Source organism: Rhipicephalus sanguineus, chromosome 11 (genome assembly GCF_013339695.2).
Source record: "Rhipicephalus sanguineus isolate Rsan-2018 chromosome 11, BIME_Rsan_1.4, whole genome shotgun sequence".
Classification (NCBI taxonomy): Eukaryota; Metazoa; Arthropoda; class Arachnida; order Ixodida; family Ixodidae; genus Rhipicephalus; species Rhipicephalus sanguineus.
The window spans coordinates 97,676,084-97,728,662 of NC_051186.1; the positions used below are offsets into that span (position 1 = coordinate 97,676,084).

A 52,579-nucleotide genomic window follows, 5' to 3' on the forward strand; every position below is an offset into this window, starting at 1 on the left:
CATTACGTACCTAACGGTTGGGCTTATGCCGCTTCCTCCCTTACCAGTTTTATCTTCGGGCGTTGTGATGCGCTTGGTCTTTAATGAAATGTCCGTTTTATCTAGTCGATGATGGTTACCTCTTTAGAGCACATACTCACTCCGTGTGATCGGAAATGATCTGTTCGGGGATACCGACGCGTTTTAAAATATCTGTTCGTGCACACTTGAGGGTATCCTTTAGTGCTTTTTATATTGCCTTGAGTAGAGCGTTTCGCGCGTGCGTCAAAAGGGGAGAGGAGCACAACACCTGTCTGCGAAACAAATTCCTGACAGCAATAACAGGAGGCAAAAATCCAAGCGAAATCTAGTTTGGGAATTGCCTAAGTGATGCATAAGCTTGGAGTTTTACCGTGGGAAAGTTTATGGTCGCAGCCTTCGGTGGAACATTCTGTTGGGGCGGCATCGGCATGGTGTGTTTTAGATGCGAAGTATCTTATGGCGGAGTTCAATCCGGTGGTGGTGGTGTGCGGCGTGACCACCCTTACTGCGCATGCGCATACCCTCTCCACACGCCTCCACTCCACTCCCCCTCACCATTCCTCCTGTCCTCTTCCCCTCTCCACTCAACTTCGTCCACTTACTCCCACCAAGTTCGTCCACTTACTCCCACCAGATGGCGGCAACATTATGCCGTACCTATGGTAATAGTTTGAAAGTACGCATCTTATAAATTCTACGTCTATAAATAAATGAAGAAAAACAAAGTTAATGCGCCTGTGGCGTAAAAGCTATATGATCAGCTTCTGCCCCAGAGGCCCAGAGCTGAAATCCAGCTGATTGTAATTCTTTATTTACTTGGTAATCTTGCCACGTCATGCAGCACGGTATTATATAGCTGCAAGACTCCGTATAATCATACGCTCCATATCGCTCAAGAGAGGCGCTATATTCAGAGCTGAGAGGTATGCCTGCAATCAGGGCTGGGCAAAGATACTTTGAAATTGTATCGCGATACATGATACTCAGGCAAGAAGTATTTGAAATACAGATACAAGATACTGCAACACTGATTGTATCCCATACGATACATTCCAATTGTATCTTAAGATACTTCGATACATTCTCAAATTGGTTATTATATATCTATATAATGCAGCATTAAACGCCTATGCACATCAATGTTCACTTGCAAATTTATTAACTGCGAGCAATTGTATTTCACTTGAACGAAAACTCTGTTAGTATCTCAAAAGTTTTGTACTTTTTTGCTCAAGGTATATCTGCTTCAGTCAGAAACAACTTGGCGTTGCGTTAGCTGCTTAACGTGACTGCTCTTTATACATTTCGCTGACAGCGCTTCTTGCTTGTAGCTTTTGTAATTCATGGGAGTCGCTGCTCTGCTTGTTGACCAGTAAGCGGGTTGTCAACTAACCACATGAACTTCAATAAGAAGCCTTCGCACGATGGCGCAAATACCGATGTGGAGTTCTACCTTGCCGGTAAACATATTACGGTTTTCGCAGTAACGGATCACCGGACAGGTGTACGTCGCCAAGAACATGTGCAGCCCAGAAACGTTTCAGACGTATTGTACAGTTGCGCAAAGTGCTGCAGGACACCGCCGCTATTCGCACTACTGCCACTTATACTAGATCCGATTACCTGGTGATTAGCAACAGTAAAACAATTCAGAGAAGCCAAAAACCCGAAAACAAATATATCTAAGTAAAATAGAAAAGCGGTTCCGTATCAAACACAGTGAATAAGTACGGAAACATGACACACGAAGCACCACCAAGAGCTAATAATAATTGTTGCGTTTTACGTCGAAAAACCGCGGTATGATTATGAAAGACGCTGTATGGAGGGCTCCGGAAATTTTGGCCACCTGGGATTCTAAATCCTACATATAAGCGCACGGGTCTTTACCATTTTCCCTCCATCGAAATCCGGCTACCGCGACCTTCGGGCCAGCAGTCAAGCACCTTAACCACTAGACAACCGTGGCGGGTAACCCCTCATAGCTACGACAATTAAATGCAGTGCCTATGAATAATGGCGTAAAACGACTCTTTGGGACGCTCATGAGAAAAACGGAGCATTTGGTATAACAGTGTTTCTCGAATACCTTTGCGAACGTACTTAAGATGGCGCCTAGTAATTTACGTTATTGTAATCGCAACTCAATTTTGCTCTTTTACTTTGCAGTAAGCAGAATTATTGTTACTGTATACTCAAGGCGCGCCCACATTGTTTTATATTTGTTCTCAACATCACCATTACATAGCAGTAAATTCAAGTGGAATATAAATATGTAAACAGTAGCAGAAATGATGTAGGCAGTCAAAACTGGGAATAAAGCAGAGAGCTTACCTTGGCAGCACGTTAAAGGCATGTAGCAGTAAGCAGACAGGCAGAAAAAAATAGAGTGATAGGTAATGTATGGAATGGACAGCTAAGAAAGAACGTCTACTAAAAATCAAATTACGATTTTAAAGACTCTTTGAATAAAAGAGAAAAAAAACGTACGCCAAGAAAACGTCTGTTAGGTAAATGCTTGTTCTGTTAAATACAGCACCGGTACCGTTGGTACAATAGCTGTTTGAATCTGATTTGCATATTAGTCAATCTCATCGCACGTAATGCAAACTTACATCCACGAGATCTTTCAAATCGCCGATGTGTGAAAGCCATGAGATGCAAAGCAACCCGCCATTCTTGCATTCTTCAGACTTCGTAACGAAGCACCACACAAGAGGAACTTCGATAATGACTGTACAGCGTCATCAGCATGTGTGCGAAAGGCACTGTACGCATTGTAGTACGCGGTACAGGAGAGTGGCTAAGTGCCAAGTGGTCATGGCACCGACAAAACTAAAAAAAACGATTAAACAAAAATTCGACTGGGCGCAGGTGTTTGTGCACTCGTCTGTCGAGACGTCACGAGTGCCACCTCGTAACTCGGCTCAGCCAATATACAGGGACGCTCAGAGCTTCTCGCCTATCCTCGCTGGAAAACTCTTGCGGAAATATCAAATAATGTCACTGCCTATAGTATTAATCTGGTGACTTAGTGGCAGCGGTACCAGCTTGAGAAGCGAAGCTCGGCCAACGTTTATTGCTTCGCACGGTGGTGGGGCGATCGCAGTATCTTGTATCTTAAGATGCACGATACAATATTCAATATCGGAAATACAGATACAGATACATGTTTTGCGAGAAGTATCGCAATACAGATACAAGATACCCAAAGAGTATCTAAGATAGTATCGAAGGTACATGTATCTTCGACACTGCCCAGCACTGCCTGCAAGAGACCTTATGCAAAATTGCTGCCATTTGTCGGGGGTTTGACGAAGGTACCGATCCGGCGCCATGTTGGAGGCTGGTGTCCGAACCTTATTGCTGTCGCTGGTGTTTCTTCTTGCTTGTATCTGCTTTGATAGTCGGCAATCGGAACATAAAAACATCAGACGAAGCTGTACGCCTTGCCGACGTTTCTTTAGCTTTTACGCTGACAATTATTATGTGTGCAGAACTGCCTCGCAGCGCGAATAAAGTACAAGTTTGACACCATGTCACATGTAAGCCTGTTGTCGTTGAGATTGAAGCTTTGCGCTTGGTTAAAAATTTTGTCTGTTTTCAGTGTAGCTAATGAAGCGTTCTTAGCTATCGGAATGTTATGCGTGTAGTGTAGGATGGTTGGGAGGAGGTTCGCGACGCAGCTAGGCACAGCGATGACGGTAAGAATATTGTGCTGTTAACCCATTTCAAAGCGTATTTCATAGGGGAAAGCCTACGTCGACCTAATGTATTGAGCATCTTATTTTAAATAAAACATTCTCCTGTTTGTTATTTTTGAAACAAGAAATATTTAGGTGCTGTAGTCACCGACGTATGTTTTGCATAGAATTACGGCACGGCTAAAATGTAAGAAAGGTCCGCCTCTCACGCACGTGACAAGTTAACATTAAAAGCGTTAGTTGCTCCAAAAAGGAGGCGCCGATTAGCTGAAATTTTATCGAATATCCTTTCGACATGTACTCGTAAATTACACGATCCGCCAAAAATGTTCGTGTTCACATCGTCGCTTTCGGGGCCTACTGGAGCCTTAAAATTTCAGGTAGCGCACCTACGGTCGAATGTAACACATCCGCGGGAACAGCATTTCTTTAAGTTTCATAAAAAAAGTGCCACACACTAGCATCTGTTAACATTTCATCGCACAAAGGTTGGATGCGGGATTTTTCCGAAGGGGGACCAGCGTCAGCTGGGAGAGCCTGATGTGTGCTCTTCTTGGGGTACAAATAAAAAAGAAAGTGCGGGGAGTCAGGTGATCCGGGCCGCCCCTGTGAATTAGTAATAGCACATGAAATGCTTGAAAAATGTGCATAGGTAAGCAGTACGCGCGCAAAGCATCCCAAATAAATGCTACCTTCACAGTCGAAAACAAACTACGAAAAACACGCTCCAGCACAATCGGTCCGTTCGCTGAGAATCGATGACACGCACGAGCTACCTAACGTGAACTGTTATCGCAATGTGATAAACAAAGTAATGGTATGCGCGAGTTGCCGCGATGCAGCTTTGGAGCACGCCCACGAAGCCGGTTTGCCTGCAAGTACACGGCGCGAAAACTATCTGGTTCTGGCATGGCACGAAAGAGCGTTCTTCGGTGAGTACCGATGCTGTCACATACCGCATCTATTACGAACGGCGAACGTAAACACTGCGTTAGTCGTTAGCAGAAGCCGGAGCAGCGGAATGATCTGCCGCTTCCCGTCGGCCGCAAGGAAATCTAATAACATATGGAGGCTAGTTCCCTGCAAACGTCTTTTCAGCATCCTAATTTCCTCGATCTCAGCAACACGACACACGAAAATATGGCGGCATTGTCGTTCCCATCAGCCGCCACACGTCGATACGCACGCTCCGCGTATGCATGCGGAGCGCGCTTAGCTTTCAACATGGCGGAAATGCGCATGGCGGCCGCTAGATGGCAGCACATTTTGCATAAGGTCTATATTTAGGAATCCAAATATCTCGTGTGAAAGGAATTAGCCATCACACAGCTACAAGGAAAACACTGAAGAGTGGTGGGGCGCAGCTCTACGCAGTTTCACATCAGAACAGCGAACCCAACCGTCCCGGCGAAGTGCTTTCGGTCCTAACGTAGGAGCGGCCAGCTTCGGGCTAGGAAGCTAGCGCGACCTAATAATCTCAACAGAGCTCTTCCGTCTGTCCATCCACCCCGTTATTTATGTCAGGAAGTAATGTTATTTCATGCGTTTTCGACAATAAAACATTTGCCTTTCAATGCTTGCTTTGCCTACCGTTTTCAGAAAGCACCATATCTTTGGTCTGCTTGGTTTTGAGGCGGTAGTAGCTATCGGTACCTGCTATCGGTATGGTAGCTAGCGGTGGTAGGTTTTGAGGCGGTGGTAGCCGAGTTATCGTCGTAGCAACCGCCACAGGCCCACAGCTGGGTACTATATGTGCACACTGGTGGGAAGCAATGGCGCGGCGGGTCCCGCTCGTCGCTTCCGCTCGGCAAGCAGCGGCACACTGTCTGCATTGCCGGCGCGGGAGTCACGTGACAAAAGTGGGTTTCTCGAGGCGCGCACGCCCGCCGGCTCGCGCCTTCTCTGCGACAGACGCAGAGAGGTTGCACGGAAGAGGAGAACAACGTCCGTTTGCTCTGACGACGTCCTTGTGAGGAGGAAGAGGAGAAATAGATTTTGCTAGGTTTTGCTCTTTCTAAACTTGGCTGCTGCTGGGTTTTGCTAGGGCCTAACTTGTCTATTTTTTTTGCTTTTTTACGGCCCTCGGATCGCCCAGTTTCGCTGTTGCTCTAGCTTTCTGCGGCAGTGCAAGCTTCATTTTTTATTGGAGCGCATCGCTGAACAGCTCAGCAACCAATCATACGTCGCATGTACGAGGAATGTTGTTACGGAATACAGTACGCGACGGCAAGCGCGTGCGGGATATTTTCTCTAAAGTGAATAGTTTTCGTGGTGTCAGTAAGCTCTAAGGTAGCCCAAAAAGATAACTCCCTGAAAGGAGTGAAGGGGCACGTTGGTAACGTTACATCATTGGTTGGTTCGTCGGTTTGTTGTTAACAAAACGTGCGTAAGAAGAAAAATAATATTAACTACAAGTTGAATACCTGACCATGATGTCTTTTTTAACACTTTGATGCGTCTAATATAAAGCACCTAGGGAGTTAAATTCAGCAAAACCATTACTTATACTCCCATGTATAATTAGCTCTTGAAAATAGTTTAGAACAGTAGGGAGTCCATAGAACAGGTTACGCGCTGCTCGTTAACACAGTGTTGCACAAGACCCATTTCTCTATGGAAGTTCAACGTCATTCCAGAGGCTCATGACTGTGCTTCCCTTGGTTTTTTCGGCAATCCTCTCTTTCATGCGCCTAATTTGGTCCGGCGTGAAGTGGTTCTTCCAGTCGCCGATGATTCCCTTTCTCACAAAGTCACCAGTCATGGGCTTCTTCAAATCCTCGGCCACCTCCGCGGGCATCGTTATATTCTTGCCCGCCTGTCCAATGAGATCGGCGGCCTTTTCAGTCCACTTCTTGAATTCGTCGTTGAATCCCTTCATTGTCTTCAGGCTGGTGGTGTTGAGGATCCTCTCCAAAACTTCCGGTTGCTCTCGCAGTTTCTTCCCGTAACTCTCTCCCAGGAAATCGGCAATCTTCAGAATTCCTGCTCGGGGATCCATCTTGAGCTCCTCGTACGTGATCACGAGTACGTTGTCGTCGTTCCTGTGGTCGTACCAGGAGATCTGGTGCTCGAAGTAGTCGCCGTAGTCAACTTTGCCCTCGACGAACATGTCGAAGAACTTGTCGAAGGGTTCTTGCGCGAACCGATATGCCGGGAAGGACCTGGTGTGGTGATAGAAGGATACGCAGCAGTCGTAGGGATTGCGGGTGACGTAAATGTACTTGGCCTCTGGAGACATGGGCTGCAGGTGATAAGGCAGGTGGGTCTTTATGGCACCCGGGCGTGGCATGGAATCAACCGCTGCGGTTCCCAGCATCTCGAGGAAAGGGGCCCTTCGCATGAAGTCGTCCATGTCCTGCAAGTGTAGGGAGTGTTTCAAGAACTTTATTTTCAAAAGCCACTGAGAGGACTTGGTTCTGATTCATTCTTGAAAGAAAAAAATGTGCTACAAAGAGCTAGAACGTAGGAAGAACAGGACCCGCTGTTTCCTAATTTGCCTTTACTGATGTTTTAAAGGACATCGCTTATCTCTATAAAATCTTGACCAGTGAAATTACATTCACCCGCTTTAAGCCCAGAGCCTCTGTACAACGCACCCCTCCAATTCGTCTTACCAGATAATTACCCTGGTATTTTATTACAATGACCTGAGTGGTTCTCCCGCTTTCCTTGAAGCAAACGCTCGCTCCGTCGTGTTGGGAATATTTGCTTCGTTACATTTTTGCCCACATGCACCCAGCTCAGGCTTGGAATGGCAATGCATTGGCCTGTGTGCTATTCTACGGTTTTTCTTTCTTATTTCTCTTGTACCGCACATGCAAATCTATGTGATATATATATTATATATATATATATATATATATATATATATATATATATATATATATAATATATATATATATATATATATATATATATATATTAGCGTGACCAGTTCACCATTACCAATGTGTGCATAAGAGAAAAAGAAAACCCTTAGTAGCTGTCTTCGAGTCGTCGTTCGATGGCCTCAATTTAAAGCGTGAGCAGCAATGGATAAACAGAGCTCACTCGATTCTGCAAATTTCCACTAATTATTTTTGTTCCCGGTGCTCCCAAACGATTTGTCTCTGAACGTTTCAAAATATCTCGATCGGCAGTTTCACAAAACCGTCGGCTAAGTCCTCGCGCTTCAGAATATATCATGGCATTTCTCTGTGTACATTATGCTAAGCTGTCTTGATATACTTAAATTTCGTTCATCAAGGTCTATTCTAAGCTGTTGATTTATGCTTTGAGAAAAATCAAGCATGTCATCCTCCAAGCGCCAGCCTTGCCTGATTCCTTTCTTCAGTACAGCCGATCAGTAGCGTACCAACTAGTTCTCGAGTGAGGGGCACTCCAACGGCCGTATATATATATATATATATATATATATATATATATATATATATATATGACCCGTATATATGAATGTATACGGGTTATTCTATATCAAGTGTACGAGGTAAATTTTCGACCATCTCTGATCATGCTGGAAATAAATTGGGCTGGTATGTGTGAATGTCAGAAGTAGTTATTGAGGCGTAATATTTCAGGGCAAAAATTTGTGTTACCTAGAGGGCGCTTCGACATAACAATTTATACAAAACATAACAATTTATATAAAAATGATAGTTTGTGCCATTACTGCGAAACATTTTTTTTCTTTATTCAAGGCGCTGCTCTTTTGTGACTATAATAAGTTATTCGATTTTGTTTCAACTCATTATATTTGGCTGTGGCGAAAAGTCGCAAGATGCTGCATGTTTAGCGTTTCTTAGAAAAAGCACCGATTCTTCCGCGAGTAATATATTCACATTGAGGGTTTTGTAAGTTCATATAGCGAGTGACAAAAATACTCCGGGATTGAAAGAACAAGAAACGTTGCCACAGTATTGTCACAAAATTTGGGACAAATAGCGTTTTGACCTATATTGCGGCTTCTTTTTCACAATGTAGCATTCACAAAATCGTACGAAGTTTTCCTTTGCCTGGTCTTCATTGCACAGCATGTCAGCGCAGGGTTGTAGCGGGGGCCTTTTCGCAATAAATAATGAAAGTTATACAATCGCTTGCCACTTTTTTTAGTAATACTGCTGTATATTACATCAAAAATGGCAATAGTGCTAAAATTATGGAATGGTACTACTCCCTTAGACCATCAAAGGGCAGGTAATTTTCATAGAGGTTCCTAAAATTAACTACAGGGGACTCTGGCACTGCGATCGTTCAGCTACCATGGGAATGATGGGTAGTACACAAATTTGCCTAGTCTTCGTGCTTGCGGCTTCAAACATACTTGTGGCTTTGTTTATAGACCGTTGTGAACTTCGTGACCAGGTTTGATTTGGTGAGCCTAAAAAAGTTAGAGTGGTGAAGTGGAACTGCTGACTTTTGCTGAAGTTTGTTTTGCGACAAAGCGGATGCAGCCGACGCGGAGCCAAACGGAGCCGAAAGAACGAAGTTTAGACAAATTTGTGTACTACCCATCATTCCCATGCTGGCTGAAGCGTCATGCGTTGCAGCTCCCATGGACACTAGCGCCAGAGATCCCTCTAGTAAGTATTGTAGGAAACTCTATGGTAATATTCAACCGCTTCATCGTCCAAAGGGGCAAAACTATAATGTAGTCAATGGCCTGCAGAGCTCTTCAAGGGCGTCGTGTTTGGCTTTTGATAATTAAGATACATGGTCTTACGTAATAATTAATGGCATAAACAAGCTATAGCTTGTCTAAGTTGTTTTTATGATCTTTCAGGTAAAGCCAACGTGCGACCTATGCCTGAAAGATCATAAAAACAACTTAAGCAAACTCTAGCTCAATTATGTTCTCTTCTCTAAATATGTTCTCTTCTCTATATATACCCATGCCTCTAACATATTTAAAGATGCAGTTTGTTACAAACCTTGGGTGGAATGCCGTCATTGTAGATGGCGTAGACTATGTGCTGCATCCATGTTGTGCCACACTTCGGGTAGGAGACTATGAACACGTCACCCGGTTTGGGCTTGTAGGCGAGAGCTTCTTTGACGACCGGCTCTTGGAATATGCAGCTGATGTACAGGCCATCCTGTTCCCGATAGACGCCGCACGCACTCATGATGACAGGACTCCTGCGGTTAGAAGCGCCATTAAAAGGTGCTATGAGTACTTTGTAGCCGAAACCAGGAGTACTTCACGCTAATCACCCTGACATTATAACACCTTCTTTTCTAGCTTCTTTATCTGGCCTGACGTGCATTGTTGTATCGAGCACCAGATAAGGAACCAGCCTCAGTGCGTGTTAATCAGCCAAGTTTTCCTTCGTCTGTACCTCTGGGTAGCCTAACATCCATTGTCTAGCGATAACGACACAATCAAGGGCGTAGCTTCGCGAGCGGATACATTTCTTTCTCACGTCGTTCGCATTAGAAGAATAGGTGACGTAACATATGACAGCTCTCATAAGTTAAACGCTTAACCTTACGCTTAATTATAAAAGTAATAACGAATGTCATTGCTTAAAACGGAATATGTGAAAACATTTCACCCCTCAGGAGCTTCGTTGCCTATCAGGGACGAAAACGATAAATTGTTAAGGGGATACGGAGCCGAGATGACACAGCGGCCACGCCACAACTTTCAACCGACTGGTGCCATTTGCTAGTGAAGCTGACTTGAACACCTCCGCTTACATCTCGCCTTCTGTGGTGAATGAGAGAGGGCAAGACACAAAAGATAAAAAAACAACAACGTCATTTCTAGTCCAGTGTGGCCGGCTAATCGGAAAGTACAGGAGACGTGGTATGACAAAATGAATGGATGCCGGTTGTCGGAGGAAGGAGCACTGCGTATTCCTTCAAGTACAACGGTCTGACTTTGGTTAGCAATTAAAACGATTATGAAACTTACCTGCGTTTAATCGGGGACAACTTGTTTTGAGTGTCTTACAAAAATGAAACGGGATAACATACCGCAACTATCCATCTACGCCAATCAAGCACTCGTAGCTCGCCAGTGTCACTCGAAAGGTTCAGAGGTCACACGTGGGACTAAGTTGATAATTAACCAGGCATAGCAACGTGAGCAACGGAAGTACGCGTGCAGTTGTATTGTCCATTGCGTCTACGTCATTATGCAATTCTTGTTTGTTATTCACATTTAATTGACTAGCGTTTACGAAATCATGCCTAATTGTCATTTTCCCTGGTCTAGTGGTTATGGCGCTCGACTGCTGACCCGAAGGTCGCGGGATCGAATCCCGGCCGCGGCGGCTGCATTTTCGATGGAGGCGAAAATGTTTGAGGCCCGTGTGCTTAGATTTAGGTGCACGTTAAAGAACCCCAGGTGGTCGAAATTTCCGGAGCCCTCCACTACGGCGTCTCTCATAATCAAATCGTGGTTTTGGGACGTTAAACCCCAGATATTATTATTAATTGTCATTTTCCCGTGGCGTGGCCCTGAGGCGGGCACCGTAAAACCATAGCGTCGTCCCTGAGCACAATTGCTCAAAGGCGGAAGTAATGGCTCACCTCCGCCGCACAACTGTTTCACGGCCGCTTGGAGACAGCAGGCGCAGCTAATAGCGCTCGACGGAAACGGCTCGTTGCGTATACCGCGCGTGCCACGGCACCACTGACAGAATACAATGGATGCGTGCCACCACACGGTGAGATTACACGACATCCATACAGGGTTGGAAAGGAAGGTCACGGGTTAGCTATTAGTGTTAGAGAGACATTCCACGGAACAATTTAGGAGCTTCATTGTTGCGAAGCACTAATGGCGGCTCAAACATCTCCCAGGTTTTCCTCAGACATTGAACAGAGCACGAACATTGAGCACGTTGATTGTTGAAAATCTAAAGTTATGCTTGAATGCCGTCATGACAGTCGTCTGAATGACTCTCGAAACACCTGAAATGCATTGGTTGTACGTGAGTGCTTTCCTTATCAATGTTGACAGCTTATGGCAGCGAACATCGGAAACAGTGAAGGCACAGAACGTAAGAATAGACAAACCGAAGTGCTGAAGCCTTATCTTCTGAGTAGTCCTGATGTGTGCTGTAGTAAGCTATTGTGACCAACCAAATAGCCCACCAGTATCCTAAGCTCACCAGTATATTTTTCGAGGAATAGTTTTAAATGTAGGATAGAGTGATGACTACGGCCCTGTCCGCCTTTTACAGCACCCATTAAACAGAACATTGCAGGATATAGACTATTTTACGGAAGGGTTTCTCTGCCGCCATGCTGGGCTGTTAAGCTTGCCGTGTTTTATCTCGAACGACTAAGCGAACAGAGTTACGGTGGGCGTATACACGTGAAGACTATTGGGCTGGTGAATTCGGCGTTTCCCTGACTTTTGTCAATTCGCTTCAGGGTATACAAAAATAAGAAAACATTTGTTTAACAGCCCATGATAGTCTATTGACACACAGGTTGCGTGTTCTCTTTGCATAATGTCCGCACCGAAAATTGGCGCGACCAACTCAGCTGCTCACACATACGTCTCGGAGAGCCGCATTTCCCCCGCAGACATGAAAAGGCAAAGCACTGAAAAGGTCGTAACCTAAAAGAGATTTTCTGTTGGTTATAGAAGGATTTACAACTGGGCAAGTTGGTTATAGTTATCGAACACCTTAAAAACAGCGCAAAGACGAGATGGACAAAAGAAGATAGACGAGCGAACTACAGCACTGTGGTTTGTCCTTCTAGATTCTTTTGCCCGTGCAGTTCTTGCGCTGTTTTCAATATGTTCAAGAATTTCGGTTGGCTACCTTTACCCAGGAAAAGGAAACGGGGTATGAAATGAAACGCAAGAGGAGACAAGTCTATGATCGGCAGAGTCTATGATTCTTACTGACGATATAAAATAGTCCAATATAAGTGGACGAGAGGGGAATAACAAAAGCTTGAATATTACAGTTAGAGTTTACTTGCCAGTGAGTATTATTTATTGGTCAACTGAGTTGAAAAAGTGCTTTTTTTTCAGAGTGCCGCTCTGTAGCTACCGCGATAAAAAAAAAACAAGAAAAGGTGTGGTGGTGATGTAAATGAGCCTGCTGTCAAAAAATGCGGCCCAAATGAAACCCAAATAGCGAAAAGGCGGGAATATTGATGGACTTGACACGACAAATGACGCCTCGCAGAGAGAGGCCTTTGTTCAGCACTAGTCACGTGATTTAGAGCCACGAGCCCATAACAAAAGGGCGATGAATCACGAAGACCTTGCGAAAACAACCATAGAAGTGGCCCTAAAACTACCGTTTCTCTAATAAAACTTGTGATTCCCGCAGTCATGGTGAGCGAGTGACTATGGTGATTGCAATATTACTGACTAGCCGCAAAGAAATAGTGAGAGTACCATTGTTCCTTTGTGTTTTGCTGATGTATGCATGGCACGTGCAAGGTCATGCATTACAATATCCCGAAATTCGCAACTCCAGGATGCTTTGTCTTCACCACTCTTGGCCCTGTCCATAATGTCTGTGCTTAGATATTCTGAGATATTAATATCTGTTCTCAGATATTCAGCGAATACTTCTGAACTACGTAGTATTCAGCATATGGGAAAGCGAAGCTCTCGTTTCCACAAAGACATGAAGGGAGCGCAACGTTCGCGTATCATACCCGTGTCACACGGGGCTACTTAAGTGCACTGTGAGGGAGTGCACTTCGCCGTTAGTGCCACTCGCACGCTGTCACACGGGAAGGCTTTGTGACACTCGCTGCAAAGTGTACTTGCCGACGTCACTTCGCTGTGACGGAGTGTCTAGGCTTGGCAGCAGTGGCTCGAGAATTAATAAGGTATTATCTGGAGCCGAGTTCATAGCATTTTTTAAACTATCGTTTGAGTGATTAGGAATATTCTTATGTATTAAAACATACTATACCACAAGAAAAAGAAGAGCTACACTGCTATTTCTTGCTCTCAGGCATGTTTACAGACACGACCGCCAGGGGCATGTCCCAGCACACGCCGCGCAATGGCCGCAGCCGCTGCCGCCGCGTTTGTACGTAATTATTTTAAGGGTTTTTATAGCCTGAACACATTATTAGTAATCATTATCCTGAAATAACAAATATCTGTCGTGCTACTAAAGTACTCATCGCCATTACCATCATTTCCAAAGTACAATACCCTTTCTCGTGTACCAGCGCACCGCCAAAGTGACATTCTGGGGCCCTCAGTGCACTCGCTCAAAGTGACACTAAATTTGCCAGTGTGACCGGCGTATCACTCATTCCTCGAATATCTTACTTTTTACACTACTCAATAGTTGTAAAAAGGAGTTGACAATAATATTTATAAGTCCCTGCCAAATATCTTGTTTGACAACCATTCCCGTGAATCGAACGACGCCGCGAAAACAGTGAGGCACGAGAGAAGTCTCGCTGGGCCTGTGTTAGCTTTTCCGACGCTGGCGGGTCATCACACTTAAGGTCAAACATTTTTTTTTTCGAGAAACATTCACGTCCAAAGACGCACAAGAAGACAGGTGTTTTGGGCCATCAAGGATGGGCGAACGACTTTTCGGAGTGCACTACCACACCGCCAACAGTGTCCACCGTGAAGGTGGTGAGGAAATGAAGCGTTTTCCGTATCTTGTGTCACGCCCAAGAAACAAAGGTTAAATAGGAAATCTAGACCATGAACAGAGTTGTCATGAAGCATTGATTTTTTTTCGCTGTTTATCGTCCCCCGTTATTGGACACGAATAAATGACTGTACCTTGCCATTTTTTTATTTCGAGTGCCGATTTACGAAGTTCAGTGCAGAAAGTTTCAGCCAGCTGCCAATGAAAAAGTGTCAACGAGAACCGCGCATTCGTTGGGGTATTTTTTAAACGACTTATGAGTGTCAGGTCCGCTGCGGTGGTACAGGGTTTTGCGGTGCTCGGCTGCTGACCCGAAGGTCACGGGTTCGATCGCGACCGCGGCGGTCACATTTCGTCGATGGAAGCGAGACGCTAGAGGCGAATGCATAATTATATTTAGGCGCACGTTAAAGAACCCCACGTGGTCGATATTTCCGCAGCCCTCCACTACGGCGTCTTTCATATCATATCGCGGTTTTGGCACGTAAGATATATTTCTTATTGCGATCAAATAACCGTGATTCTTCGTCTATAATAAAATTTCCTTCCTTCATTCGTCTGTAATAAGTGTGACAACACAGAACTCTTGCCGTAACAGGGCTAGGTATAGGAGTAAAATATTAAAAAGCCACCGTGAGAACAGGGACACAAGAGCTGATAACGAAAGAATAGAAGGCAGGTGATCTTCCATAAAAGAATGTCAGAACAATTAAACCAAAAGTTAGGACACTACAGGCGCTGCAAAAAGAGAGTTAACTGGATTTAACCATAACAGAAGTATATACTGGTAGTGGGGAACATCAAGGATAACATCCTGATAAAGTACCATTGTCTGCCGTAATAGCAAACCTCACGGAAACTTTCTCTCGATCGTCGTCCTACGTCGTTCGTGATAAGCATCACTCATTAGCCCAGAATCGCGTGCGCTTAACCCAAGAGACTTACAAGTGGACATCGCACGTCATGTTTGATGATGCAGAAGAGCCGAAATGAAAGGAATTGCTTTTAGCCTTATCGTGATACGAGCCAATTACGCTTACCGTCTCCTTGGCGCTGACTTTTCGTTTCTCACTAAGCCTTCGTTTTGTTTGCGCACGTCGGGGGATTAAAAATAACAGCTAATATAGAAAAGGCATCAACAACTTTGATAGCGCTGGAAGGAGATGTGCAGGGACAGACAAGGAATAATTTCTGTCCATGGCTGTTCAGTTAATAAAGTGACGTATTTCGTGTTTCGTAAAAGGCTGCCAGAGGTTCTTCACAGAATGTTTCTTTGAATAATGATGGGGGCAAACAGATTTTATGCAGTATATTCGTATTAGGATAAGAGAGACACAGGCATTGAGAACAAGTTTGCCTATACCTGCTAAAGGCCGTACAATAAAAACAGTGGGAATATTGGTTGTACAGCGACAGCTGATATGCCATCACAAAATCTGATTTTGGTGGCGTAGGTGTGCGCTGCCGCTACTGGTGTCCGTAACCAGGGTGTCGGAACGAAATGTTTTTCGTTTCGGTTTTAGTTTCGTTCCACCGCAAGAAGTTCCGTTCCGTTTCTGTTCCGGAACGAAAAAGAAATGTTCCGTAACGGTTCGTAACGGTTTTTTTTATGAAAAAATTTGAAGTTAGGTAATCATAACGAACATTGGATTTGTGATGCAGACACTTGCCTTCCTCTTAGTAAAGTGGGACAAAGGTAAAATACTTTTTCAGAGGAGCGGAAGTAACTGTACCACGAATTTTTACCAACTAGCACAAACCTGTATTAATTTCAAAGTCATAGTATTTATTTTCTCAAAAGACAAATACGAATTTTTTAGTGGGCTCAATGCTCTGTGTCCAGGGAGTGAGCTCGATCTCAGAAGCAGCACGTCATTGAGTGTACTGTCTGATGTGCGAGACCGCTGTTCTGATAAAGAGATCGCCAGGCCTGCGCGACACACGCAGCACAGTCACAACGAAAGCTGGAAGAGCGGACTTTGTAGAGCCCGCTGGAGAGTCTCTTGGGGCAATAATACAAGTACACATGCAAGGTACCCACTACGCCATAAATCATCCCAATTCTTCTGAAGTAGAGAAGTTCCCACTATGCCATTTTTCGTCATTCTTCGGAGCCTCGTGGTACACGCTACACATCTGTAAGGCATTATGTGCACTTTGCGCTGTGAGTGATGACGATAAAAAATTATGGCTGAGCACTTTGCAGTGGGTGGGAAGCAGTGTGGCGGAATGGACGCCTCCATTGCATTTCATTTCCACTGCGGGGAATTAGAACTTGCCGCATTTCCATTCCTTTCAATTCCTCGGAATGAAAAAAACTTAACCCATTCGCTCTCCGGGAATGGCCGGGCAGTTCAATTGCGTCAATGTAATTCCTCCACGTGAGAAAGGCATCTTGATAGTTTTATTGAGTTAAGAATGAACGCCCCATAAAGCTGATGTCATCAGATGCATTAGGAACTGCAATAGTACGCAAAACAGGTTACCAAGATCGAGGGATAGTAGCTTGGTTACATATCTCGTGCAGTACGACCACCGTACTAATTCCCATAGGGGCAGTTCTCTCGCTACCTATAGTATTTTCATGGTCAGCATGTTTGAACGAATGGTGGTGTTTTAATATTGTTTATGCTTAAATGTGTTAATTCTAAAATGACGACGTAGCGTATTTTTATGCTGAGAAAAGTAGTATTCAGGAAGACTAAGCAGTTTTGCCACGCGTCTGGAGCAGTTGTGAATATGGAGAAAAATAAGGTTTGGTTAATGAAGAATAAGACCCTCTGGACCTGCTGGTATTAGTTGGAACAGTGCACCGCTGGGGCACCTTGTGCCTTTGTATCGAATACGGAACACTGGGCCGCACTGCTCGTCAGTACTCACGCTTGTCAAGCGCTCCTCGCAAGCATAGATGGGGTGAGGAGAACTTTCTGTGTTCGCAGGTATGCAATGTCTTCCTTGTCGCAAAGGGTATTTACGTGTGCCAGGTACAAACTGCTCGTGAGATAAAGATCAGGATGTGCATAGAGTATTCGCTACATTTGTGTGGGGGTATCAATGGGAACCAATGAGCTGGGGTAACTTGTTTCTCCCTTCGGTATCTGTTGGGATAATGCATTTGTTTGTGCACTAACTTATGCCTCGGTTTCTAGCAGGCGCGTTGCTTATAAATATACCGTGCTTGTAATCAGCCAAGCCATTCTAAAGATACTGCTTTATTGTTAATTTCGAGGCTCTGACTTACTAATGTTAGAAGTTTGAAAAACAGCACGTAGACGACAACGTGCTCTATATTAGGAAAAAGACGTAATTCCATTCCCATTTCATTCCATGAAAAAGGCGCTTAATTCCATTCTCACTCCGTTCCTCCAAGCGTTGTCCCCATTCCATTCCGGTTACGACAATGTGGAATGATTCCGGAGTCATTCCATTTCTGGTGGGGCAACTCCGCAACACAGGTGGGAAGCACTGAACAACACACTCTTTGCGATATTGGCATTGTGTGATGACTGGTTGTTATTTTACTCTTCTGCCACGCTGTATTACGTATATTAACATGATTCCTTGCCCGACATGACGCCTGTATAGAGTATTTTTGCGAAGGAGCTACAAGCACTAGCGTGGCACTGTGGTGGAAGACCCGACTGCCACGCAGAGAGCGCGGGTTGAAATGCCATCCGATTCTAGAAGTTTGTTTCTCATTTATTTTTTTTATATCACGCGATGGCGGTCACAGACACCGGCGGTGGTGGACAACTATGGCGCCAAAATCAGCTGTTGGGATCTCATAACAGCTTTCGCTGTAACAAACTTCAGCGCCGACAATGCCCTCTCTATGCTGGCCTGCGTGACAGGCGCGCAAAAATCCACTTGCGTTAAAATAAACATCTCTGGTTTGTCATTGTTTTCGTTTTTCGCACAATTTCAACATATCTTTGCTTTGAAATTCCTGCCTGAGGTACGCGCCAGTACCGTACCCTGAGATATGCTCACGTTGCATGAGCTCAGTTGCTCCGGATTGCGAAGTTTTCTCGTGAACCGAAAAACGATTGAAAAAATTTTGTTTTCACTCCGGAACGAAATAATAGATGAAGTTTCGTTTTCGGTTTTCGTTCCGTTCCGACACCCTGTCCGTAACTGCTATCGATCGCACGCAATCAGAAAAAAAGAAGAAAAAAAAACAGGATCGAGCGGGCTTTCAACCCAGGCCCTCTGGGTGGCAGTCTAGCATTCTACCACAGAGCTACGCCAGGGCTTGAAACTGAGAGAGAGAATTTATTTACATAAAGGCAGATAGGTCCGCCTGAGCTATGGTTTGCTCTGGCCTGCTACTCTACACTGGGGAGGGGGGACAGGGGAGCGAAAGAGTGATGAATGACGGTGGTAAGGTAGAGAGATGAGAATATAGTTCGTGACGCTGGGGCAAATCAAAAGACGTGCATCCAGTCTAGTGGCTTGTAAGAAGGCTACGACTGCTTCTATAACCACACATATGCTGCTGACGTCAGGCCAAGGACCTAACACAACCTCATCGGTTAATGGCCTACTATGATATTGCGCAATCGATGAGATCAGTTTCTGTCGTTCTCGTGCGTACGCTGGACAGGCGCAAAATATATGTTCAAAGTGTCTCTGGTTCACAAAACAGCCCTATACAGGCGTGATGCACGGCAAGGAATCGCGTTAACAGATGTAGTATATATTTTTAGAAGAGTAAAATAACGAGCACGCGTATAGCACAAGGCGAAATACGTAACGAGTGGGTTGTTTAAAGCTTTCCACCCTTTACAAAGGGCTCAGCCATAATTCTTCACCGTCTTCAGTCACAGCTTCAACAAAGTGCACATGCTGCCTCAGAGATGTGTAGCGGATACCTCGCTCCTCCGCATAATGATGAATAATGGGAGCGCGGCCACTTCCCTACTACATAAAATTATGATAATTTGTGGCATAGTGGGTACCTTGGAACTGTACTTGCTGGATTCGCCCCACGAAAGTTTACAATAGACTCAAGAAAGGCCGCTGCTCCAGCTTGCCCTATGACTGTGCAGCTTGTTACGCGCAGATCTGGCGCTTTTCTTTTTCCTTTTTTTCAAGTTCTGTGCAAAACTATTTTACGTGTTACTGTCACATGCATGAGCACCACACGATTATGCCACAAAAAAGGTCGTCGTATTAAAGAAATGTCAATTGGGGTGTAAGATGTCAATAGCGAGACAAGTGGTGGTGAAAATTTTCATAAACCGTACAATCTCGTTTCGAAGGTGGTAAAACCATTGTACATCCGCGTATAGGTTTTGTGCAAGAAAGTACATAGTGTAACTTTCATCACATTTATATCATAATTACTACAAATACCACCCCCTTACTTTTTTTTGGCTTTCTTGTCTGTTAGTTCTAACTTGTGTATAAATGTCACCGGTAACAACGCCGCACAGCGATAATGTGTCACACAGATTTCTGTAAGATTGATCCCTACCAAAGTGTCGTCTTTGGATTCAAGGGTGTTACCAGCATATTATGCCGTGGCTTGAATCGCGCATTCTTTACTTTCTGCCCATATCGTAAGTGGACTTACATAACGAGCGTCAAAAACAGATGGAATGAAACACTGTGTGGTGGATGTATGTAGCGCGTTTTTGTGCCAGCATGTGAGCATGTGTGTGCCTTCGAGTGCGCAAATTTGCGCTCTCTCAATTATATATGTCCTGCATACCGAACTTACACATGGAACGAAACGTCGGCAAGAGGAGACAGACAGGAGGCTGAATGAGAAGTTTTTTTTTTTATTGCGTTGTACGTCAATATACGCCGAACAAAAAAAAACATTCAGTACACACATTATAAGACAATACATCGCCTTCAACAATGCTGTCAGATGTTGGAGTGGTACGGGATTTTACTATGGCAGAGTGGTAGTGAAGGCTCGCTGACACAATCATCTCCACAACTTTGTATGCAAAGATGCTTCACAGATTTCGCGCTGGCGTTGCTCTGTGTATGTGGCTAGCAGATTGAAAGCAGTAAAGAGGGGTTTGCAGTCACAGTTTTCGCAGCTTGCTAATCACAGCTGCCAAGATGACTACTGACTGACCGTTCAAGCGTGTATACCCATGCTCAAGTCGTATTTCGTAGATATATCGAGCGGTTTCGCCGATGCAGCACCACCCGCAAGTTAGGGTGATTTGGTATGCATTACTTCGGCAGTTAACAATCTGTTGCGGATGCTTCTTTTTGCAAAGTTGTTGTACTTCTTCACCACCAGTTCGTCTTGCAGAGGTGTGATAGCTTGTGGCCTACGCTGAAAACTACTGCTACTCCGGATTTCTGTGCCACTTTGTCTTTTTTTTAATAGCCTGAGACTTTACGAATGTACGGAATGACCTGCAGCGCGTCCTTGCCTATCTTTTTCTTTATTTTAACTTTTCGTTGGCCCTCGGCAAAGCTCAAGAGCAAAGTCAAATAAAACTAGCATGCAGTACGCTATGCAATCGGCTTTTCAAGCTTGCATTCACTAAGTGGTTGCAATATCTTGAAATTGCGGCTGGCAGAGAAGATATTGCAATGCTACTTTTTACCAACTTCGAATGTGCAGAATGTGTTTGGAAGCATACCATTTAGAACAAAAGTGTCTAGACCTCCAGCATACGTGGTCCTCGCAAAAATCTATTGGCATGTTTGCAAATTCTATCCCATTGTTAGTGGGCACTTCAGCTGTTAAATTTGGCTGTTTCATTTCAGAGCGAGTCGTCCCCTCTCTGAAGACCCGCTCAGCGCTATGTCTTTCTCCTCTCATCTTATCATAGATCCATCTTTTTTCAACTCTAAGTTCAGTACTGTACCCGACAGTCCAATTCTAAAACGCTAGTCCTGCATACGGTCCGATTATAACGCGGACGTCGCGGCCTGCACCTGCACTGCATGACCTGAATCCGCGACCTCGTGCTCTGCGAGGTGATGCCATAGCCACAGTGCTACCGTGGCAAATATAGTGACTCCAAAGCTGAACTACCCACTTCTACAAGTGTCATTGCGCTTAACCTCTATTCACAACATGGGGCTTGGTGATAACGCGACGCTATAGGCCATCAAATGCGCAAGCTGTTATCGGCCCTTCAGTTGGTAGCCGGGAAGGGCACGTAAGACGTGTGTGATCTCGACAGAAAAGCGCGGCTTGCGTTGCAGTGTGCTGATCAGTCTACATGCAAGCACGTGACGCATTTAGTTTCCTTGCGAGAATTAATGTTATAGTGCAACAAGGGCGTGTTCAAGCGGTGCCGTAGAGGGTGAACTGTGGCACTTGCAGGCGCGGTCGGAAACGCAGCTGTGTACAAGTGGAGCAGCCGCAGCTGCTTCTTGTTATACCTTGGCGGGAAAATTACAGCTAAAGCACTAAATTAATCATCCTTAACACAACGATGTCCGGATCCTGTTTTAGCAACTACAGGTCCACCATAGCTTCCGCAATAGTGTGTCATTGCACGGCATATATTTCGTGTTTTATACATATCTTCAGTACATTGAAGTCTTGCCGGCATGAGAGCATACATACATACATACATACATGCATACATACATACATACATACATACATACATACATACATACATACATACATACATACATACATACATACATACATACATACATACATACATACATACATACATACATACATACATACATACATACGTACATACGTACCTACCTACCTACTACATACATACATACATACATACATACATACATACATACATACATACATAGATTACGTAACAGATCATTGACATTTAAATGCCAGGAGAATGCTGCTATGGGCGCATGTGCATATGCAATGCGCATGCATGACATCATGCGGATGCATGTTTCATCCGCTCGTCCTTTGCGCTGTCACTAAAGAAACAAAAAAGTCACAGAGATCCTGTGACATTTAGCCAATTTAGAGTAAGCGGAACCATTCGGTCACACCAGCAGATTGCCTACGTAGCCACTTCATACGAAAGGTAGCGATGCGAATTAGGTGACAGGTTTAACATACGTCGAACAGCTTGTCCCCGATATTGCTATCAAACAATTTGGCGGACATGAGAATTTATTTGTCGCTACCTCATATGAATTGAACAGTGATGCATGATTTCCTGACGGCATGCCGAGACTCAATGAAACGTCCGGCAAACCGAGGATGCCGCCCGGGTCCAAGGGCTTCAAGCCGTCACCTGACGCCATCATCGACGGAGAGTGGGACGGGACAGGGGTTAATCCCCTCTTCCCCCCGCCTGGCCCAGACTTTTAATAAAGTTTATTCACTCACTCACTCACAGACCTAGGAGAACGCGCTCTCTATTACTCCGGGGAAACATTTTCATCTCGTGCCATGCATTGTAATGGTTAGTGTATTTTCTTTCTTATTTTTTTTCTTTTTGCAGAGTACGTGCCAGAAGCCAATTTAGAGTAAGCGGAACCATTCGGTCACACCAGGAGATTGCCTAGTAGCCACTTCATACGAAAGGTAGAGATGCGAACTAGGTGACAGGTTTAACATGCGTCGAACAGCTTGTCCCTGATATGGCTATCAAACAATTTGGCGGACATGATAATTTATTTGTCACTACCTCATATGAATTGAGACAGTGATGCATGATTTCTGACGGCATGCCGGGACTCACTGAAACGTGCAGTTCCGCTTGCTCATCCCGCAGGTACTACCGACCAAGCCGGGTAAGGTTTCATTTCGAAGCGGAAATGCTATACATTAACAACCCTGCATACAACTAGAGATGCCGTTCATTTCATGTCGACATGTTCAAATTATGCACGCTGTCAGCGTTACTGTCCTTTCTGACATAAATTGGAACTAGTTTCTGTAGAGGACTAAAGAATGTTTACGTACAAGAACATCGTATGTGATCTGGCTTGTTACTACCCATGTTCTGTTTTCGGAGACACGCGCGAGCGATAACATGAGTGCTGGTAACAGCGCCTTCGATTAGTTCATTTATATGCACTGATAGAATGTCTGTGGGTTTCGGGATTAATTTAGATCACCCGAGGTTCACTAAATCGCGCCTAGATATAGGTACGCAGGTGTCCTTCCATTTCGCCTCCATCGCAATTTGGCCGCCGTGGCTGGGAATAAAATTCGCGTCTTTTAGCTTACCTGCACCAGCTGATAGCCGCAAAGATGACACATATGGTTTCATTTCCAAGGAACTGCTCACGCTATATCTGTGCGTTGTCAATGTTTCCTTTTGCATCTCGGCGTGACAAAACACTTTCGCATTATGTTTCCACGCATGCCTTGTACAAGCGCAATTGGCAGAAAAACGCACTGCGTCGTGGTTTCTCATTACATTTTTTCATTGGCAAGCTCCTCATACTTCTACTTATTCCTAAACAATCCTGCAAAAAAAAAAAAAAACATTAGCTATCCTCAAGGCAGAATAAAGCCTACAATGAAAGTAGCGGCATCATAAGAGCAGCATTAGTCTGTAATCGATATATCGCAAGCTTCGCAAATCGAATAACTGCAAACTATATCGTTTATCCTGCTCGTATCGGCGCATTGTTTAACGTATTGCACATACTGCTGTCTTTGGTTAATGGTTTCCAACGAAATTATGGCTGGAAATAAGCAGGAGACGTACACTATTTTACACTTTAGTAATATTGATAAAAATAAAATAACAAATTATATCAATATAGTCGCGTGGTTGAGGCAGTGAACAAAGCAAACACAGCCGGTAAAGTTGTAACCCTTTATTGTGTGACCTTATGCACAGTAAAAGAAAGACTCAAAGTACCGCCTGATAAAATACTGAAAGTGCAAGCAACACTCGCTGTACATTGATAGCGGCACGCACGGACGTGTGTAGCAGGTAATCTGATCGCCGGCGCGCACGCGTCATCTTTTATACACGAATGATTCCATCGTTATTCGTGGTGCTCGGATTAGCTCTAGAACTACTCGCCTAATGAGCTCAATTTAGCAGTATAGTCTGAAACAATCGGGAAGTGTCTCAAACATTGCGGCGGGGCCTGCGGTGGTAACAGCTTTTGTGGGTGAGGAATATCACATGAAAAATAAAGGAATACGCGCGCGTGACAATGTTTCAAACTTACCCGAAGCGGTACTCCACGTTCAAGGCCCTGAGGAGACGGAGATCGTGTTCTCGGCGTCAGCTGCGAGCGAGCGTCGGCAATCTGACGGCTGGGCGTTCCGTCAAGCAGGGTGAAGAAGGCTCTCGCTATGCATGCTACGCGTGTGCTGGTGTTTCCGTCTGAAACAGACTCCGAGACTCGAGCGCGACCAGCGGTGTGCGCGAAGAGGTCACGTGATTCCGGTCGCACGCCCAGGATGGAGAGGGGCGCCTTCATTCAGATAACGTCTTGCTGCGCCTTCGTTTGATACCTGTGGCCTTGGTGATCGCCGGTTCTTGTTTGCGGGCGTGACGATGCGGCCTTGCCTTTCTTTACGCTATCGTTTTACGGCCGTCGATAGAGGTAACTGCTTGTAGGTGCACACGCATCATGCAGGCGTTGGTATAGGAACTATTTTACGGTGCGGAGCTGGGAAAACGTCGGCAACATCCGTATCTTTGCGCACTTTCCGACTGCGTACGCAAACGTGGGTGAGGGTTAGGAGGAGAGAAGGTTGCGCGAAGCAGAATGGTAATCGCGCAGCGTCCTTGACTCTGCTGCGCGTGCGGTTACATCAAAGTTGAGTGTAGTGGCTCCTGAACGCGACGATGTCGAAATAGAAAGAGAGAGCTTGCTGGTTGGTGAACCTGGAACACATTTTTCTTTCGTTCCGTTTCCTTGTGACGGAAGAAATACGTAAACGATCGCGTCGTCCCTTTACCATAGTGAATAGGCGTCATTGAGAGAGCAACTACACCATTTCTCCTAAGGAAGCTGCCGACGTGATGATTTGAAGCACGCAGCGAATAAACGAATAAACGTTATCCGCGGCGGTAAACGTCGCGAATGGCAGCGCTTGCGCGATTCGAATGTTTCTCAAGGCGCGCGCGCCAATTTAACAAAATGAGTCATCGTTTTAGGTTACATTGATTACTTACAAGGCTACCTGGATGTTGTATTTACTCTAATATAGGGACGCAAGAAAAAGAGAGTCGAGAAAACGTTCACAAACCATGTGTTTGAAGAAACCGTTTCATAATCCAACCCTCACAGGTAAAATTTTATACCATCCACAAGTGCGTTTTTGTTTAAGACGAAGGTTTCAGAAAAAGGTGGATCTATTCACTATTGAATCTTTGAATTGCGTTCTTACAGATTCAAATAAACAGCTTAAACGCAGAAGTACTTTACTATAGTAAAGGTCGCGGGATCGAATCCCGGCTGCGGCGGCTGCATTTTCGATGGAGGCGAAAATGTTAGAGGCCCGTGTACTTAAATACAGGCGCACGTTAAATAACCTCAGGTGGTCGAAATTTCCGGAGCCCTCCACTACGACGTCTCTCACAATGATATCGTGGTTTGGAGACGTTAAACCCCAGATATTAAAAGAAAAATACATAGTATATTTTTGTACATAAGTTGTACCCTTAAGCATGCATATTTTAAGAACAATTATATACCTAGTACATGGTGATGACTAGCCCGTTCAAAGCGTTATCAGCTGGTTCACATGTCTATACTGAAGAGAATATACCTTTGGGAATCGTCGCCGACAAACCCCCTCCCCCCCAATTGCTGCGACACGAGGCATGCTCCGGTGGCAGTGCGCATGTTCCACGCGTCAGGAACAAGCTATAAGAAGGGACCGTGGACATGCCATGCGGGAGTGGCCAACAGACTGTCGCGGGGAGTGCTCGTGCACGTGGCGTGCACCCCGCCGGGGTCAAGGCTAGGGGCCGCATGTTTTGCTGTTACTTTGCCTTATCGTTGAAGTTTGTTTTAAGTAATAAATGTTATTCTAGTTCTCCAGCAGTCTGCAACAGCGTTCCTTAGGGCAGACAGTCCGGAACCCGAAAACCTCACAAGATGAGTCCTGTGCGTGTGACGTGATGCCCACAGGATAATTTTAGGGGCGAAGTACCTTAGGGTCGCGCCATGTAGGCGTGCATCGTGCATTGTCATCTGCTGTCGGGACGGTCCACTTGTTTTACCAGCGAGGCTGTTTAAGCCGGCCGCGAGAGCTTCTGTGTCTACAAATTTGTACAAAAAGTGTCACTCCATATGAACAGGTACGTGCCACATAAATTTGGCAAATCCAACTACTCACCATTTGTCCAATAAACATGAAGACAACAGACGGGCGGCAAACACAAATTAATATTTCTAGACAGGCATAACCAGCGATTGAGAAAAGCTTTAATAAACCGTCGGGATTAACCCAGTGATAAACACCGTGGCCGCACGTTTCAGATTCACTGAAGCATCTGTACGGAGTGCTTCAGCGGTACGTACAACGAGGGAATACTAGGGAACGGGAAAGACAACCGCGGGTGAGACAAGGTCTCGAAGTGTTGGAAGCCCTACACGAACGACGGCGTGCCCGTCGATCTGTGGGAGGTGCGAACGCTCGGTTTCAGCGCGAGTTTCTGTCTCAGTGGTTTCAACATCCGTGTGACTGTCTGTGGTTTAACTCCAACCTCTCTCGACTCATAAGCAACCTATAATCTACCTAGCATCACCGAGCTTAAGCCTAGCAACAACCTAGAAGCAACCTAGAACCAACCTAGCATGCCCTAGCTAAAGCTTAGCAACAACCTAGAAGCAACCAGATTAGACTTCAGAATCGTCAAGCTCCGTGTACTTAGATTTAGGTGCACGTTAAAGAACCCCAGGTGGTCGAAATTTCCGGAGCCCTCCACTACGGCGTCTCTCATAATCATATCGTGGTTTTGGGACGTTAAACCCCAGATATTATTATTATTAGAATCGTCAAGCTTCACTGTTTCAAGCCTTGTGCGAATTAGTGGAAGCATCGCAATCTTTCGGTTATCTTAGACGTCGTGGAAGGGTGGCTCGATAGAAAGGAACGCGGTAGTGACAGTCGTATTCTGCAGATATTCTCGTCGATTGTGTGTTTCCTTGAAGAAAAACAGTAAGAAAATCAGATGCATATCAGTACGCCTGCGAAAACAACGCAGTGAAGCCGCGTACCATATAACATCTACGGGAATTTCGAGTCGATAGCAACTAAGCATAAAAAAAGTCCGAGTTTCGCAGCAAGGGCGAAGCAATGAATGCGTTAGCAAGAAACTAATGCTATACGAAGTGAGGCTCACCAACGGATACGCTCAGTTTGAACAGCGCTCCTGTTGCAAAGCGGTCGAAGCAGCGAAGGAAGCTAGCGTGCTTCAAGTGTCGAGCTGTGACACTTGATAGTTCGCGCTCATCTTCTGTTTGTTCGTTTAGCGGCGTCCCTTGAGCTCGAGTGACTACTGTACGCTCCGTAACATGAGCGCGGACATCACGGTGAAAGCTTGAAACATCCCTCTTCCCCTTACCACGAGAACGCCGCGCGAGCAGACAGCGGAAGGGCAAGGTTCTCCCTACGCAAATAAGAAGCGAGCGAGCTCGCCGACGACTTTTAAATGCGCCCGTCGCGCTCCTACCGCCATCTCGCTGGTTATGAAGAAACGCTTATAACCGCCTGCCGTCTATGAGTCCGCCCAGCAGTAAAGGGTGTGTATATAACGTTCGCCGTTAGCTACGTGGAGGATCTGCGTTTCGTGGCGTAGTGGTTAGCGCCACTCGCTGCAGAGCAAGAGGTCCCTGGCTCGATTCGACGCTTCGGAAGCATTTTTCTCGATTGTTTTTCTTATATATATATATATATATATATATATATATATATATATATATACGGTGCATGACGGCAGCGACGGCGACGGCAAAATTCCGCCGAGACTGTCCATATAATTGCTATCGCAATAAATGCATGCAACTACCTCCTTACGAGCACACGAATCTGCACCTGTTAATTTAAACTGCAACAGGATAAGGAGTGTGTGGAAAGTTAATGAGCCAACCACACTTCTCTCTGGATTATTGACTTACAAGGGCTTCTTAAGTTGAACCACATCTAACGGACTTAACCGCAGTATTGTCGGGCAAGGGTTTGTGTAACTGGCCGCAGCAATCTCTACAAGAATAGAACTATGTTGGTTATGACGCAGTAATACATGAAAGCAATACGAACCGTGGTAACTTAGTGGCTCAGGTGTTTGCTTAACCTGAGGACGCGATTGCGAATCACAGTCATAGTGGCTACATTACGATTGCAGTAAAATAAGAGATAAAAAAAACAATGTGGGTAGCTTTAGGTGCACGGTATACATAAATAACAACAGGTGGACAAAATCTTCACGCATGCGCAATAATATCAAGCGGCGGCCGTTAGAAGAGTACTTTGTTTCCTCTTAATTTCTGTAGACACGGGCCGAAAGCGTCTGCCGAATAATAATAATAATAATAATAATAATAATAATAATAATAATAATAATAATAATAATAATAATAATAATTATTATTATTATTATTATTATTATTATTACTATTATTTTGCATGGGTTGTTTTGAATTAGCATGTAAGTGGAGCGATAGGTCTTGATCTGCTGTGACAGCTTGGACAAATATTCCTCGAAAACTGTACAAGATGTCGGCGTAAGTTCGCGACAGCATCATTCGGGCTTTTGATTAGAAAACGGTTCACCGAACGTACGTCAAAAAAAAATTCACTTAAAACCACATACGTTGCGCTGTTGTGAACCTAAAATTTCGTTCGCCAATGTACAATACAAATATGCCATTGGCCTTCATGAAATCGAAGGTAAGACTCCATCAAATAGAGGATCTGGCGACTAAGTACTGAAACGATGCGGTGAGAATGGCAAATGTCATACAGAATTGGATAATAATAAAACCTTTGGCTATGAGCGTTACAACACCTCAGAACGAAGGCTAATGGTGCCGTAGGGGGAATTATGCTTACACTCGCTTTTGCTGATAATGTTCATGGTAGTCCCCTGTGTCAGGTCCTTATCTTTTCGTAAGCAAGTGCTGATTGTAGAAAATCGCTTGCGTTATGTTACACGTCGCACTGAGCTTTCCGTTGCACCATGTGATGTTGCATTAGCTGTAAGATGGTTAGCCATGACTGTAGTACCATCAGTACAGCTTCTCAAGCAATGTAATATAGTTCTATGAATACCTAATAAACACAGAACATTTTTTCGAAGTCAATTATATACTCAAAACTAATATGGCTCTTTCAACAATCAAGAGATGGTTAATTCCCAATTCCTAAATGTAAATACTAATAAGCGTTCCAACATTCCGAAGCACAACTTAACATGCTCTGGCAAGCTTTACACCAGCTCTCCTATGGCTGTGGAAGGCAAGCTAAATCTAGGCTTACAAGCATTTGAGCTATGGGCCAATAATGTGTTGTCCACCATCACAGCCGCCTCGTATCAAGCTCGCGACGTTTCTTGTCCGCAAACGAACGCCGTGACGCGATACGACGCCCAGTCGAGTTATCGGCAGTTGCAGATGCTTGATATACGATCGCACGCAACAAAACAAATCCGGGTTTTACGGGAGGTCAACGTCTTTCCACAGACTCATCAGGGTACTATTCCTAGTCTTGAAAGCTATCCTGTCTTTCATACGCTTTATTTGGTCGGACGTGAAGTGGTTCTTCCAATCCCCGACGACTCCTTTCCGCACGAACTCACCCGTCATTGGCTTCGCCAGCGCTTCCAGTGTTTCGGCGTCGTGCTGCCGGTACCTTCCCGTCGCTTCCAATATCTCCCTGGCCTTAACGCCCCATTTTGTGAATTCCTCGTTGAATCCCCTCATAGTTTTCACGCTGGACGCGTCCAGCGCCCTGTCCAACATGTCCGGTTCCTCTCGTAGTTTTTTTCCGTAGTTATCTCCCAGGAAATCGGCAATCTTGAGTATACCGGAGCGCGGGTCCTTCTTCAGTTCTTCGTAGGTGATGAAGAGCACGTTGTCGTCGTTCCTGTGGTCGTACCACGAAATCTGGTGCTCGAAGTAGTCGCCGAACTCGACTTTTCCTTCGACGAACATGTCGAAGAAGGTGTCGAAGGTAGCATCGGTGAGGTAGTACGTGGGGAACGACTTGCAGTGGTAGAAGTACGATACGCAGCAGTCGTACGGGTTGCGGCTGACGTATATATACTTGGCCTGTGGAGAGTACGGCTGCTTTGAGAAAGGAAGGTGCGTCTTTATCGCTCCGGGTCGCGGCATCGACTCCACGGCTCCCACGCCGATCATCTCCATGAAGGGTGACCTCAGCATGAACTCGTCCATGTTCTGTAAAAAAAAAGACAAAAAAACAGTGCAAAGGGTAAATCACGTCTGAGAAATGGGCACGCACGTAATAAAAAAAAAGTAACGGCTGCAATTAAACAGAGTTAACTAAAGAGCCTAGAAATAAGCTTCGCGTACAGTACTTTGACGTGGTAAATATCTCTGTGTGCTAAAAGATAGCGGCGACTGAGAAATTTTGAGGCTTTGGACAGATGGGTTCTATTTGAAAGAAGAAATGGAAATTGCCAACAATAGAAGACACTTTGATGTTTAGAAATTTATTTGCACTTCACTGCAGTGTGTTGTTTGCATTTTTCAAGTAGCAATGTATGCCCCATCGCGGCGGCACCTTAATAAGCGTGATCACAGACAGTTGTTAATCTTTTAAATAGCACTAAATACTACGCATCAGTTGAATAACGGTCAGGTCAACACTAACTGTCAATTGTGCTTTTGCAATCATAGCATGATGAAGTTTATTTGTTGCCTATCAAGTGTCATAATGCAGGACTACTATTACAAAAAGCTGCAGATATGCGGAAACACTCAAAGGTTCGACATCAACCTTGTTGAAACTAAGGTGAAATTCAGAGACATTTTTATGGAGCGTCGGGGATGTTTTTCACCCAATGCATTTAATCCGCTACGCCAGATGACCAGCCAGCATCGTACCAACAAAAACAAGGAACTGGCGGCATTGCTTGTTTAAGTTCTTGTCGTGGAGGAAACCTAATGGCACTTTCATGGCGTTCAGAACCGTCTCAGTGCTGCTCTTATGGTACAAAACTACCAACGTTTACGTGGGTTCTGAAAGCAGATGTGATATTGTGTCACCACAAACCAGGTACAGACGTACAAAAAATTGTGTAAGTCGTCGCGCCGTTTGCAAACACTGGTTAGTTGCGATCGTGTCAGTATTTTCATGTAGACTTACGAGATTCGTCGGACCGATACCGTTCGCTCTTCTAGTTATTTGCAGAGCGGCGAGTTTGCATCGGGGTTGCCAGATGCTACCGAGCTAACAAGCAAATAATCACCACAAAATAAATCCAAAAAAAGCGGCGCGACATTCGCGAAAAAGACCCAAAGGAAGCGGAATTTTAATTAAATTTCTAAAAATGAAATAGACTTCATAATGTGCGGCCACCCGGGCATTGTACAGGATGTGGAAGTAGTTAACAAGATCCGATGCAGTGACCATAGAACGGTAAGATCTAGAATTCAACTTGACGTGAGGAAGGAACGGCAGAAACTGATACACAAGAAGCCGATTGATGAACTAGCTCTGAGAGGGAAAGTTCAGGAATTCAGAGTTTCACTTCAGAATAGGTACGCGGCTTTAACCGAGGAAACCGACCTAGCGTTGACGCAATAAATGATAATTTGACTAGTATCATCAAGGAGTGTGCAGTGGAAGTCGGGGGTACAGTCGTTAGACAGGATACTGGTAAGCTATCCCAAGAGACGAAAAACCTCATTAAGAAAAGTCAAGCTATGAAAGCCTCAAATGCAACAGACAAAATAGAGCTGGCGGAGCTTTCGAAGTTAATCAATAGGCGTAAAGTAGCCGACATAAGAAAGTATAATATGGAGAGAATTGAGCATGCTCTAAAGAACGGAAGAAGCCTCAAAGCTATGAAGACAAAACTATGCATAGGCAAAAATCAGATGTATGCATTAAGGGACAAGAAAGGCAAGGTCACAAACAATATGGATAGAATAGTTGAGGTAGCGGAAGAGTTCTACAGAGATCTGTACAGCAGCCGAGGCATTCAGGATGATAACGTAAGAAGGAGTAATAGCGCAGAGGAATCTGACATCCCACCAGTATTTACAGGAGAAGTAAAGAAAGCCCTAAAGGGAATGCAAAGAGGCAAAGCAGCTGGTGAGGATCAGGTAACATCAGACCTGTTGAAAGACGGTGGAGAGATTATGTTAGAGAAACTGGCCACCCTGTATACGAAGTGCCTCTCGACGGGGAGGATACCAGAATCTTGGAAGAATGCCAACATCATCTTGATCCATAAGAAAGGGGACGTCAAGGACCTGAAAAATTACAGGCCCATAAGCTTACTGTCCGTTGTCTGCAAGCTATTTACAAAAGTAATTGCTAACAGAATTAATACGACATTAGAGTTCAATCAACCAAGGAACCAGGCAGGATTTCGTACAGGATTCTCAACAATAGACCATATTCATACTATCAATCAGGTGATAGAGAAATGCGCGGAATACAACCAACCCCTATACATAGCCTTCATAGATTACGAGAAGGTATTTGATTCGGTGGAGACATCAGCAGTCATGCAGGCACTGCGGAATCAAGGCATCAACGAAGCCTATATAAACATAATGGAAGAAATCTACAGCGGATCCACAGCCACTATAGTCCTCCATAAAGAAAGCGACAGAATCCCAATAAAGAAGGGCGTACGGCAGGGAGACACGATCTCTCCAATGTTATTCACCGCGTGTTTACAGGAGGTTTTCAGGGCCCTAGATTGGGAAGAGTTAGGGATAAGAGTTAATGGAGAGTATCTCAGTAACCTACGATTCGCTGATGACATTGCATTGATGAGTAACGCGGGAGACGAATTACAGCTCATGATTACTGAACTGGATACGGAAAGTAGAAGAGTAGGTCTGAAAATTAATATGCATAAAACTAAAGTAATGTGGAACAATCTTGGCAGAGAACAGCGCTTTGCGATAGGTGGCGAGACACTGGAAGTTGTAAAGGAGTACGTCTACTTAGGACAGGTAGTAACCGCGGAGCCGAACCATGAGAGTGAAATAACTAGAAGAATAAGGATGAGTTGGGGCTCATTCAGCAAGCATTATCAAATCATGAATTGTAATCTACCAGCATCCCTCAAGAGGAAGGTATGTAACAGCTGCATCTTACCGGTACTTACCTACGGAGCAGAAACCTGGAGACTTACAAAGAGGGTTCAACTTAAATTGAGGACGACGCAGCGAGCGATGGAAAGGAAAATGATAGGTGTAACCTTAAGAGACAGGAAGAGAGCAGAGTGGGTCAGGGAACAAACGGGGGTTAAGGACATCATAGTTGAAATCAAGAAGAAGAAATGGATATGGGCCGGGCACAAAGCACGTCGGCAGGATAACCGGTGGTCATTAAGGGTAACTGACTGGATTCCAAGAGATGGCAAACGCGTGAGGGGGAGACAGAAAATTATGTGGGTAGATGAGATTAAGAAGTTTGCAGGTATAACGTGGCAGCAGAAAGCACAGGACCGGGTTGATTGGCGGAACATGGGAGAGGCCTTTGCCCTGCAGTGGGCGTAGACAGGCTGATGATGATGATGAAATATTTTCTAATTATAATAAAATATATTCAAATACGAAGGGAAGCTGTGAAAAAGTTACTTTAAATATTTTGTACAGCGCCAATATGCGCAGCTATGAACGAAAGCACATAATTACTTTTCAACATTTTCTCCAGGGTAGTCTACATTAGGTTGAATGCACTTTGCCAGTGCGTGATTACTTGTTAACTCCCCCAACGTATGTTTCATTTAAACACTAAACTACCCAAAGTCATCGAAAAATGTGCTATTAGTGCACGACAAATGCGCTATAGGTTAATGTGATGATCAGTAAACAAACTATTTGCTGGACAATGCAAACAAGCCCCCCCCCCCCCCCCCCCCGAAAAAGAAAGCGACAAGTGACTGGAAACTTCTACAAGCGACTCGGTGAAAAATGAAGCCCGGATCCGCTTATGATAAGCGCAACTGGCAACTCCGGTTTGTATTAGGAATTTCACCGCACTAGGAGGAGTTTGTACGCAAACTGTGCCTGTGGGCTCATTGAGCGTGTACCGTACCTTTATTAGCACCATATTGATATAAACTTGTGACACATATTAAAGCACAACCTTTAGCAGTACAATGCTACACCGACCTACACAGACACGACATTGTGGCGTCGCGCCGAGAAATGCATGTTGGCAGTTGCAGCTATAATAATGAATTCAGTTTGCATGAGTGACATTAAGAGTTTAGCGCAGAGTTCAGCAAGGTAGCGTGACATTACGTGCGATGTAATGAAGCTCTGTTGCGCCGTCTACTCTTGAAAAGGGTACAAGCAGTGTGTGCCCTCAGACTTAAAGATGGCCTTTTACCGAAGAAAGATCTCGCAGCTCATCAGTCCAGAAAGCCACATGAGCCATGCTGCAGTTACCGGAGACAACGGAATTAAGCGATCGCCTGCAAACACGCTGCACTCTAAACGTGTATAGTCCCTTGTTTGCAGTCATAACATCTCTCTTTTGTTTCATCTATATTTACGCCCTCATTCCCCTTCGCATCTGTGAGATGGCAAACTCTTGTCTAAACTGCCCGCCTTCCTGTATTCCCTGTCCCTGTTTGCTGCGGAAATATGTGACACAAAGATAAGGTAGCCGCAGCTACACAACTTGATTTATTGGATTTTCAGCGTAGTATGCTACGGTATCGTAATTTTCACTCGCAGGAAAATTAGTTGGCGAACAATAAAGTTGCGTTTCTTGTTATAAACCATTCATCCTTATACATTAAACGGGAGGTGTTTCGCCACTGGACAATGCAACACCAGATTTATGCCGATGATGGTGTCAACGTTTTCACTCTGAAGATCGACGCCGCTGCAGGAACTCTCGTATGATGCCAACGCTAATCGTCAGGAGTGCCACTCACCTTGGGTGATTTGCCATTGTTAAATATGGCGTAGATAATGTGCTGCGTCCATGTTGTGCCGCACTTGGGGTAGGAGACGACGAACACATCCCCTTGCTTCGGTTTGTAATCGAGAACTTCCATGATGATGTGGTCCTGGAATGGCCAGGACAAGTAGATGCCACTCACATCTCTGTAGACACCTCTTGAGCTCATGACGAAGCCTGCGCGGAAGAGACAGTGAGTAATCTATTAGAATCTAATGAAGGAGAGTGCGACCGGTTCTAGGCACCACATTCACTGTAATGATGCACATTTCATCTGGAGTAAATGTACAAATTATATTAGGACGCACGAATGCCACAAGGCCCTAATTAAAAGCACGGGCCTGTTCCCGCATGAAGCATGTATGCTAAATAGACACCAAGAAAATACTCTGTTGTCAGCTTGATCTGACAAATTTCTCTCCCGAGACTTTATTTTACTGGATTTATCGGCAACGTGCCCGTGTGTCTTTTCTTCTCACGTGTCCACGTTTACACTCCTTACCGTATCTTATGATAACGTCACGTTTCATTGTCAACCAATCCAACCTGGTCCACACCCTTGAAATTGAGTTTTCCGAATGTCAGTAATGAACTCTCAGCACCGCGAAACGACCCAGAAAAAATATAATAGAGACATCAACTCAATATTTGCCCAGTGACTTTGCCCAATTGGAGCGCATGACCAAATGATGATGTCATATGACATAGCCACGTTACCAGGAAGCGCAATCTGCGAGGTCACGACTAAGTGATGAATTCATGTGACAGTGTGACGGGATGTGGGCGTAGAAATAGTGTAGATGTAGATATAGTCCACACGTCTACACTAGCCGTGTCCAAACACGCCACGGCCTCACTGGATGCACTACTCCGCACCGCGTCTCTGTGTGCTGCTAGCAGCTATTGCAGTCAATGCACATAAAGAGACCTAGATGTCTCTGTAACATTTTTTTTTTTCAATTTATAAAGTTGACTTTCAATTAAGAGCTGACTTCGAGTTCCCTGTTACGGTGAGCCCGCTAAGCTTCTCAGCATAAATGTTAATCAACAAATATTTGTTGATTAATCAACACGCGCCGTTTGTCGAGCGGCGTCGATCCACGTTTCGAGACCTTAGTCCAATGGTACTCAGGTGTCGATGAGTAGGGGAACGGAACCCTTGTGGACTGGTCGAAGTGATGGCGGACTGTGACTAACCAGGGGGGGGGGGGAGGGGGGGGGAGGCGAGAAGCGCTCGCTACCGTATTAAATAGAAGGCAGAACACGCACGGGAATTAAATGCAGCGCTATTGTGACTGATGTAGCAGGCTTAGTTATTGACTGAGGCGTTGGGGTAGCCGAGGTGATCTTGTACAGAATGTTGCTGCAGCTTCTGGAGCAAGGCCTTCACCTGGGAATAGGTGAGAACTCGCCCCCAGAAACTTTTATTTCCGCGGTGATGGCATCGCGGAACCCCTAAGACGGCTCCGCGGAACACCATTTGAGAACCACTCCCTTTCTCAAAGCCATATTATGCGGTAAAAAGCAGCTACTCGATGACTGCTTCACGTGAAGTGAATTTCCTCAATGCGTGGAAGATTCGGAATTTTGATGCTTAAGGTGATCGGGAAGAAAGCAAAAAAAAAAAAAACGCCAGGCTTGCGCTGAAACCGCAGCACAGTCACAGCGAAAGCTGGAAGAGCGGTGTTTCTAGAGCCCGTTGTAAGCTCTCTTGGGGCTACAATACAAGTACACTAGAAAGGTACCCACTACGCAATAAGTCAAATTTTTGTGAAGTTGGGAAGCACCTACTATGCATTTCATCATTCTGCGGGGAAGCGAGGCACCAGCTACACGTCTGTAGGGCATTATGTGCACTTTGTTGACGCGACGACTGATGACGATGAAGAATTATGGCTCAGATGTTTGTAATGGGTGGAATCTTTAAACGGCCCACCAGTTATGTAATTTGCATTGGGTGACGCCCGGTCGCTATTTCCCTCTCCCGTCATGCTGTATAACATACGTTGACGTGGGAGAGAGACGGGGGGGGGGGAGGCGAAGAACTTTAGTGAGACCCCGAGGAAATGGATCATGCGCTTATGGGCTTCCTTGGCAACCAATACAAGTGCACTTGCGAGGAACCCACTACGCTATAAATCATTGTAATTTTACTGAGACCCCGAGGAAATGGATTATGCGCTTATGGGCTTCCTTGGCAACCAATACAAGTGCACTTGCGAGGAACCCGCTACGCTATAAATCATTGTAATTTTTTAGAAGTAGGGCAGCAGGCACTGTGCCATTTTTCTTCATTCTACGGAGAGCGTTGGTACCTGCTAAACGCATGTAAGGCATTATGCGCACTTTGTTGATGCTGTGCCTGATGACGATGAAGAATTATGGCAGAGCCCTTTGTAATGGGTTCGAAGCATTCAACAACCTACTCGTTGCGCAATTCGCATTGTGTGACGCCTGGTTTCAAAATTCGCGTTGTGCGACGCTTGGTGCTCATTTTACTCTTCTACCACACTATATTGCATATGCTAATGTGCTTCCTTCCCGACATGAAGCCTGCATAGGAGCTTTTTGCAAAGCTGTTTAAGCACCGGCATGGCTCATAGGTTGAATACTGGGCTCCCACGCAGAGGGCCCAGGTTCGAACCTCGTTCCATCCTGGAATTTTTTTCTTATTTCGTTTTTTTTTTTCTTATTTCGAGCGACACTCGTTACGGACACCGGTGGCGGCGGCGGCGGCGGCGGTGGCGGACAACTACGGCGCCAAAAACGGCCGGTGAAATGATCTCATTACAGCTTTCGCTGTAAAACATCCAATATCGACAGATGCGTTAAGCTATATTTGATAGCGGAACTTAAGCACCCTAAACAATGGACGTCGATTATAAGCAACAGTTTGACAGTAAATATTTTTTTCTGATGTTCGCTCTTGTGCGTCGAAACGTGGTTGCTGCTTTAAGTAATGATCCCGCATTATGGCAATGTATCCTAGGAGACAATGGGACAGTGGTGCGCAATCAAATTTATTGCGATTCGTTCCACTTGTAAGTAACTAAAATCTGAAATAAATGATGATCTGAAAGGAAACCAACATGCTTGAAGCAAGCAGGACAAAGGCTATAGAGGATGCTGTGTAGGAGCCTTCATTCGCATACACTCTAGCCGGTATTACAGAACAATTCTGTCGACTGCCACATAACTAGAAGCGTTATCGAATGTCAGCGTCTATAGTGCAATGCACATCACAAGTACCGCATGATAAAAGACCAAAACGGGTGTCATTGACAGTCTTTAACGACGCAGCTCCGCTATCTTCTTTTATTGCGCCGAATTTGTGCCCTGCGGTGGAAGTCCAGATTTAGGGTATTCAAGAAATGTAGATGTTTATACGAGGCCTTGGCGCATTAGGGGGTCTATAACACTCTCGTTGTTCAGCTCCTTCTTTTCCAAACGGATTCTTCAAATGCTTGCGTTTTTTGCGACCTTTCCGCCACCCTTAGCTGTCCTCCTAGAGGAGGGTAGCTCAAGATGGTTCAGAAGGTGATGGAAGTCTGCGAGGCGATACACTGTACGAATCGTAATACAGCTATGTGCATCAACGCACACTTGATTCAACCTATGTTGTCAACCCTCGCAACATTGCCACTTACAAGTGCGCACACTGCTCCCTTTATTCAGATATTCCGTCTATTATTCCCTCCTACCATAGCCCCTCAAGTAACTCCGAGCCCGTAATCTGGACCGTTACCTATGGTCCAGACTTACAATCGGAACGCTTCCGTCTCCTGTTGCCAGCCGGTCCCCGTCACAGTCCCGCGTCCAGCAGTGAACGCTGGATATGTGATAAGACAAATTTCACACGACCCTGCTTCAGTTCATAAAGAACACATACCTTACAGTCCCCATGTTGTGCATGCACATATGCACGCAAAATAGTGTGTCTAAAGGGCGAGCCTTCGTCGCAATAAAAGCATTCACCGACAATTACGATACCGCCTAATGCGAATGCTGAACGTCGCTTCGCGTTGGGGCAAGGCCAACTGTGCTTGAAGTTTTTGCATTCCGCAAGGCATCGACTAAGCCATAAATCATCATTTTTGTGAGGTAGGACAGCACCCACTATGCCATATATTATTCCTCTTTCTGTGGTTAAGCGAGGTACTGCGCTACACATCTATGAGGCATTATGTGCACTTTGTTGATGCTGCATGTGGCTGATGGATTGATTAAAATAACTTTAATGAGGTCCTACGGGACGCACCCTAGCGTGCAGTGGCGACTCCCACGTCGGGACCGTCAGGCCAAGCTTGTCGGCCGCTTCGCCGGCCCGCTGGACAGCCCAAAGCTGGTCGGCCAGGTCGCATGTGGCTGATGACCATGAACAATTATGGCTGAGCACTTTGCAGTGGATGGGAAGCTTTGAACCACACGCTCCTTGAGCAATTAGAATCGTGTGATGACTGGTTGTTATTTTACTCTTCTGCCACGCTGTATCTCGGCAAGCAACGCTATTCCTTGATGGACATAACGCCTGTATAGGGTCTTTTTTGCAACTTACTTTCATACACCAGTGCAGGTCTGTGGTAACATACTCGACTGCCACGCAGAGGGCGCGAGCTCAAATCCCATTCGATGATGGGCATCCTTTTCTCCTTTTATTATTTTTTTATGTATATTGGCTACGCCATCGACGGCGACTGCGACGTCGCTCAACGCAGGAACGGACGCCTAAGAGCTACGCTCTAAAGGAAACACCCCTACTATTCTGTGCATGACAGTCACTACATCCAACAAATCAAACGCCAATTTTTGTTCTACAGCAACCCTTTTTAAAAAAATGTGTGAGTATATAGGAGCTGCCGCCAAATCAAAAACCATCTGTCTCGAATGTTGGCTTATCGCGGTAACTAAGAATGAGGCCGCCATATTGCGGCCCTGGCCACCGTAACGCGCATTCTGTGTCAAGCAATGCAGAGACAGCGTGTATGTAGCTGCGCTCATGGTTGGGGACCTTGTAATTATTTAGCAACCGAGTTTTGAATTGACACCGCAAAATGAGAACGGAGATGTGGCCAGCGTCCGCGTAAGCATTCATGGCAACTGGTGTCCGCAAGCGGACACACTCAGAGGTGTGCGTGAAGGGGGGGAGGGCAGGTGGGCGGCAGTCCCCCCTAGTCACCACATAAGGGGAGGGCACTAAGTCTGCCCCATACATGGACTTAATATGGAGGTGGGCGCTGCGATGACCCCCCCCCCCCTGAAAGGCAACCCTACGCACGCCTATAGATACACTGGCAACTTGCTTATTATTCACAACGGTACAACATAAAATGCAGAGGTGCCGCATAGTGCCTTGCAGACTGAGCCGCGCTGCCGTTGATTTAAACTCGGTTGCATTCAAAGGAATAAGAAAGACGCGTCGCTGACATTTATAAGTATAATTTCTGAATGATCAAGAAAAACGCAAGGGTTTATAAGCAGTGGTGTTGAATTGAATAGAACTGAATTTTATTGCTCACATTTTTTTTACAGAATGCTTGCATACACTACATAGACCCACAGCCATAAGATCTAGTTTTGGTCCACAAAGAAACAGTTTATAATGGCACTTCGGAAAAATGCAGCTAAAAATTTATATAATATCTAATAAAGGACCAATAAAGAAACATTACAGTACAAAAAAGAAAAGCGTCACAACACAGGAAAGAGCGAAAAAGAAAAACACCTACTTACATACTAAAATTAAGACTGTCATCGGACTAAATATGACAGGACATTAATAACAGTACATTATTCTAAATAGTGTTTTTGTAGTGCCTTAGTTAAATTACAACTCATTTATATTTCAATAGGAATAACACTCCAGATTTTAATACCAAGGAACTGTAAAAGCCGTTCAGCATACATGGTGTTAGTTCGTAGAATATTCCATTTACCAAAGGTTAGTTGTCTGGTAGAACGAGAATGGGCAGAAAACATCGACACATGAAAAGGGTGGTTGTAATTAATAACTGCGTGTACATATAAGGCTAGTTTTAACTTCCATAGCTTGTCGAAGGGCAAAATAAGTAATCGGGAAAACAAAGGTTTGCTGGGGTCGTTATACTTAGAGAGAGACATATATAATAAAACGAGAGGAAGGCTGGGAGGTTAACCCGAATTGTAGCATCCGGTTTGCTGCCCTACACCATGGGGAGGGGGAAAGGGAAAGAAACATGGAAAGGGAAGAAACGATAGACCACGTTCTTTGACCCCTGTCGGAAGAGTCAGTGCTGGAATGCCGACCCGAACTGTCTGCAGAGCGAAAATCATTTAAGGCCTTGCTGAACTTTTCGCGTGCCAGTGGCCTATTGAATAGGCTTTAGTACTCCCGCTCTACAGCTTCCTTTTGTTTATATTTATCTTATCGCGCGCCTGCTCTTATACTTAGAATCAGTAATGATTCTTACAGCCCGTTTTTGAAGTCGTCAAAGCGGGTCCATGTAAGTTGTGTACGTGCCACCCCAAGACTCAATGCAATATGAGATGTGGCAATGATTGAAAGCACTATAAATTATTCTTAGTATAGTGGTATTCAAATGTTGACGATCTTGAGTAAGTGCATGACACCCTCAGGTTGATTTGGAACACACATTCTGAATCTTCATCTGCCAGTTCTTATCCACAGTGATACCAAGATATTTAATTTTGGTTACTTGCTCAACGAATCGTTCATTTTTATGTGTATATCATAAGCATTAATGGATTTCAATCTAGAGAGAAATGTGATGCATTTAGTCATATCGATTTTTATACATAATTTATTATTAGATAACGCCTTTTCCAGTACGATATTGAACTTCGATTCAAGGTCACATAGATTTTTACCTGTTACTATGACACAAGTATCGTCAGCATACATCAGTATGTGAGAAGGCTGTAATATATGCGGGAGATCGTTCATATAGAAGAAGAAGAGCAATGGCCCCAGCACTGAGCCCTGTGGAACGCGAGTACTCAAGTGGCTCATAGGAATAAACTTTGCTAAAACGGCTGCTTGGGCGAGTTGGTTCTTGATTAGGATAGATTTACCAGCGCAAAAAAGACCATGTCTGTGTGTCCTTCCTAAATATCCCGTTTTTGCGCTGGTAAATCTATCTTGCTCATAGGAGACATGAAATCAATAATTAATACAGCCTGTTGACGACCTTTCAGGTAATCTCAAAGAAGTTGGAATATGGTCCCACGGAAACCTTAGTGTGTTAATATACTTAGCAGTAATAAAGTGGTCTATGCGTGTAAAAGGCTTTCTGAGGTCCAGAAAGATAACTTTTACTAATTTATTTTCATTCAATACTGTGTTTGTAACTTGAGTAGGGGTCATAACGGCGGTGGAGGTATAATAGTTTGGTCTAAATCCGTGTTACTGATGGGAGAGCACCTTATATTTCAAAATGAATTTATTGAAACGATTGGCAAGAATTTTTTCGAAGATATTGTTAATTATGCTCAAAACGGAGATTGGCCTGTAGTTTGACGGTTGAGAGTGATCGCCAGTTTTATGCATCGGAATAGCTTTTGTAATACTTAAACAAGAACATTACATGGCTGCTTTCACAGAATGGTTTAATGGGCGACACAAAACCGGTCCGAGGACGTCTAAATTTTATTTGAGAAGCCTTACAGTTATCTCATCTCGGCCTGCCGATTTATTCATGGGTATTGCTGACACAATAGACCCGATTTCCTCAAGGTCGATGTCGTACGTGACATAAGCATTCGGATTGGAATCTGAGAGACCATGTTCATGGCTGGGTTCCTACAATTTTTTAGCTAGTATTGGACCAATGGAGGCGGAATAAGTGTTAAACGATTGAACCACATTGGATTCGGTGACATCAGGAAGCACCTTAGAAGCGGGAGGGCTGCCGACAACGTCATTTACAATTTGCCAAAGTTTTTTCGAATTACCATTAGCCTGCTCTATATGTCGTGCATAATAATCCTTTTTGCTCATCCTCATCAAGGCCACTGATTTATTACGCATTGCTTTAAACTAGCGTAAATAAAGCTCGTTATGCTTACGCCGTTTATATTTGTCGTGCCAGTAATCCTTGCTTCTTATGACTTTAAAGATTTCTTTACTCATCCAGGGACATAACGGCATTTCCCTTGAATGAACTGAAGCTTTTCTGCAGCTTCTTTTGATCGCGTTTTTGAAGGAACTGCTTACCGTCGTTCATCGCTTTTCTGTTTTGTACCGCATACAAAGCGTACCGTCTGAAGTGTCCAGCCTTGCAGCGGTTTCTCTGGAAAGTGAGTAGAAATTTTTATAACAGAATTTTTAGATCTGCGTTCGGTTTTCTTCCATTGGCGTGAAACATGCCCACAACACTGGTTAGTGGACGTGATGACGATTGTAGTGCCGGTAAAAAATTAAAACCCAAAGCACATTAGATTTCTGTAGGATCACTTTATTTTCGCTGAACACTATTGTAATGAATGTAACAGTCGTTTTTAGCGTGCTAGCGGTTAAATGAAGCCTTATTATACGAGAACAGAACTCTTGTTTTGCTGTAATCGCAGTCTATGCGTTTATTTTAGCACTGCGACCGCAATCCAAGCCAAGTCGATTCTTCAAAAAGAGACGTTAAATGCACGCCGTCACAGCGCAGCGCTTGTGAGACATCCTAACAACAATACAGCGGCACAGTGCGACCAGCGTTGAGACCCGCATGGCATAGCGCATGAGTTGAAGCAGACGAAATCGAAGACGGGGCCTGAAGCAGCGCAACGGGGCGCCTTTTTGGATGCGTGAGGGGAAAAAAAAGCAAGAAATTACTCTTTGGCGCAACCGAAAGCTGCCTCAAGTGCGTCAAATACAATTTCTAGTTATACATGTTTGTTTTTAAGCAGAATGAGTCTACCTGCGAGGATTTCTTGTCCTACCAGTACATTCACCCCATTGCTGTTGGGTGACGCTAGCGGTCATTCTTTCACAATTTTCTGCATCAAATTACAAATATAATTCCTTTTTTACGGGGAAAAAGCATGCTTGTTGCCGCCGATGTGACGAACGATCTTTTCATTTTCACCGCAATAAGAAACATTTTTCCGAGCGGTAGACAGTCCCTTTAAGAAGAGTAGTCAGGTTCGAAAATTCGATATTAACCTCATCATGGTATATTTGATTGCAACTAGATCCAAGAAGAATATTTCTTAAAGCCAGTAGTCTAGTTGTAGTACGAACCTCGGCCCGTCAAGTTTTTTTTAAAGACGGTAGTCTTTCATGGGGAACTTAAACGCAAAACTGTTGGTCTGTCTGCCTGTTTTCCTCTCTCTGTCTGTCTGTCAGACGAGTCAGCCAACCGTACAAAGCATAAGCAGTTGCTGAACGCCCAGCCATCTTGAACCGGTAGTTGAGTTCATACTTGTGAACATTGTTGATCAAAGAGCAAATATTACGCATATCTGAGGCGCACCATCAACACGAAAGTATTAGGTGGTGTGTTCCTTTACTATAAAATACATAGAAACGTAATTCTAAGGGCACTCGTGTTGCTTTGGTTGCGCTGAAAATGCGATGCTATGCACGAAGAAGCCCTCTGCCGACGAGCGCCTTCTGCACAAGCTCATGTTTCCCGACGTATTGCCAGATGGCGTCCCTGTCTCACGCAGCGCCTCCTCTATCATCTTTAGACGACATTCGCAGCGAAGCACGCAGCTACGCGGCCAATTTTTCTTTAGGCAATCAACAGAGACAAATATGGGGAAATGATCTGGGACTGGCTTTTCATACACTCCGGCACTATATGTTTCTCGGAATTTGTCTGCGCGTGATCGATCAATGTAGCAGACGTTGCTGTTATTCGAGTTGGTATAGTGATGAGGTTGCGAAAGTGAAACGATTTTAGCAATCACATGGAGTCATCGTTCGCTGGTCTACGGGTATGAATGTTCATAACACCAACAATAACAGCAGTTTGTTTCACATTGTTTGCTGACTCAAAATCATTTCAAGTGTTTCAAGGAAAGAGTTCGGGGGACGATAAACTACGCTCACTGTAACTGAATATTCCAACCTGATGAATAGCGGTCCAATGGCACGTGCGCTGCATGATATTGGAAGAAGAATTGTAAATGAATGCTCATTGTTTACAAAAAGAGCAACACCGCCACCACGAGAACGAGAGTCACGTGGCTGCGATAGCATTGTGTAATTAGGAATAACAATGTTTTCATTCTTTTTAGCCAAGTTTCAGTGACAGCGATTACGTCAAGGCGTTGTGGCTGCTGGCCCATAAATGCGAGAAGCCGATTAAGATTTTTTCTTATGCTGCGAATGTTGCTGTGAAATATCGGCATGCCTCCGCGAGTGCAACTGTCTTGTTGATTTAGGCGAGACATTTTGTTTGAACTGGGTACGTGCACTGGGTATAGGCACAAGAGAATTACCTATGCCACACTGCCAAGGTCGTCTTCGCATATCACGTGAAACACGCGCGAATTTTCACTTTTACGCATCAGGATCTTGCCTTCAGCCACCCACACAAGCTTCCAATTTTTTTCGCTTTAGCTGCATTGCCTTCCCAAGCACAACCTTGTACTCGGGGCACAGATGTTCGTTTACGAACACCGGCTCGTTTCCCTCGAAAGCAGGGGTCGACCTATTCAGTCTGTGTTTTTGGCTGCCCTCAAGATTCTGTCTCGCGTCGACCTAGACAAAAACCACACCACCACGTTTGGAGGGTCACTCCCACGCGTTGGTACACGATGAACAGCATCAAGTGCGTTCTCATCGAGCTCTACACCCAGCGACAACGCAATTTTGTTGATTGTCAGAGATAGGTCCTCATCAGGCACCTGTGGGATTCCATTCAGTTCAATATTTTCCTTTCGACTGTACTCTTTAAGCTCAATTTGTTGCTTCTTAGTTTCTTTCAATTCCTTCTTTAGCCTTCAATTTTCTTTTTGACACTCTATGCTGCGTGTCTACCTCCGAAAGTTCCGAGCGCATGCTTTTCATTTCGTTTCTAAAGTCTTCAAAGCAGTCATTTATGTGCCCATTGACATTGTGACAGCTATCAATTTGGCTTTCATAGCATTTATGAATGGGTCCTGATTCTTAATCGTAGCAGTACGGTCAGACATAAGTATTCAGTTATAGTCAGACAGAGCAAAGTCAGACACAGTATTCGGGGAATGCCACGGACCTCCAAAAGAACCAGTGCCTCAGTCATAAAGGAAAACTGTCTAGAATATTCTCTCGAAGCTGAGTACCAGAATATCAGCGCTGTCTTATTTTTGCAATGTGATGTGGGACACGTCCTCAACAAAGCAAGAATAAATACACGCAATGTGGAAGCGCAGTGCAATTGCAATGGCCCATAGACACAATTATTAGTTGGCATTGTTCTTGACGCAGCAAAGCGTCTGTGTTAGTTAAAAAACTTTCTGAACAAGACCTCCGTCACGATGATACACTCATGACGTCACCAGGAATGGTTAGGGGCTAGATCGTACTTCGGGAGACAAGCGAAACATAGCGTGCGCGGGCCCCACGTACGGCTGTTCTTGCTTTCTGTCAATGGCAATGCGCAATGGTCCCTTGTAACTGTTTCCTTCATTCATGCCGGAAATTCGACCTTCATCCACGTGCTTAATTGCGTAACCCTTCAGCTGCTACAGGCAACGACGACGGTCATGCGTTCATAACCTGGCAGCAATTGAATGTGACAACAAGCAATGACAATTCATGCTCTATAAAAGATGAGACTGCCATATCAGAAAGGCTGATAGCCGAGAAGCCCACGATCGAAAAAGCATCAAATTTTGAATAATGACGCATAAGATACGCATGCGACCGTCGCACCTTCGAGAGCCCACACTTCTCTACGCTCGCCGGCGCCTAATTTTTCGCGTACGACGCCGCCACCGAAATTTGTTGATAAAGCTTCGCTTAAAAAGAAACATATGAGTCAAAACAGAACGCGATAATGTACTGGAGCGATGCAGTCATCCCACTCCTAGAACTCAGAAACTGACGCTGAAGAGGAATAAAATGCGCAGGTGAGTAGAGTGTGACAAGGCCACCGGTCCGGCGCTAATTGCGTTAATTGGCAGCGGGGCGCCACACGAGAACATATGTACGTACATCATGCTGGCACATCTGTTCTCTGTTCTCTGGCGTACCTGTTCTCTGCAGCGCGTGCGTGTGTGTGTTGGGGGGGGGGGGGCGAGCGGGGACACCCTTCCTTTCCTAGCGCAGACCTCGATCAATGTTTTCTTGTGTCTCTCCTTCAATGGTGTTCCGCTTCCGAATTTTCGTATTTAGCAGTCAGACATTAGAGTAAACCAACCTGCACCTCAAGACATTTCATATAATAATGCATCTAATCCAGCAAAAAGCTTAAACGGAATGGAGAGGCGTGCGCATTTGTATTACTGTTTTGTCTATGTAGTTTATTCAGTTCATGCGACATTGTTTCACTCATATATACGAACCTTTTAGAAAAAAATATTGAACTCAGTAGTTGGCGCTCACCTTGTCCTTTCGCCTTGTCTCCTTTTTCGACCTCACAATATCGTATACTGTACTCAAATGCGTACCTAATTGACACCCCGCGGCCTATATACTTATTTAAAAATAGTAGGGCTCTTTAACACGCCCCTAAATATACGAGCACGAACGCTCTTGCGTCTGGACTCTAGCGATGTGTAGCCGCTAGTTTCGCTCCAGGATCCATGATTTAGAGTTGAGTAGCACTATACCTAATGCACAGTAACTGGGATACCACAGTCCGTAAATCAACGGAAGCAGAGCACTTACTTTGAGTTGTCGAGGAGTCTACGCTCCAAGGAACTGGAATAACGAAGGAACCGCGTCGTCAACTCGCCTTGCCGCGCAGAAAGCACTGGACGTGTTCGGCTTTTCTCCAACTGGAAAGGCGCCAGGTGACGCCATCCCTGCTCCGATTGTGCAAGTGCGTATCCATCTCGCGTTCGGACAAGGGCATTGCATTACAGCCGCTTGAGATGGCGATACATTAGGCACGCCTAAGCAAAGTGGCACTCGTCCGTGCAACAACCTCCTGCTGGATTGTCAACGAAAGCCAGACCTAACCTTATACTGTACCCTCTTTTTTGGCTCCGAATAATCACACCGTATTTGCTGGTTAGCGCAATTTTGTTTCCGTATTTTTTGTTGCCAAACTGGCTGTCGTAGAAGGCAATAAAGATTGCGCCGTTTCACGAGAGTGCAAACAGACCGAATACAGGAAGCGAGAAGGTTGTCGTGTTCCATTTATGAAGCGTGCGTCGTCTATGCACGACGGGGCGTACGTGCGTGCGCGCCGTCATTAAACGGTTTTAATAGAGCGACCTTGAAGCTCCTCGTGAGCGTCTGCGTTTCGTCTTTCCGTTTCCTGTATTTGTGTACAGTTTGCGCATTGCTATTGCACAAACACAAACCCCATTTCCCAGCACTGGCCTTTGTTGTCTGCAAATTTTTCATCAGTGCGATTTAAAGGGACACTAAACAGAAAAAAAGGCGATTATTTTCTTATTTGTACGCAATACCGAAAGCACCACTCTTACCACGACAAGACACTTGGTAGGCGAGTAAACGTCTAAGAGGAAAACACATGTGGCGACGCCACCTTGAGGTTACCGCACCAGTTCGCCATGACGTCATACATTTCGGCGGCGTATGCCAGGGCCGACGTAATATATTATCGATAAAAAGTGTTAACATTACCTTTTGAGAGACCCAAAGTGTTAAATAGCAAGTTTTCGAAAATTTTATTGACTAAATGCGGCCGAAATACGCAAAATGATATTAAAATTTGTGACGTCACACTGACGGTCACGCGCTGACGTTTCGGTGCGAATTTGGAACGTGACTTTGACCTTCATTTTATCTTCTGATAATTATCTTGTGATAAAATGAACGAGAATAGTGTCACGAAACCCTATGCTGAAAGGTTCTGAAAGAGTACTTTAGATGCCTGAATTGCGTTAATGTTTCATTTTAGTAGCCTTTAACTCAGACGGGTCAAATATTTGGTTCAGCGTGTTCTTAAATGCCATCTCATGCACCAATACAGAACCTCCGCAAAACGCAGAGTCATCTTGATTTTGGTGAGACCGTATTTAACGCGAAATGTCCTTGGTTAATGCATGTGCTTGTTTGTGTGTGTGCGCCTCCATCGACACGCGTCGGCGCTCGTTTCTGTGTGCGTGCGTGCGTGCGCAAGCGCGTTCGTGTGTGTGTGTGTGTGTGTGTGTGTGTGCGCGTGCGTGTGTGTGTTTGTGCGTGTGCGTGTGTGTGTGTGTGTGTGCATCGTGGTTCGACCTGTACAAGGTCTATACATTCTCTCCAGGTTTTACGTACTCTGCGTACTACGCGGAATGCGCTTAGGTGCACGCAACCTCCAGCATGTGAAATAACAATGCTAAACAATATTTAAATGAAAGATGTGATCAAGTGGCCCCACACCGCGACGGGACCACCTCGGAACGAAGCATCACGAGAAAAAACTACAGCCGGCACCAGTAAAGTTGCAGAAGGATCATCACTGAACGATATGACCGGGTGCAAACGGGTGCAATATGTCCGAGCGGGAACGATATTATCCAAGCGTAGTGTTTTATATAGAACACGGTCTTTGCAACATCATTCGGATATCACGGGCGTTCCATGCATTTCTCCAACTTTCGTTGTCATGACTTTTTTGTTTGTTTACTAAAACGCAACTGCCTTTTTGTTTACTAAAACGCAACTGCCTTTTCTATGTCTAATTAGAGACCATCCTATTTTGTTAAAGTAAAACACGCAAATTACAACGTCCTCTACGTAAAATCCTCAGGTTTGTCAAACAACGTTTGGCGAAAACAATAAATTTCGGTGTCTTTTGTATTTTTCATCATTTTTTATTTGTATGTAAAGCTGGGTATACGAACATTATGAATTCATAAACGTATTTAGGTTTACCAGGCGTTCCGCACCTGCGACCGGCGCGCACGTGGGGCACGGCAGTATTCCAGGGTGCCCCCTTCATACACTCGAGGATTGTTGTCACCTGGACCAAATTGAGACGTTCCCTTCATGAAGACGGCAGCTGGGGCAGCCACTGCAGCGGCCAGCTGACAGAGTGCACTGAGCACCAGCAGCGCACAAGAAAAGGAGGGCTGCTTGCTCATTTCTTTAGTACAGTGCCTGCTGGCATCCTCGACAATGCTATTATTGAAACTCGGGAGATGGATGTTCCTATTCGCACTTACCCATGAAACTAAATGGCTGCTATAAACGGAAAAACGTTCCTCAGACGAAAGCATAGAGTTTCCTGCCATATTTATTAGAGGGAACTTCTGTGCAGCGACCGCTCAGCTACCGTGGGAATCACGTGTAGTACGTGGACTTTCTTAGTCTTCGTGCTTGCGGGTTCCAACGCACTTGTGTCTTTGTTTATTCTTGTGTTTTGACTTTTGATTCTGATAGAAGAATGCCTCCTTGTGAACCTCGTGGGCTGATCTGAAATGGCCAGCCTAGACGGCTCAAGGTGGTGAAGTGGGCCTGCTTAACTTTTGCTGAACATCGTCTTGCGAGAAAGCCGCTGCAGGCCACACGAAGCCATATAGGGCTGAAATAACGAAGTTTAGGCAAATCCATGTACTACCCATCGTTTCCTTACTGATTGAAGGGCCGTGCGTTGCGCATTCATAGACACTAGCGCCAGATTTCCTTCTAGTGTACCATTTCGAAACTGTATGGGCGAACTTAAAATACTGATGGGAAAAACATAAAACATCCAAATTCCATGAGCCGACGTGAACTGTTGGTGACAAAAGTATTCGCATGAAAAACTCTTCACTTACCTTATTGGGAGTATTCTTGCTGCAGAACTCCAAGGCGCCAAGAGTTTGCAGCCTCGTAAACTACTGACGACAATGGTAAAGGTGGCAGATAGACGTATTGTAATGGGTACATTTACAATGTCTGCAGTATAACGCATATATATTGTAACTGCTATGTATGATGCCATTTGTGGCAACATTTGTGAAAACTGCCGATGCGACGATTGCGCTAATCAAGGTAATTTGCGACACAAGCTGTGCGACAGTCGATGCGCAGCCGAACTTCGTGAGAAACTACCATGAGTGCTGCACTTCTCAGGGTTTAAGATGCTTAACTGTTGACTAATTTCAGGCATCAAGCACACCCCCGTGTTGTATGGCAACCAAGCAGCGCGTCCTATTTGGTATGGCCCATTCTACAATTTTGACGGTGTTATTTGGTGTCAAGCAATGTTATGCATTCAGCGAAGGGCAGTATGGGAAGTTCTGCAACACCATTCGTGCCCTATGCCTTTTACGAAAGTAGTAGCAAGGTCACAAAAAAGGAAAAGGCGCGGACGCAGCTGCTAACAGAGAGCACAAACTCGCACTAAGAATTTCTGCACAGCGCCTACGGCCCATTTCGTTGTTTTTCCGTAAATATTCAGGAAACAGGGATTCTCCAAAATGTTATGGCTTTCACACCTTATCTCACTTTATTTGTTCATTAACGTATATTTCTTACATGCAGTTATTTCTTGAATTCAATCTTTCTAGTTTGAACGTTGTCACACAGCATAGAAAACATATATTAATTGTGCGAGCGAATGACTACATGTAAAGCATGAGACATGGAGAGTTGCGAACTTGCAAATAAATTTGGTTCCACACAGCTAACATATGTGTAGATATCTGAATACAAAATGAAAGTTACAAGTCTGTGCGCGTCCTTGTCTCATTTTCTTTTTGTAGTCATTTTCTAATGCAGTGAAAATCTGTTTTCTTGGTGGACCAACTCGCCCAGCAACAAGACCGTCTAAATCACACAACTTAATAGACCAGAAGACGCTGATATAAATTGCGTTTCGATGTAACGTAAATAAATATTTCAGCATATCTAAAAACCCAAGGTTGCTGCACGGATGCACTTGAGGAATAGTCGCAATTTCGCTACTGTTTCCGTATATAGTGGGCGCACAATCGCTTTTTCCATTCCAATCAATCACTCAATCACTCAATCTTTATTAGTAATATAATCATAGAATACGCAATACAGGCAAATCCAGAAGGAGTTCGTTTGGACACAAGCCGCAGGCAGAACATTCTGTGTTAATGCGGCAGAAAAATGAATAAATTGAACGTATGATAATAATATCTTTACATATGATAATGTTACGCGTAAAAATGACAGCGTT

The 52,579-nt window shown here is 44.8% G+C and overlaps 2 protein-coding genes across 3 annotated transcripts; both read right to left on the reverse strand.

Annotated features, from left to right (window-relative positions):
• Nucleotides 1-5,973: 5,973 nt before the first annotated feature.
• Nucleotides 5,974-24,644, reverse strand: LOC119375638 (sulfotransferase ssu-1). The gene is made up of 3 exons (XM_037645861.2): nucleotides 24,443-24,644; nucleotides 9,653-9,860; nucleotides 5,974-7,080 (listed from the first exon to the last, which is right to left on the reverse strand). Exons 2-3 carry the CDS (start codon nucleotides 9,845-9,847, stop codon nucleotides 6,337-6,339), a joined length of 939 nt encoding a protein of 312 aa, XP_037501789.1. The 5' UTR covers nucleotides 9,848-9,860; nucleotides 24,443-24,644; the 3' UTR covers nucleotides 5,974-6,336.
• Nucleotides 24,645-29,529: 4,885 nt separating this feature from the next.
• LOC119373323 (sulfotransferase ssu-1) lies at nucleotides 29,530-48,246 on the reverse strand. 2 transcript variants are annotated; one of them, XM_037643346.2, is made up of 3 exons: nucleotides 48,160-48,246; nucleotides 35,329-35,531; nucleotides 29,530-30,631 (listed from the first exon to the last, which is right to left on the reverse strand). In XM_037643346.2, the coding sequence occupies exons 2-3, from the start codon at nucleotides 35,521-35,523 to the stop codon at nucleotides 29,888-29,890; spliced, it is 939 nt and encodes a 312-aa protein (XP_037499274.1). In that variant the 5' UTR covers nucleotides 35,524-35,531; nucleotides 48,160-48,246; the 3' UTR covers nucleotides 29,530-29,887. The 2 variants fall into 2 exon arrangements, with proteins under 2 accessions (XP_037499274.1, XP_037499273.1); XM_037643345.2 differs by lacking the exon at nucleotides 48,160-48,246 and adding an exon at nucleotides 43,564-43,588.
• Nucleotides 48,247-52,579: the final 4,333 nt, after the last annotated feature.

Bases quoted from the DNA above. Each gene is read 5' to 3' on its own strand.
- LOC119373323 (XM_037643345.2), bottom strand. The intron at 30,632-35,328 runs GTGAGTGGCACT...TTTTTTTTACAG, and splicing joins ACAATGGCAAATCACCCAAG to AACATGGACGAGTTCATGCT.
- LOC119375638 (XM_037645861.2), bottom strand. From the start codon at position 9,847: ATGAGTGCGTGCGGCGTCTATCGGGAACAGGATGGCCTGTACATCAGC. The intron at 7,081-9,652 runs GTTTGTAACAAA...CTACACTTGCAG, and splicing joins ATGACGGCATTCCACCCAAG to GACATGGACGACTTCATGCG.